The following is a 72,089-nucleotide window of genomic DNA, read 5'->3' as shown; positions in this document are numbered from 1 at the left end:
TATAAGCAGCCCAACTCCAAGGAATCTAGCTGAGTTGAGCATCTAGGTGACTTCATAATCTGTTCTTTTTTTTTTTTAATATATTTTATGTATTTGAGAGAGAGAAGGGGCACGAGAAGGGGAGGGTCAAAGGGAGAAGCAGACTACCCTATGAGCAGGGAACCTGATGTGGGACTCAATCCCAGTACTCCAGGATCATGACCTGAGCCGAAGGCAGTCTCTTAACAAACTAAGCCACCCAGGCGCCCCTCATTGGTTTTTTTTTTTTTTTTAAATATTTTATTTATTTATTTGAGAGAGAGACAGAGACAGTGAGAGAGAGCATGAGCGAGAAGGTCAGAGGTAGAAGCAGACTCCCCGTGGAGCTGGGAGCCCGATGCGGGACTTGATTCCGGGACTCCAGGATCATGACCTGAGCTGAAGGCAGTCGCTTAACCAACTGAGCCACCCAGGCACCCTGCCCCTCATTGTTCTAATACCTGCCAAGATGAGAAATAATTCCTGTCTCTGAGCTAGGCTTTACTTTGATCATTTATACTGCAGAGGAACACATTTTCAGAACACCAGGGAACAATTTTTCCAGCCCTTTAAACTGAGTCACAGTAGTGCTGAGCAGCATTCAGCCCTAAGTCCCGCTGCTCCCACTGCTCTGCCCAAGGGGAGAGCATGTTCCTTGTGAACAGAGTGGCGCCCGGAGGTGGTGTGGCTCCCCCAGCTGGTGGGGGCGGACAGTGAAACATTGCACCCCGGCACTGTCAGTTGTGTTGGTGTAGCCAGGCGACTTAGTGCTGAGGAACATTTGCTGACCCCTTTCAGGACCTTCTTTCCGACAGGATTTGGGCCAGCAGTGGTTTTCTAGTCACAGTTTTTCTCAGAGAGCAAGTTTATCTTTTCTAATAGAAACATGGACTAAGCCAGCTGGAACTCCAACAGAACAAAGAAACTTTGAGCCAGAGTGTTCAATGATACATTTTCTTCTTAGTGTGGTCTATCTTGTGGGAAGAGGACACATAGACCCTGGTGTGACATACTTAAGGAAAATAGCTTGTTTCCATTTGGTTCTCATGAGAAAGGGAAAAAAAAAAAAAAAAACAGTACGGAGCAGTGTCAGAGGGTCTTGGGATCTTCCTGAGGGTCTCGTAATGCTGGTTCAAGCCTGCTTCCCTGTCGTCCTCTGCCACCCACCCATCTTCCACTCACATTCTGCTCTACAGAACATATTGAGTAATTCCTTGAGAACTCGATCTGCTGCGCCTCTGACTCAGGACTGACACCTCAGCCTGCGCTGCCACCGTTAGCTGAATGTGCTTCTGCCCACACATCCTATCCCGCCCTGTCCCTGTCTCCAGACAGCTAGTTAATGACCCCTTTCTCTGCGGGGGCCTTTATACACCTGGTGCATATTTCCGTGCTCACATTTATTGTTCTGTAGTCTATCGTTTGCATGTCCTGTCTCCCCTGAGGCCAGGGTTCTCCTTTATCTCTAATCTCTGACAGGGCAGTGCCTTCGAATAAGTTGGTTGAATTTAATTTTCTTTGTATGCTAAGAGGCCAGTGTAAAAGCAGACAAAGAGGAAGAAGTCCCCAACAAAAAAGCAAATGAATGTCGTCTTGACAGTGTTATCCTGTAAGTCTGAATGAAACAGAAAAAAAAAATTATTTTATGGAGCTTTTATTTATTTATTTGGCAGAGAGAAAGCACAAGCAGGGGGGAGCAGCAGGTAGAGGGAGAAGGGGAAGCAGGCTTTCTGATGGCAGGGCTTGATCCCAGGACCCTGGGATCATGACCTGAACCGAAGGCATACGCTGAACGACTGAGCCACCCAGGTGCCCCAGTACTCTTTTAATATCTATATGACATCCCATCAGGTGGATGCATCTTCATTTATTTAGTGGGCCTCTTACTGTTGAGCATTTAGTTTTTATTCAGTACTTCTCAAGAGCCTCGTGACTGTCGCCTAGTTGAATCTTTGTGTACATCTTGTATGAATAACTATTTCCATAGGCTGTACTCCTAGAAGGGAGTTGCAGATGTGTGTTTCGTATTTGATATTACGTATCTGTGGCTCCTGTAGATATAAGCTCTCCAGGAACTGATTTTTCTGATTCTTTTCTGTGCTTCAGCTGTGCACTGCACTTTTTTTTTTGGGACAGTGCGAGTGCACAAACAAGCAGGGAGAGCAACGCGGAGAGGGAGAGGCAGGTTCCTGCTGAACAAGGACCCGGATGTGGGGCTCGATTGCAGGACCTCAGGATCATGACCTGAGACGAAGGCAGACACTTAACCCACTGAGCCACCCAGGTGCCCCTGGGCTGCACTTCATAGTGTTTACATTTTTTTTTTTTTTTTTTAAGATTTTATTTATTACAGAGAGAGCGCATGAAAGGGGCGAGGGGCAGAGGGAGAAGCCAGCTCCCTGATGAGCAGAGGGCCTGATGTGGGACTTGATCCTGGGACTCCAGGATCATGACCTGAGCCGAAGGCAGTTGCTTAACGAACTGAGCCACCCAGGTTCCACATAGTGTTTACATTTTAACATCTTTTGTCCTGAATGCTCAATAGTTGATGTATGAAACTATACCCATTAAGCAAAAACTCCCTGTTCCCCCTTCCCCAGGCTCCTGGCAACTACCATTCTACTTTCTGTCTATATGAATTCGACTGTTCTAGGTACTTCATGTAAGTGAAATCATACAGTACTTGTCCTTTTATGACTGGTTTATTTTACTTAATGTCCTCAGGGTTCACCCCTGTCCTAGCACATAACAGGACTTCCTTATCCACATAGTTTTCCACTGTCTGTATATATACACCATGTCTTGTTGAACGTGTCATGCGGCAGTGGGCGCTTGTGTTGCTGCCGCCTCTTGGCTGTTGTGAATTGCACTGCTGCGGATGTGCGTGTGTGCCTCGTGAGACCCTGCTTTCAGTTCTTACCGGATACATTCCTGCAAGTGAGACTGCTGAATCCTGTTAGTTCTAAGTTTCTGTAGAACTGCCACTCTGGTTTAGTGGCTGCACCATTTTACATTCTCACCAACAGCGCACAGGGACACTGAGCTTCTCCACAGCTCCGCCTACACTTGTTATTTTCTGTTTGTTTTAAATAGTAACTATCCTAATGATCTCATTGTGTTTTGATTTGCATTTCTCTGTTGATTGATGTCAAGCATCTTTTCATATGGCTGTTGGCATCTGAGTGTGTTTAACAGTTTTTTGGTAGTGTTGTTTTTTTAAGATTTTATTTATTTATTTGACAGAGACACAGCAAGAGGGGGAACACAATTACATGGAGTGGGAGAGGGAGAAGCAGGCTTCCCACTGATGCAGGGGCTCGATCCCAGGACCCTGGGATCATGACCTGGGCCGAAGGCAGCCACTTAACAACTGAGCCACCCAGTTGCCCCAAGGTGTTTTTTGTATCTGTTTTTGTTTTTTAGATTTCATTTATTTGAGAGAGAAAGGGAGAAAAAGCATGAATGGGGGAGGGGCCACAGGAGGGAGGGAGAAGCAGACTCCCCATCGAGCAGGGAGCCCAAAGCGATGGGGAAGCTCAGCTCGATGCTGACGATGTGGATGGAGCTCCATCCCAGGACCCCGAGATCATGTCCTTTGTGACCTGAGCTGAAGGCAGCTGACTAAGCCACCCAGGCACCCCTGTTTTACAGTTTTGTATATTTCTTTCATGTCTGGCTTAAACGATGGGTGGAGTTCCGTATTGTATCTCTCCTTTGGAGAAATGGCTATTCAAGTCCTTTGCTCATTTTTTAGTCAGGATTTTTTTTTTTTTTTTTTTTTGGTCAGAGAGAGTGAGCGCAGGCAGAGGCAGAGGGAGAAGCAGGCTTCCTGCTGAGCAAGGAGCCCGATGTGGGACTCGATCCCAGGATATTTTTTTATTGAGTGGTCTCATAAATGTGGTGTACTGTTGAGGAAGTAAAAGCAACTTAAAAATATTTAGCTTGTTGGGGGCCCTAAGTGGCTCAGTTGGTGGAACATGGACTCTTGATCTTGGGGTAGTGAGTTTGAGTGCCATGTTGGGTTTAGAGATCCCTTAAAATAACCTTTAAAAAAAATACGTAGCTTGTCCTATTTAAGATACAATACAATTGCCATGTAGTCCCCCAGTAAGGCTTATTTCTGGGCTGTAGGATTGTTCTGGATGATCCAGCTGTTTAGATCCTCTGGAGAAAATCAGACTTAGATGTCTGGCAACAGGATAGCCTGGCCATTTTTTTTTTTTTTTTTAAGATTTTATTTATTTATTAGAGAGAGAGAGAGGGAGAGAGCGCAAGCACAGGCAGACAGAATGGCAGGCAGAGGCAGAGGAAGAAGCAGGCTCCCTGATGAGCAAGGAGCCCAATGTGGGACTCGATCCCAGGACGCTGGGATCATGACCTGAGCCGAAGGCAGCCGCTTAACCAACTGAGCCACCCAGGCGTCCCTAGCCTGGCCATTTTAAGGACGCTGGTGTGTTCTGGGGGAGGACTTCACCTTTGTTTTACTTGGTGAACTAAGCTCGTGGGTGTAGGCTTCAGATCTTCAGCATCTGATAGAGCCACGTTGTCCGGGCAGCCTCCCAGAGTCACTGCCATCCTTTGATGCAGTCGTGGGAACATGCACCCCTGTAGTCAGACTTTCGATGCCAGCTCCACTTACTTTCTATACCTCAGACAAAGGAGAGTATTGGTGTTTTCATTGGTAACACTGGGAAAATACAGTGTATAGTACATACCTGCAGGCCTCCCTTGACCCTGTTCTTCCAGTCTCTACCTCCCAAGGTGTGTGTTCAGTGTCCCTTATGCACAGCACGTATCTGTCATACGAGGTATGTACACTGTGGGGTACTTGTTTACCTTGCCAGTCTCCTGTTACATTGTGAGTTCCTTGCCTTTTTTTTTTTTTTTTTTTTAAGAGTCTTATTTATTTGAGAGAGAGTATGAACAGGGGTGAGGGATGGAGGGGAGTCTGCTTCTCCCCACTGACCAGGGAGGCCAATATGGGGCTTGATCCTGGGTTGCCAGGATCATGACCTGAGCTGAAGGCAGGCGCTTAACTGACTGAGCCACCCAGGTCCCCTGTGAGTTCCTTACTTTTAAATCTCTAGCACTTGGGGCGCCTGGGTGGCTCAGTGGGTCCTGGGATCGAGCCCCACATCGGATTCTCTGCTCAGTGGGGAGCCTGCTTCCTCCTCTCTCTCTGTGCCTGCCTCTCTGCTTGCTTGTGATCTCTCTCTGTTAAATAAATAAATAAAATCTTTAAAAAAAAAATAAAATAAATCTCTAGCACTTGGCAAAGGTCCTAGTCCAGAGTAGACACTAAGTGAGTGTTAGTGAACAGAATGAATGAATGCATATTTTGCTATTTTATTTCTCAAGGGAAGACTGAATCTTTTTCAGAAAGATAATGATATAGAACGTATGAATTAGTCCAGTAGTTCTCAATTTTTTTGGTATCAGGACCCCTTTACACTTAAAAATTATTGTGGATCCTAAAGAGCCTTTATTTATCTGGATTAGTATTTATGGTCTTAGAAATCTAAATTTTAAAATATTAATTCACTTTATTTTTAAATATTTATAATTATTTAAATTAGAAATTATAATTTTTAAAATTTTATAAATTATAATTTATAAATTTATATGCATTTATTTAAAATTTATGTATGTACTAACTCCTGCATGGGTCAGGGGAGAGGGGAGGGGCAGAGGGAGAGAGAGAAGGAGAAGGTCAAGCAGATTCCACCCTGAACGCAGAGCTAGATGCAGGGCCTGATTCTGTGACCCTGAAATCATGACATGAGTCAGAATGAAGAGTTGGACACTCAACCTGCTCAACTGACTGAGCCGCTAGGCGCTCCTAATTTGCTTTAAAATAACATGTTAACATAGACAACACATTTTCATGAAAAATAACTATTTTCCAAAAAATTAATGAGAAGAGTGTGTTTTCCCATTTTGCAGGTCTGTGTGATGTCTGGTGTAAAAGATAGGTGGGGTCGCGTATTTGCTTCTGCATTGTGTGTGGTGAGAAGTTGTTCTGGTTAAAGTAGATGCAGAAAATCCAGCTTCACACAGGTACGTGGCTAGAAAAGGAAAGACCTGCTGGACCCCTGCAAGGGTATCAGGGACCTCGAGGGGCCCTCTGAAAATACGGTCACAATTACTGATGTAGTCTGACAGGGAAAATGTTATTGTGTCCAGAAATTAAAGGGTTAAGGAAATAAGGAAACATTCCACATGTTTAGCCCTGTCCGTGATGGCTGACCTGTTGTCGTTTTCTTATTTGTAGGTTAAAAATACCCTTCATGAAGAAGAAAGATCTTAAGCAACATGGTGGATTCAGAAGCTCATGAAAAGAGGCCGCCCATCCTGACATCTTCAAAACAAGACCTGTCACCTCATATCGCGAATGTCGGGGAGATGAAGCATTACTTGTGTGGCTGCTGTGCAGCTTTCAACAACGTAGCCATCACGTTTCCCATTCAGAAGGTGCTCTTTCGGCAGCAGCTGTATGGGATCAAAACGAGGGACGCGGTGCTGCAGTTGCGGAGGGATGGCTTCCGAAACTTGTACCGGGGCATCCTGCCCCCACTGATGCAGAAGACAACGACGCTGGCGCTCATGTTTGGGCTCTATGAGGACTTATCTTGCCTTCTCCGCAAGCACGTCCGTACCCCCGAGTTTGCGACCCGCAGTGTGGCCGCAGTGCTTGCAGGGACGACAGAAGCAATTTTCACTCCATTGGAAAGAGTTCAGACATTGCTTCAAGACCACAAGCATCATGACAAATTTACAAACACTTACCATGCTTTCAAGGCGCTCAAATGCCATGGAATTAGAGAGTATTATCGAGGCTTGGTACCTGTTCTTTTCCGTAATGGATTCAGCAATGTCCTTTTCTTTGGCCTTCGAGGTCCCATTAAGGAGCATCTGCCTACTGCCACGACTCACAGTGCTCATCTGGTCAATGATTTTATCTGTGGAGGTCTGTTGGGTGCCATGTTGGGAATCTTGTTTTTCCCAGTTAATGTCGTGAAGACTCGCATGCAGTCTCAGATTGGTGGGGAGTTTCAGTCTTTTCCCAAGGTTTTCCAGAAAATCTGGCTAGAGCGGGACAGGAAGCTGACGAATCTTTTCAGAGGTGCTCACCTGAATTACCATCGCTCCCTCATCTCTTGGGGCATAATCAATGCAACTTATGAGTTCTTGTTAAAGATTATATGAAAGAAACCATCAGTTAAGTGCCATTTGTTAACTGAATAGACCTAAGAAGAACGCAGTTTGGCCTGGTTTCTAATTGGCCAAATACAAGTTGGTGTCATAAGTTCAGGGCACAGTGAATTATGGGCAAAGCTGTTTTCTTGAAGCACCAACAAATTCAGAATAAAAGGTTCTAATAGGAAAATTTAAGGGGTTTTTGGTTTTGTTCTTTCATTATTATCCGAGAACTTTAGGCTAATTGCCTGGTTAAGAGCTGTCTCCCTGACTGCTTTTGACCAGGAAAACAGCCACGGTATGATTCTTTTTCCCAAAAGTCTTTAAAATCTTCCGTATTGAAATGTCAGTGGCTATGAGCAGCCAGAGAAAAGGCTCTTAGAGCCATGTGAATTCTCAGGCTTCCTTCTCTTACTCCATTTCTTGCTTCTCTGCTTTTAGGCGGAGTTACAAAGGGTAGTCTTCGTTAAACATAAGCGTACACATGTAGGACAAACAACAGAAGAGAACAGCTTAATAGGTGTAGGCTTTTTATGATAAATTGCTTATATTAGTTTTGAAACTACGTACCTGTTTGGATAGTCCTTATCTAGACTGCTCACACGTGGTGTGGCAGAACCAAGCAGCTAGTCCAAGCTCCCGTTTTCCTGTCTAGCTTGGAAGGTTTTGTGTCTAGTTCTGAGTGTGACCCTAAACCCTTCCCAAACCCCCTTATGTTAATTTCACTTATTTCATTGCCAAAACACGGGGAGACTTATGTTTCGTTACAGGCATTTCTTCCTGTGAAGAAATTTCATATTAATTGCAAACTCGGGTTAATTCAGTTTCTTTGATTAATTGTTGCCAACTTCATGAAGAGATTTGGGAGATTGGGGAGTGTTTTTTTTTTTTTTTAGTTGTAGTTTGTCATATCAAAGTATCCTGTTTTCTTAAAACTCTCTTTAAAAAAAAAAACACTTCTATAAGACTGTATTTTGGAAGTCTATTAATGGGATTCTAGATTTCTCTCTCCTGGTTTTTAAGCATTACAGAAGGGGAGAAAACAAATCTCAGGATAGCTTTTCCCCCAGTATTAGCTTTTTTATTTGAGTCTTGAAATAGAGACTTCTATTAGGATTTTTACATTTGGGAACCCAGTTTTATCATTTTATCATTAAAACAGTAAGACAGTTTGAGATAAGATCAAACTAAAGATATTTGTTGGGTTAATTTTAAATGCTACTAGTTCATAATAGCTGGATAGCATACTCATCCCTTACTTGATAGAGAAAAACTTGTCAAAGGAATCAGACTTTAAAATATTTTTTCCAGATCGATGAAGCAAAATCCCTCTTTACCAACTGAATAATTAATAAAACTTGAAACATCCTAGAAAAGTAGTTATCAGTCTTTTAAAAATCCACATCTGTAAATATGTAGTTATGATTGCTTGCCAGCATCTGACGTGGCAGAGTAGTTTGGTTTCTTATTACCAGTTTTTCATCATTCTGGGTAATTGCATATGAATATGTGCACACAATGACCAAAATAAAATCAGGGTCTCGGTAGTTTACTCAGTTTCTGGGCAGATAGTCCAAAAGCAATGTTTACCTCTAAATGCAATATGGTTGATCACATAAGCACCCTTCCAGCCATAAAGGATTGGGAAGCAGCATCAAGCACTTGTCAGGCACTAATGAGGCTCGGTAGCTTTACAACAGCCCTTTTGAAAATGTGTTGGAAATGGCAGTTTACTTTGGAAACCAAGATGCAGAGGTGAGGATTTCAGAAAGCAAGGATTTGACACCAAATAAACGTGAGGAGCATCATGAGTAGCATCGTTTGGCTTGTTGAATAGTCTGGCTTTGAAGCGGGTTGAGTTTGTGGCGGGGGCGGGGTAAGGAAATGAATGACAAAGGCACCTGAGGTCTGGTGGTGCTTGGCCCCTGGCCCACCACGCCTTGTGGCAGGTGAGTTAGCCTGGGGTCATGCCCTGGGGATGGGCTTCCTTTTGTCTATTAATACACTCCTGTGAGGTGACAGATAACCCAAGTTCTAAAGCACTTTTGTGAAATACAAGTGAGAATTTGAAAAGGGGATGCTTTGGTTTCTGCAATCTCAAACTTGTGGCGTTTAAAAACAACAAATATTTTTAATGTTTTTAACTCATACTTGGATTTCTTTGTCACTTTTTACAGCTTTTGGAGACCAAACTGTAAATATATTACCAGGGATGGTTTTGTGTTGTCCTGTAGACTTCTTAAATTTGACAAAAAATCTGAACAGAACTTGCTTGTGGTAGCCAACAGCTTTGTCTGAACCTTAAAAGAAGTCAAAATATGTTACATAAGAGATCCTAACCACTTGTTTTTACCTTCGGTGTGAACTAGTAGTAATTTTGGAAAGGCAAACGTGACTGAATAACTTTACCTGAAGAGCTTTAAAAGTGGCCTTTCTGTTACATACGTGGCACAGACGGCTTACGAGCTCGGGGCCCCGCGGCCCTGCCTCCCATACTTCATCTCTGACGCCACCAGAGATGTCTTACGGATTCTGTATCTAACATGCTTAGGGTGGTAAGAGCCCTCAGGACTGCATCACAGAGTAAACACAACCTCTTTATTCTGTATCTAACATGCTTAGGGTGGTAAGAGCCCTCAGGACTGCATCACAGAGTAAACACAACCTCGCCGAGGCGGCAGATTTGTGTGTCTTTGTTTCATTTGTGGCTGGAGACAGTCAATGTTTTTGTCTCAGTAGTCAATATTCATCTTACCTTATGGTTGTGTAATCGCCTGCTATATATTGTAAGCTGTGCAATAAAACAGAATTGTGTATCTGGAATCACCTTTGGAGACGTGACATTTCCTAGCTCGATGACATTGGTAGTGCTCCGTTCTCACGCTGTGCGAACATAGAATCATGGGCGGCAGACAGCATGTGCAGAATGGGACCTGGAGGCCTTTTTGGGGCCGCTGATCACACCGTGTGGGGAAACGGCAGGTCCGAGCAGATGAAGTTCAAGAGGTGTGTGCCGTCCAAGTGAAGGCCAGGCAGGAGATCACGTGGCAAGGAAGGGTGAGCGCTCAGACTTGATCTCTTTTCAATTAAAATACTCTGTTTTCTTGTATGTATAAATGCGTATCCAAGATCTAACAGGCGTTCTCCTTAAGTTTGAGGATTTTTCATTTTTAATACTTTTAATGCCGTCTTTTTGCTTGATAGTATTTGCTTGCCTAAATGGCTCCCAGATTGTGGGGGAGTCTCCACTTTGTTTTTTGGGGTTTTTTTTTTAAGTTTCATTATTAAAAGTGGTTAAGCACACAAAGCTGTTTATGTTTAATGTTTTTTGAGTTTTGTGACTGACTTTAAATGAAACCTGTTAAATGTGTCAGTTAACATTCTTTTGGTAATTCTGTTTGGAATAAAGTTGTTTTTATTTTCAGTCCATTCTATTTGGTCTTCTCTTGTGGTTGGGTTAGGGTTACTAGCACTTTTTTGTGGTTTGTCTTTTTGTTGAGGAAACATTTAGCATACTACTTCCAACTCTTCAGCACCTTCCTCTGGTAACTTTGCAGGTAGAATAGCCCCTCATTGATCCATCTTACTAGGTCAGGAGGAGTTCCAGATTTTTCTCAAATGAAGTAAACTTTTCTCTACTGACTATAAACTTAATTAGTATATTCAGTTTATTAATAACTTCCGTGGTATAGTGTACCTTAAGGTCATGTTTTTCCCCCAAGCTAAATGATATGGATTTTGTGCTTTTTGAGGTTTTTTTTTCTACTTTTAACTTAATAACTGTTCCTTTCTGTTAGAAGGCTGACATGTCAGCCTGCTGTTTACATGTTAAATTTTAAGGTGCTCCCGGACTCAAGGGACTGTTGAAGCTGTCTGATGAGGACCAGCAGGTAAGGGAGCGATTGACTTCAGGCTTGTAAAACAACAGTTTGGGGTTGGAATTAGTCATAAACGTGAAATCCTGAACTTTAGAATAGATGAAAGTGTGTCGGACGTGTCCTCTGTTGCGGCGTCATTGTAGCCCACCGCTGGAGCACCAAGGACGGGGAGGGGTGCGGGGAGAGTGTGGGCGGTGTTTCCCCAGGGGGAGCCCTGCGGCGCTGCAGGGGTGGGAGGGGAGCCTCTCCGAGGCGGACGCCCAACCTCATTTAGTTTCGGAAGTTTCCAAGGGGGAACTTTTTTCCAGTGAGCAGAGCTGATTTTGAAATCGAAATTGAGGATAAAATAGAATTTTTCTAAATTCTCTCCCTTGGATCCATTGTGGGAATGGCTGTAAGAGTACTCTGTAGCCCCCACTCGGGGCCTGCTGTCTCCGGTCTCCGCCCTCCGCCCTCCACCTCTGCTCTCGCGGCCTAGTCCCCTGCCCAAGCACAGCACTGCCCCGCATTCACTTAGTCACCTCTGTGGAGGTCTTGAGTGTCGCCTCAGGGAAGCCGGCTCACACTTTCAGGTACTAAGTCAGGTCCCCCCACCCTTGGACGTTCTCGTGCCGCCACATTCCTGTTCTTCAGAGCACTCCCTGTTTGCACCGAACTGTGAGTATTCAGTGTTTCCTGCCTCTTGAATGCCGGCTCCATAAGGCAGGGACTCTGCCGGGCCGTCCCCTCGTTCGAGTGTCTGGCCCCGTGCCTGATACCCCGCGGGGGCCCGGTGAGGAGTCAGGAGGGTGAGACGACGCATGGATAGTCAGGGTCGCAGCATTCTGGAATATCCTGTCAGACCTCCATTCCCCATCAAGGTTGTGTAGGGAAGAAGCCGTTAACGCTGCTTGGGCTGTCAGAGTGAGATGCCCGAGACTAATGACTTAACTGACAAACCTGTCTTTCTCACACAGTTCTGGAAGCTAGGAAGGCCAAGATCAGGGCGCCGGCAGAGCTGGTTCCTGGTGAGCGGCCTCTCCTTGGCGTGCAGACTTCTCACCGTGTCCCCACATGGCAGAAAGGACCTCATGACCTCATGGAAACCTCATCCCCTCCCAAAGGCCCCACCTCCACATCCCCTCACATTGGGGGTTAGGCCTTCAACGTATCCATTTTGGAGGGGACACATTCAGTCCATTACATGCACGAGCCTAACTGATCGAGGAGCCTAACGGTTATTTCCTTAAATAGAGTCGTCGACCGCTGCTTTGTTAACTGTAGAAGTGTCATGAAAGCAGGGACTAGTTTTAGTTGTTAAGAGCAGACTGCGTCTGTCCCTCCATCCTTCGTCGCCGACAGGAATGTTTGGGGACCCGGTCGTTAGTCAGCAGTTCCTTGTGGGTAAGGCAGTGACCTGATCTCGAAGCGCACCAGAAAACGGGGAATGCATTTAGTTCCGTGGAGAGGCTTCTTGTCTCCTATGACACTAGAAAAAGGAAGCCAACTTCTCTTCCGAGGGCCGTCGTATCTTCAGGTGCGAGGTGGCTCCTGACAGCTTCCTCCCTTCCTGTGGGCGAAGAGCCGCTTTGGAACTTTCTCACTCCTCCCCTCCTCCTCTGGGAAGAGAGGAATTGAACAGGAAATTTCCAGGTTTCCTTGGGTTCCTCACTCCCTGCTAAATAGCCGTGGAGTTTTGAGAAGGGCAGAGTAGGAAAATGTAAGGGAACCAAGTACTTTTCATTTGTAATTTGTGTGTAAATGATGAGGGCGAAGGGTAAAAAGCTGGCAGGGGGCCTCGGTTTGCTGGGCCTTGAGAAAGCGGAGGGGAAGCCCAAGGTCAGAGGTTTGCTGGCTATGTCGGGAGCGCTTCAAAGCTGCTGCTTGTGGGCCAGGAACACAAACACATGTTCGTGTGTTTCAGGGCAGTACTGCGTGCATCTGAGTTTGAATTCTGGCCAGAAAAAAACAGAATGGCTAATAATTTATTTCAGTTCGTGCCTTTTATAGTTTTTTCCTGGTTTATTTTGTTCAGCGAATTTGCCATACATCCTGCTGCTCAGTACTGGCAGGCCGCCCATTTAAGGACAGTAGTTTTAAATTAGAAGACTCTAGGTTCATAGAAAATACAGAGCATTGGCTGCCTGAGACAAATGCCGAAGTGAACATGTAAACCTCCCTCGATTCCCTGCTGGCTCCCAGGCTGGATGAGGCCCGCTTCTGCGGCATGTGATGGCTGTTTCAGCCCTTGCGTGTGCTCCGTGATGTTCGTGCTGGAGCCTTCAGGACAACGTGAACTCACTGGAGGACGGACTCTGACCCTTGACTCCTTAGACCAGAGGTTCTCCTAAGGAATATCTATCAGTGAGGGAATCGTAATCTGATCTCAGATGCTGTCTGTATCACTTGCTTTCCCTGTTTCAGAGACACAGGGCAGAAAGGAGTGTCTTTTAAAAATCTTCATGGTGAATACATACTGTGGAATTCCATTTATGTGAATTTCCAGAAGAGGCAAATCTATGCTGGGAAAAAAAAAAAACCCGGTTGCCTCTGGGGAGAGCTACGAAGGAACCTCTGGGTGATGGTGTAATTTACATCTCGATAGGGGTTTGGGTAACACAGGTGCGGACGTTCGTCTTAACTTAGCAAACGTACCATTAATACTGGTATACTTCATCATGTGAAAAATTTAAAACAAAAAGATACTGAACTTAAGTGATTTGTATTGCTGAGGATTTTTAGGAGGATGGCTATAGCTATCTGCAACTTATTCAAAATATATCAAAAATTAAGGTGGATTGATGGATGGATAGAGTATTAGATATGTGATAAAACAGGAAAACGATAATGGTAGAATCCTGGGCAATAGGTGTTCACCGTAAAATCCTTTCAACTTTGCTGTATGTTGAACATTTTCATAATAAAATGCTGAGAAAAATCATTAGGGACTTTATCACATTATCTGTTGTCTGCATTGTATTGATTCAGTTTAATTCTTTTTTTTTTAATTTTTTTTTAAGATTTTATGTATTTGACAGCAAAAGCAGGGGGAGCTGCCGGCAGAGGGAGAGGAACAAGCAGACTCCCCACTGAGCACGGAGCCTGACGTGGGGCTCGATCTGAGAACCCCAGGATCATGACCCAAACCAAAGGCAGATGCTTAACTGACTGAGCCACCCAGGTACCCCCAATTTAATTCTTTTAGTGTGTTCTTCTTAGACTAAACACAATCACGGATGCTACCGCAATCCATGCTGGAAGAGGATGCCAGACGGCGCCGTTTCCTGCCGATGAGCAAGGACGGCCGCGCCCTCCTCCACCCGCAGACTGCCACAGGCTGACCAGCTTCCTGCTTAAGACTGCCCCAGAGGCAAGGGGTCTGGCTCCCTGCCCCTTGCAGGGACAAGGGCAGCGATCCTGATGTTCCTGCCAGTGAACTACACATTTCAATAAATGGCAGGAAATCCTTCTTTTCATTGCACACACTTATTAAGTGCCTGCACGCGTGTGCGCGCACACGGAAGACTAGGTAACGACTGCTTCAGAGTAAATACAGCATTTTCAGATCAGATAGTTTAACTCTTAAAAAAATAATCCTATCACAATGAAAAGTCTTCATTTTACCTGAAAACTGATCTTTTATTATAGTGAAGGGCTTTTGTGAATTCATGTCCGCGCAGCAGTCCAGCGTACCTGTGGTTCAGATGCTTTCAGTGGAGACCACTGTGTCCCCAGAAAAGGTTTTAAAAGCTGTTCTGAGGTGTGCGTGCCCTGGTAAGTTTCAGGTGTTCGTTTTCCGGATTTGTTGTGAGCAACGGTTGCAGCTCTCGACAGCTCACAGCAGCGCGTGCCCTGTGGCAGCGCTCCTCTTTCGGAGTTAGAAGAGAAGCCACAGCACCAGGTCTGTCCCTGAGAAGGTACAGGGGTCTTACTTAACTTACTGCCCGCTGATCTATGCATCGCCTTACACTGGGGGAGGCTCCGCTCTCACCGATGGAGTGCCCCCAGCGGTGTGCTGAGAACGGCGCACCGACCGACACACCGTTGTCCGTCTGTAATAGCCTCCAGAATTAAGATGTTCTCTTACAAAAAAAATGTTCTCTAAATTGGCTTCCTTTATCTACACAGAGATCCTAGGATCTGTCATCCATGAAGAATTAAACCCTAACTGCATTTTCTTTTCTTTTTCTTTTTTTTTTTTTTGAAGTGAGAGTGTGTGCACACACATGTGGGGGCAGGGAAGGGGCAGGGGCAGAGAGAGCATCCCAAGTGGGCTCCACCTTTAGTGTGGGAGCCCAAGCCAGGCTCGATCCCACCACCATGAGATACTGACCTGAGCAGAAACCAAGAGTCGGCCAGGTGCCCCCCTAACTACATTTTCTATATTCGTAGGTCTCAAATCGTGGTGTCCAGACATCCAGCATCAACTAGGAACTGGTTAGAAGTGCAAAATGGGGGCCTCCCACCCCAGACCTTTGAAATCAGAAACTCAGTATAGAAGCAGCAATCTGTGGTTTTTTTTTTGTTTGTTTTTTTTTTTTTATTTATTTGACAGACAGAAATCACAAGCAGGCAGAGAGGCAGGCAGAGAGAGAGGAGGAAGCAGGCTCCTTGCTGAGCAGAGAGCCCGATGCGGGGATCGATCCCAGGACCCTGAGATCATGACCTGAGCCGAAGGCAGCAGCTTAACCCACTGAGCCACCCAGGCGCCCCAGCAATCTGTGTTTTAACAAGGCCTCTGGCATGCGCTGGAGTCAAAGCACCACTTTGCATGCATTGTGCCAGAAGGGAAAGGCCTGGAGGGAAACTCAGTGGATATGAATTTGTGGTGTGTGTGTGTGTGTTATTTTTTAAGTAAACTCTCTGCCCAACATGAGGTTTGAGACTTATGACCCAGAGATGGAGAGTCCCATGCTGTACGAACTAAGCCAGACAGCCCAAATTTGTGTTGTTTTGTTTTAAATTTGCGGGTTTTTTAAAAAGATTTTATTTATTTATTTGACAGAGATCACAAGTAGGCAGAGAGGCAGGCAGAGAGGGGGCGTGGGAAGCAGGCTCCCTGCTGAGCAGAGAGCCCGATGCGGGGCTGGATTCCAGGACCCTGAGATCATGACCTGAGCCTAAGGCAGAGGCTTAACTGACTGAGCCACCCAGGTGCCCCAAATCTGTCTTTTAACCACTGAATTTGTGGTAGGTAATTTGTTACATCATAGGAAACTAATATAAATCATTAATTTATTAGCATTAAACCATGCCAAATAATTGTTTCCTTAAAAAACCTACTTTTTAAATAGCCCAAAATAAGTCTGTCAGAGGAGTAACTGAAATAGTGGTAATTAATGCTGTGGTTAGCTAAATCAGTTTATCTAAATAATTCACAAAATGATCTGAATTGAAAGGGAGTCACTCTGTTTTTCTCATCAGTGACTTATTTTAAAAAGTAAGTGTCCCAAATATGATTGTCATTTTTCTAAGTGAATTAAAACAGTAAAATGAACCATCACACTGTTAAATAATATAACAAGAAAATGTCATTCAGGGGAACACTGTGAAAAATAGCATGTTCTAAGTGTACCTGTATGAAAACAAATCTGTGTGCAGCTTGACAAAAGTTTATCCACTATGCTTATTGATATGAATATAATTTTCACTGAATAAAGAATTTATGAAATTCTCTAACATAAACATTATTCATGTAGATGTCCAGAACATTAGTGAACAGATGTGAATGAATCAGATCTTGGTAAATGTATTTTCAGTGTAAAATGCCAATTCTGTGTTTTAGAGCGGCGGCCTTCACAAAGGGAAATGTGCATATACCCGTGGGAACATAAGGTGTCCCTGGAAGTGCAGGAGGTAATGTAGAGCTTTGATTGTTACAGCCCCTAACCTTTTAAAATTTACTTCCTCTCTGTACATGTTTTATAATTTATAGTAGAGCAGTACAATATTTTATGTATAAATATGTGCATACATATATATGTATGTGTATATATATATATAAATAAATAGATGACATGAAAATCTAGAGCACATGCTCTTCAGTTTTTCCGGATAGGGGTTCTAGGATTTAAAAGTTTAGAATAACGTCAACAAGAATCACCAAGCCACTGCCTCTGTTACAGCGTTATGTTTGATTCTGGTCTAAAAATAAACACCTAGGCAATTTAAATAAAAATTTCAAACTACTGCTAAGTGCAAACTTGCCATCAACCTTTCAAACAGGTTAACTACAGAAAAAAATGTGTCAAATGTTTCAAAGTAGCATTTTTTTTAAAAAGCATATTATGAGGTAGACTTACACCAAGACATTCAGTGCGTATATTAATAGAAGTTTTACTGAAATCTTCAAGTTGCATGTAGGTATATATGTAGGTAGCTAAAATCACCTACAACTCTGTATTCATCCACATGAAAACCTCAAGAGAATTCAACTGAAACAGTAAAAGCCTAGTACAGTTTATAAAGCTTTCCTAATTGTGAAATGAAGATCTGTGGAAAAAATCTGTGGGAGGGAGGGAGTTTTAATTTTAGATTTTAGACGTTATTTTACTAAATTATTCACTTTATGGCTAGTTGTCAATGAATGTGAGTATCTTTACTGGACAGGAGATAAAAGATACTAGAATTCTTATTGTTCCCACCGTGTCAGCATGGTAATATCAGAGCAGGACCAGCTATCTAATTTGGAAGCCCAGTGCAAAATAGAAATGTGGGCCCCTTGCTCAAAAAATTAAGAATTCTAAGATGGATCGAACAGAACCTTACACCAAGCATGAGGCTTTTCTCTCTGCACGGCCTCGTATGCCTGTACCGGCCACAGAGCGTGAAGCCCGCGCTACGATCTTAGTTATCCTTGTCCCTCGAGTCCGTTGTTAGACTGGACAACGCGTATAGTAGGGATTCAATGTTTGGTGAATGAAAAATTGAGTTTTGCAGTTTTCCAAATCAATGAGAAATGCTTAGTTTTTCTGACCTGTGGTCAGAGGAAAATCTTACTCTGATGAAGACTTCTCTATTTGCGCATCACATTCCGGCTTCACGGAAATTCAAGGCCACATATGGCTAAGGTTCATTTGATTCCTGCAACAAGAAATTTATTGAACTACTCTGTCGGCTCCTGTACTGGGCACTGGGGATGCAAGAAAAGTCCGTCCCCGCCTGTAAGGAGCTTACAGTCTAATGGAAGAACTTAACAGTACCTCAGAACCTAGTGAGAAAACTTCCTGGTTGTCTAGGGTATTATCTGGAACACTGCCAACTTTCCTAAAAATATGAATCTAGACTTTACCAGAAAGCACGTTTTAGAAATGGAAGATGCAGTGAAAATCAAATAGCCAACCTTCAATGTAGAAAACATGAAACTGAAATAAGGAAGAAACTTAGGAAAGCTGAAAAAATTCCATTTTAAATACTATGAACAAGATTTAAATTTTAAAATTATTTTATTGTCTCTGGATGACATTTCATTTATAGTAACATTTATATACACATACATATACAAGTTGTGCATATGTGAGATGTGTTCCTTGGAGCTTTTGATAAAACTGGTATTTCCATTATTAATTCATTTAAAACTAAAGCGGCATACAGGTAAATTTGAGACTTTCCTTTTGATTATTTCCATTGTCATTTGAACAGGAGAAATTCTTGGGGTATAAATTTGGTATGATCTTATTCTGTAATGAGATGAAAATTGCCTTTGTAACCGTGGGTGGTAATTTAAGCATGTATTTTAATGGCTATTGACCAAGTTTAATGGCATCAAAAATATTTAAGTCTATCTGGATTTATTTTTATTGTTTCCCCTCCCCCCCCCACTCTTCTTTTTTAAAAAACAAATATGAAGGATCCTTGTGCAAATACAGAGCCTTTGTTGTTACTTGGCTGTACTTGGGCGCATTGCCGTTCATCCCTTCATCTAGCAGCATCCTTTGTCCATGGTATCTTCCTTGGCGGTAGCTGAAACGATCACTAACCTAGGCTTTCCCCGGGTTATGGTGAACCTGTCAGAGAGCTGGTGGTCCCAGAGACTGTGCACGCAGGGCTTGTGCAGCTCTTTAGACGCTAAGCGGGCCTGGTGATCTCCTGTCCCAGCTCGGAACAGATGAACACAGCGCGTATGCCAGCCTGTTAGAGGTAGGCACGTGGAGACTGTGGTAGGAGACAGAACAAACCACTTAGCACATAGAAAAATTTTTAAAGAAAAAAATCCCTAAATCCAAGCAACCTGAAATGAATGATTATACCTCAGGGCCGAGGGAATCACTTTCTAATAATTGATATTAACTCATATTTGTTATAGCCCTTTACATTTTATGAAGTATTTTACATACATCAGAACTCATTGGGTATTTATAATAACACATGAATATAACTTTTACTTTCTGTTATGAAAAAGTGAATTATACCGAGCATGCTGTTTAAGAAGGCAGGGAGGTACACTAACATAGCTGAAAGACTTGCATCAAAAATAATTTACAAGTTTTAAATTTTGGCACTTATGATATATACATTAGTTACCCAAAATTTCATATATATATATATATATATATATATGCTTTCTTTCATGACCAGCACTGGCTATTACTGAGTGAATTTTCACAGCTGTCCGTGGCTGCTGGTCATTTTAAATGGCGATGATTGTCATCAGGGTTATCGGACTATTTTTCCTGCTAAACGAAGATTTAACAGATGCTTGTGGATGCCAGTACCATATTCGGACTGATATGGGAAACACTAGGCTTCTAACAGATTCTCAGAGCATTTTTCCTATATTACACTTTCTGGAAAACAAAACTTTAACCATGACATAATGTGATCTTGGTTCTAGATAGGAGTTGGGAACCTTATCCTTGCTTGTTTGCCTAAAATTTTTGGTAAAGCCTTATCTTGGATGTAATAAGGAGAAATAACAAAATATACATGTACTTTGGGCTTCTGAGGAAAAAAATCAGATTTTCAAAAGATAGAGGGGGCGCCTGGGTGGCTCAGTGGGTTGGGCCGCTGCCTTCGGCTCAGGTCATGATCCCAGGTCCTGGGTTCAAGCCCCACATCGGGCTTTCTGCTCAGCAGGGAGCCTGCTTCCCCCCCCTCTCTCTGCCTGCCCCTCTGCCTACTTGTGATTTCTGTCAAATAAATAAATAAAATCTTAAAAAAAAAAAAGATTGAGAGAGGTCATGTCTGCTTTAGCCACTTCATTTTCACAATTAAAGATGAGGAACTACTAAATACTTGATGTTCCTAAACTTAGTTAACATAGCATTTCTGTAGAGAGCTTATTTTCAAGATTTTTTTTAAACGTACAGTCTGCCCCTCAAGATGGGGCTCAAACTCATGACCCCAAGATCAAGAATTGCATGCTCTACTGAGCCAGCCAGGCGCCCCAGTAGAAAGGTTTTTAAAACAAGTATAATTTATACTACACTTACCAACTATACCACATTACCATTTATAATATATTCACCAGTTATCATGAATAAAAAATAAACTAAATTTAGAGTAAAAAAAACCCAGATTAGCTTTTATGCTCTTAAGTGAAATGAGACCTTGAAATTTTAAGATGCAGTTTCCTCCAAGAGTCTAGGATTCCTGATGCCCTATGATTCCTGGATTAATATCCCCCTCATGATGTTTTGATCACAGCCGACCTCAAAAAGAGGACAAAGGTGGTTTTGTCGAGTTTCCTAATTTTTAATTCTCATCTGTGTGGCTCTATTTTTATACAAAGCTATTTGTTCCACATTTTTCTTTACAGCTACGTATCCTGCTCGAAGTCTTTCAGTTAGGAGTGGACTGTATGTATGCCCTGCAGTTTATGGTACTAATTCTAATGGAAATTTTCATTCTTATGAATCTTGCATGGTACAGAAGGTAAGTCAGCTCTGTAATAAAGAATTTACAGAGGATGCTAAACAAATTCACAGGCCATTTTCCCATCTTTATAAACAAAAGGTCAAAGTGGTAGAGTAGTTAAGTACCCAGGCTCTGGACTGAAGCAGCTGGGTTTAAATCCCAGTGTTGCTCTCCGCCCCCCGCCGCCCAGTGCCAGCTCTGACTCAACCTTTCAGACCCTCCATTTCTTCCAAAGTAATTTGGTGCTCATGTCACCTACCTTGCAAGGTAATTTGTGAGTGAGGGTTAGTAGTAGAGTGTGTAGACTGACACCATAGAAACTATAATGGTTGAAGAATCATGGACTGAAACTGAGTTGGGCAACACGTGGGTCTAGCATCCGACATTCAACTCTCTCCAGAGGGGTTGTAATATACGGAATCTTTGTTTCATCAATAGAAGCGCTGTACTCAGTAGCTTGTTTTGAATGTTAAGATTGGGTACTTTTGCCTCCAAAACTTTATTTTCCTTTACATATGTGGGCGTTTGAAAAAATTTATGGCAAACCAATGTTTACATTATACTTTGTAGTAATTTTCTTGATGGCTAAAAAATTTCAAATTCTTTTTAACATCCATGGTAAAATGATATAATTGTTAAAATTTGTCCTAGAGCCAAGATTGTTCCAAGGGAGATGTATGTAACCTCTGCACACGTGTGTGAATGGCTGTCTGGTAGGTCCTACAAAAAAAAAAATGTCATTTTTATTCATGTATTTGGGTTGCTTAAATATTTCTATAAGATTTGGGATTCTTTTCTTAGGGCCGGAATTCTCAGCATCTACTCCCTTGCGTTTTTCAATCTATCAGCCAGTTTAAGGGTAGTCACAATAATACAACTTAAAGACAAGATAAAGTGTTCATAAATCATTGTTTTAACAGCCAGCATAATACAGTAGAAATTGCCCTGAGCAAGGAATTAGGAGACTTGAATTCAAGTTCTGGCTCTGCCACTAATTTTGTAAGACGACTTTAGGTAAGTCACTTAACTTTTCTCATTCATTTGATGATGAGATTGATTACATTTTCTACCTCTAAAATGGATTTCATTTACTATTTTTTTAAATAATTAAAACACCTTCTGGGAGTTAACCACCTGAAAGGTACGGAAGTACTTACTGATGTTTAAGGTAGTGTTTTTCTAACTCTGATCTAGGAACCACCTGAATAAGGTTACTAGAGGTTTCCATTAAAAACAGATTCCTAAAAAAACCCAAACAAACCAGAAAACAGATTCCTGTCATCTCCCTGACTGAATCAGAGCCTCCTAAGGTGAGGGCCAGGCTTCTGTTTTCCACAAGCTCCTAAATAACTGTAACGCACCCTATTATCTGAGAACCACTGGCCTAAGAGAATGTGATCTGAGAGGGAACGAGCTAGCGTGTGGCTTAAATTACTCCAGCCTCTGGTGGATCCTTTTCTAAATATAATGTCATTCCAAGTGAAGACCAGAAGAAGGCTGCTTACTTCAGCAGGCCGGCCAGCCCTGTGACTGACCCGCGTGCTGTGTTCCAGAACAGAATATAAGAGGTCTTCACGTCAGCTCTTTGTCTTGACATCCAAGTCACTGACTACTACAGTTAGGTCGTGGCTTGCAGAGGACTGCAGCTCACCCCTCCCTGATGCTAAGGGTCAAGCTTGTGCCCCCTGGCTCAAGGAGTAAAGATGAAGAAAATACCACCTCTTTCCTCTCAATCTCCCCTCCACCCTAATACCATAACAAGTCACCCTGTGTGAGTCACATAGTCTGGCAGAGAAAACAAATTCTAAGCCACATGGTTCTCATCACTCTGACCAGATAGTGTACTAACTCAACGAATCCTCCTGTATACAACAGAAATGACCAAAGCCCACTCCTTCTCCTGTTTTCCTTTCTAAATGCTGTTGAGAGGAACAAAATACCAAGTAAGGACACATGCTAGAGATTTTTAAATTCATACAAGTAAATTACAAAGAGAGGTGGCAGTTATTTTTTCTAGAGTTTTACAACAAAATTCCCTTCACGGTGAAAAACTATGTATAATTTTAACAGGAAACTCAAAACATTTTTGTTGTAAGACTAACAGTTACGAGAATAATGCCATTATCTGTGCTCATTATAGAGAAACATAACAGCAACTTTAAAAGGGCAAGTATACTGATAAGATGGAATTTCTTTTTTAATGACCAGTATGCTGACATGGGACTTCTGGGTTTATTCAATATAGCGTCACGGGTTTCTCCTAACCCCGCCATAACTCCTGCCAGACGCCCACGAAATTCACACCGAAATCAAAAAAACAAGGAAAGAAATGAAGAAATTTGACAAGAGCTACCATGCAAAATAACCAGAAGAACTGAAGTTTAGGTGGCACAGGAGCAGAGGAATGCGGCAAAAGCTGCTGCTGCGTAGAGTCTAACTTGGCGAGGCCCCTACGATACCGGACAGCCAAGTCCTCAGGTCACAGGTGTGTTCGTGGACCCATAATAACCGGGATCTTGACCCAAACTTTTAAGATCTTCTAAAAAGGAAATACTTCACCCAAATTGAAGTAATTTATGAGTCAAACACCAGAAGAGTTCCTTATTTGATGTAAGTTGTGCCTAAAACTTTGGCTGATACAAAGAAACCCGTCCGCTAAGGCACCCTGAGGCAATCTGACAATGTGTTGGAGAGAACTTCGTCGTCAGTACCACGTCATTATGAGAGTACAGAGAACGGATCACCCGCAGGGGACTGGCTTCTTTGGGCAAACAGTCTATAAGTTCACTGCACTGTTTGTCAAATCCCAACAAGCGAATCCCGTAGCCATGTGGGGAAGAGACCATTCGCCCATCAGGGCTGAAGCAAAGTTCTTTGATATAACCCCTGCCTACATTGGCTTCTTCAATGTAATGAGTTAGTCGTAGAGAACAGCGAGGTGAGACAGGTCGCACGGGAGCTCCTTCTTGGAATTCATAGACACAAGTCCACTAAGGGGAGAGAAGAGAGAAACCAAAGTTACAGAGCCCCAAATAATGCTAAATATTTCTTTTTGTAAAAAGCTCAACAGACCATCAAAGCCACAGAATTGTTGCAAGAAACCAGATGACTGCTACCCCTCTCCCATCTACTAAAATGTGTAGGCCCCACACCTTATCTTCAGAAGCCAAGGTTATTCTGTGTGCTGTGACATACTATGACTAATGCCTTTTATTCCCTCAGGCTGCTGTGACTTCTGTGGTAATAATTCCTTTTTGTGAAAGTAACAACAACTTTGATACTTAAAATATTCTGAAGTTTAGACATCTAAGCCTAAAATAGCTCTCCTCCTACACACTTCAGAGGTCCTTGTCTCTTTTCAGTTGTGACTTCTAGAACCAGTGAGATCCTCAAAAGACTCCTGCTTTCCAGAGTGACGAGTCATGAGGTGATATAAGGCCCTTTCCCCAGTCATCAGTTCAGTCTTTCCCCAGGTTCCGCTGGTGGTTTTACTAATTAATTGATTAATTTTATTTGAGAGAGTCAGCATGAGCAGTGGGGAGGAGCAGAGCAAGAGGGAAAAGCAGACTCCCTGCTGAGAAGGGAGCATGACCGGGACTCGACCCCAGGATCCTGGAATCATGACCTGAGCTGAAGACAGACACTTAACCGACCAGACACCCAGACACCCCTCCCTTGGTTTTTAAAAAAAGAGCAAATTCTAAAACTCAATTGGCTTAGCAAAACCTTACATTTAGCCAGCTTAGCTGCAGCATCTCCCATCTGAAGTTCACTATGTAAAGGGCATGTGGCAGATGAGGGGGCAAGAATGAAGAAGCTGGACACAATCTGAGCTGATACTGGTTTAAAGTATTTAAACCTGGAGAGGAGGCTGGAGAGGAAGGAGGGGGTCAAGGGATAAAGGGACCAGGAGCATGCACGGCAGCGGCTGTTCCGCCAGCCCCGCTGAGGTGGAATGCTGCTGCTCCTACCTCCTGATCATCAGTGTTGCTTGAGCACCGAAGGAGAGTGGCCCAGCCCTTTGGGTGCAGCTGTAAGGACGTGATGCAGTTTCCACGGTCTCTCTCACCAGGAACTTCAGGGGTTAAGACTTCAAGACTATTTCGTGGTGAAACTCCTGATACGAAAATTAGGATGTGAGATTTATATTATCAAAGGATTAAGGCAGCTCATCAAAGCTTTGATTTCTGGCAGTCACCCCCTCTAGCCTTCATTCCTGCGTCAGCCCACCCCTTTTTTATTTTTACATGCTACCACATGTAAAAAGAAAAACTGGGCACAGCTGCAGGGGCACTATCAGTTAAGCAGCCAACTCTTGGTTTTGGCTCAGGTCATGATCTCAGGGTTGTGAGATCAAGCCCTGCACCAGGCTCCATGCTCAGCATGGAGTCCGCTTCAGATTCTCTCTCTTCCTCTGCCCCTCCCACTCATGCTTGCTCTCTCTGAAATAAATCTGCCCCCTCCAAAAAACCAAAAACAACAACAACGAAAAAAAACCTTCCAAACAAACAACTAAACACCAAAAACCATATATAGAAAAAAACCTATGGTGCCCCTTGATGTACAGTGTACATGTCTTTGGCATGGGGTTATGGGGAAAGGTTATGACCAGAACTAAAGAATCCAAGTTCCTGCAGCAGGAATCCATAACCTAAGACTAAAGCATTAAAGTAGACTAGGGATCCTTTTGATTAGGGTTTACATCTCAGAAAACTCTAAAAATCAAATTCTAGGACATGAAAGGAATCTGGAAAAGAAGTAAAAGATAATTCTCATCTCAGAGGACCTGGTGCTCTCTAGTCCAGAGAAGGAAATACTTGGAAGCCATGGAGACTGCCTTTATTATCAATAAAAGGCTATTATGTGTGCAAGGAGCAGGACTTATGGCCCCCCAAGGACAGTACTATAAATGATAAGCATCTATAATTTTGGAGGCAAGGGAGGATAGTTCACATATCAGTGTATCAAAACGAGGGGTTGGGAGACACTGCCAATCATACATACGCCCGGTACTCTGTTAGGGCCCATCTTGTCCTCCTTCCTAGGCCTCACGGAAGTAATTGCTACAGCTAGCCGTTACTACTGAGAGTTACATCCTATCCCTCAGGTATGTGGAGAACCACTTTCACAGACATCATAAAGAAGCAGTTTAGAACTTTAATATCAAGAGAAATATTTTAACACTTCTCTACCTGCGGAAGGAGTTGCTTTGAAGATTATGAGCTCCCTCTGTCAGACCCTTTGTGAACTGTTTCTCAAATAGATGTGTTATCTTCTTTAAAAGATTCCCTTTAGATTACTACAGCATTGATGGAAACCTGTGAAGCTCTAATTTACATTGTTATAACCAAACTATACCTAAATAATGATTTCACATGTGACCGAACTTTAATAACAATTTTAGAGAAAAACCACTATTTCAAGAATTCTGAAAATTGAACAAAAGCAGAAAAGAAACCCATCTAAATAAGTAAGTAGTGGCTTTTGAGCTCTGCTCCTTGGAGGTTCCTCCAGAGAGGGAACCACATGGGGATGGGATAGGGAAGACTGGTCAAGGAACTCCCTAATTTCACTTGAACCAGTTTTTGCACTTTATCTGTGCTACAATCCACAGCAGACTTCATGTCAAAAAGAGTTCTAGGGGCATCTGACTCTTGATCTCAGGGTCTGGAGTTTGAGCCCTGTACTGGGTGTGGAGATCACTTAAAAAAAAAAGTTCTAATCCTGAAATGGGATTGATAGCCTCAGCTCTATACAGCTACTATATCTGTCAAAGTATGGTGCGAACATTCTGATATCCTGAAGACCCAGGAGTGCCAACATTCACAACGACCTGATGTATGAGCCCCACCTCTTCTCTATACTCTGCCTAGGCTCTCCATACATTGTCTCTTCTCCCATTCCCAACTCTCTGTATCCTGAAACTGCTGTGTAGTTTGGTTTTCGGGTTTACCACTGCAACCAGCAGCTAACTACTCTTAAGTTTTGTGTGTTTTTTTTCCTCATGGATGGTTTAGCTCAATAAAGATTTTTCTCAATGATTATTAAGAGCCTTGTCTTATGTTCTGTAGCCAAAGTAGAACAGGTAGAATCTAGAAAAGAAGTTTCTGCTACAAATCAAAGAAAAAAATGTTACACATCTGGGCATAATCTCTAAATTTAATAGGAGGAATTTTTAATCTTAAATGTCATAGTCTTGAATACCCAAAGGAAAGTAGATAGGCTGTAGGTTTAGGAAGGGCTCTCAAACCACTCTACAAACATAAGCAGTCATGCAAAATAATCAAGTATGCAATTATCAAGCACTTACCAGGTGATACCACCTAGAAGAAACTAAATTAGAAGTCTAATGGATAGTCCCTCCCCTAAAGATCTAGGTAGGAGCCATGCTCATCTCCAAAAGGTGACCCAAAATTACAAAAAGAACCACATCTGGCCATCAGTCCAAAAAGATGAGGACAAACAAAAAGTTCTTAGTTGTGAACTGGTTTGGAGAAGTAGATGAAATTTGCATAGGTAAAAAGCATCTCATTTAGAGGGTGGAAAAGAATAGGGTAAACAGCTAGTTCTCCCAGAGCAGTGGGGGGGAAACGGGCACAAGCACAGTAGGGCCAGGTCGTAGCCCACTTTATCCCACAATCCCTCTAAGGCTGACAGGCATTGCTTGGATAAAGAAATGGGAGAGCAAAATGCCTACCAGGCTGGAACTAGGCAACTTTCACAAGCACCTGACAAACGCATTACCTTATACAGCACCCTCACATGCATATCTCATTTAATTTCCCTAACAACCTCAATTGGAATCTACATGTCCAAACTACTTTTTCTCTAATCTAGACCAAACGAAATTCAGTAAATAAAACCAAAGCTCAAATTCCAACAATGATGTAAGCCCAAGATATCCAACCCTAGAGACTGGTTAGCTTTTGAAAATGACTGAGGGTCAAAGAATATCCTCTTCTTTACTGGCTTTTGTCTGGATTAAAACTAAACCAAAGAAAGCTATTTGGTAGAATCTATTGTTGCAAGATTGTAAAATTCCACTTTTAACCTACCTTCTCTTTGTGAGGCTCGTGACATGTGTTTCTCAGAAGATGAATTAGAATCACTATGATGACAAGGTGAACTAGAAACTCGAGGACCAGATGAACTTGATGAAGTAGTCAGATCTTGAAAACACAAAAAGTTCTGACAGTAAACTTAGCAGAACTTAATAGCGTCTCAACTTTTTAATCATCTAGTTGAAGCATACTGTGAAAATCCATCTGAAACATGGCAAGTACATGCCCACTTAAAGCAGGCCTATAACTAAGACCAAGGTAGGCAGGGCAGCTCTTCGAAGTGTTCTATCTAAGGCCTGGGCCCTTTCTAAAATCTCTTCTACCAAGATTTGCTTAAGTAAAATAAAAATGACAAACCAAATAAACACAGGAGCATCTCTGGGTTCCCCATCACTTCTGTAGTAAGATGGAATAAGAAAATTCAATAAACATGAAAACTGAGCTGTTCATCAGCCCATTTACTCTTGGAATAGGGTCCAAATACCAGGTTCATTACTGAGAACAGTAAATGAGCCTTCTTAAGCATGCCAAACAATTGTTATCATTCATGGAATTATGTGAATACTACCTTTGAAATGCAATATAAACTTCATACTGAAATCTGTTGAAGAACAAACACCGAGTATCAGATAGTTGGATCTGATGTATTACTCCAAATAGCAATCTCTGTTTCATCCCACTCTTCAGTGGCCCCACACTTTTATGAGGATTTCTTCATCTAATTCCTTTTGATGTTATTATCAGAGTTACTCTTAGAAGACAGAAAATGTTCTTGGTTTTTGAATAAAAAAATACCAACCAGACCTTCTAAGTTACTACCTCTTACTAAGCTAAAGTTGATTATTAATGTTTAACCTAAAAATAAATTTCTGAATGTAAAAGGATTATACTCACATACTTATGAAATCCCCTGCTTTGCAAATAAATTGATAAAACTTAAATTTCTACTTTTAGTAGTGAATTTGGACAAATGCAATTACAATGGGGCCTGTACTTTCCCAAAGGAGTCTTCAAATGTGGCCCTATGCATACAGGAGAAAGAGTCCAACCATCTGAAGCTGATTTTTATTTATTTACTCTTTTGAAGCTGATTTTAAATAGTTATTTATAAACATTGCGTTTCAAATGCTTAAGTCTTTTTTTCTGGGTTTTTGTTCATAAACATAAAATTATAAATAGGTATGTTCCTGGAATAGCCCTCTTTTCCCCAAAGGTAATGAAATATAGACTCTATCACATAATGTAGATAAATTACAGTGCATAAGTTTTTCTGACCCCCAATTTCACTGAAGCATTCTAATGGAATCAGCAACAGGAAAAAGAATACAGTTTTAGGGGCATGTAGGTGGCTCAGTTGGTTAAGCAGCTGATTCTTTGTTTCAACTTGGGTCATAATCTCGGGGTCCTGGGATTGAGGTTCCCCCCTCCAGTGTGTTCCCTGCTTGGTGGGGAGTATGCGTCAGGCTTCTCTCTTCCTCTGCAACCTCCGCCACGCTCAAAAATAAATAAATAAATCCTAAAACAAACAAACCAGAATATAGCTTTAGCAAGAGGATATTTAGGGGTTGTGAAAGAGGATGGCACCAGCTACCTGGGTATAGACTTCTGGAAGTCTGGGATGTAATACAGACTTAAAAGTAAAGCTCTATATTGAATGTATCTTAAAAGCTCTGCTAGGTGGGGCACCAGGGTGGCTCAGTGAGTTCAGTGTCTAGCTCTCGATCTCAGCTCAGGTCTTGATCTCAGGGATGTGAAATAAAAATGAAATGAAATAAAATAAAAATAGTAATAAAGCTCTGTTGGGCTTCAGAAGCACTTAAAAAGATAGATCCTACCTTGGGTCACCATTAACTTTTTGAGATAGTGATGATTTAGAAATACTGATAAAAGATTTTCTGGAATGGGTGCCTGGGTGGCTCAGTGGGTTGAGCCTCTGCCTTCGGCTCAGGTCATGATCTCAGGGTCCTGGGATCGAGTCCCGCATCAGGCTCTCTGCTCAGCAGGGAGCCTGCTTCCCCCTCTCTCTCTGCCTGCCTCTCTGCCTACTTGTGCTCTCTCTCTCTGTGTCAAATAAATTAAAAAAAAAAAAAAAAAAGATTTTCTGGAAGATATCCAAATGGCCAACAGATACATGAAAAAATGCTCAACATCACTCAGCTATGAAATGCTATGAAATTTGTATTTCAGGGAAATACAAATCAAAACCACAGTGAGATACCACCTCACACCAGTCAGAATGGCTAAAATTAACAAGTCAGGAAATGACAGATGCTGGAGAGGATGCAGAGAATGGGGAACCCTCCTACACTATTGGTAGGAATGCAAGCTGGTGCAGCCACTCTGGGAAACAGTATGGAATTTCCTCAAAAAGTTGAAAATAGAGCTACCCTATGACCAGCAAATCGCACTACTGGGTATTTACCCTAAAGATACAAATGTAGTGATCTGAAGGGGCACGCGGACTGGAATGTTTATAGCAGCAATGTCCACAATAGCCAAACTATGGAAAGAACCTAGATGTCCGTCAACAGATGAATGGATAAAGATGTGGTTGGTGTACGTACACACACACACACACACACACACACACACACACAGGAATATTATGCAGTCATCAAAAGAAATGAAATCTTGCCATTTGCAATGACGTGGATGGAACCAGAGGGTATTATGCTAAGCGAAATAAGTCAATCAGAGAAAGACAATTATCATATGATCTTTCTGATATGAGGAATTTGAGAGGCAGGGCGGGGGATATTGAGGGCTAGGGAGGGGAAAAAAACCAAGATGGGATCGGGAGGGAAACAAACCATGAAACTCTTAATCTCAGGAAACAAACTGAGGGTTGCTAGGGAATGGAGGGGTAGGGATAGGGTGGCTGGGTTATGAACACTGGGAAGGGTATGCGCTATGGTGAGTGCTATGAAATGTGTAAGCCTGTTGATTCACAGACCTGTACCCCTGGGGCAAATAATACATTATACGTTAATAAAAAATAAATAAAAGATTTTCTGGATAGCAGAAAGCACTAAAAGAAAATATTTTTATAGTCAGTAGTCCTTCCTATTCCATTGGTGATACAGAAGCACAAATTAATGCTATGTCAGAAATTCATATAAGTCATACTTCCTTGGGAAAAAAGCTCTCAATGAGCTTTCCAAAGATGTCTTCAAATTTCCTTCCCTCCTTCCTGGTATCATTCTCAGAATGGAAACATATACCATCCCTTTGTGTGAAACTCTATGGAAAACTTCCTGAAATCAAAAAGGAAAAGCTTACCTGAACTTGATGTAGTTCTTCTTGCTCTCAAAATGGGATAGCTGCCTACTTCTAAAGACTTGGTTAAGTCAAGATCATGCAAAATCAAGAGATATCCAGAGGACGTTGAGATCAACATTTTGGAACAATCTGGTGTTAATCTCATTCGCATGAGAAAACGTGTGTGAAAGAATTTCTTATGTGGACACCCATCTTCTGTACACCTAACAGAAGAAATCAAAACAAAACCTAGAATTATCATAAATATAAGGATTTGGTTAACAGTCATATTTTCAATCTTGAAACTAGAATTTACAGTGTATGCTTAGCCTTATACACATGATAAAACTTTTTTTTTTTTTTTTGGCTCACCATTCCTTCTTTCATCTCCAACTTTCCATTTTATTCTTTCTTTCTGAAATATACATTTTAAAGTAAGATTTTGTTGAGGTAAACTGTCACTTTATACTGTTCTGAAAATATTCCACTCTGATTAAAGATTAAGCTGAGCATGTAAACTTCAGGTTAATAGTTGTGTCTTTCCGAATACTGGGGATAATATTCCACTGAGTCCTGGCTTCCATTGTTGCTATTTTTAAGTCTGCTATTAGGCAATTGTTACTTTGGACAATTTATCTTTTTTTTTCCTTTGGTCTCTTTGTCTTTGGAGCATTGCAGTTTCACTCTGATATATATTTAAATTTGGATTTCTTTCTATTTTACTGGGATTCTTTTGACTTTCTAATTCATAAGATTCATAATATTCATATATTCTGGGAAATTCTCCATCATTACTCCAATATTGCCTGTCACTTATTTTCTCTACTCTTTTGGAGTTCCAAATAGATGTTTGAACCATTCACATTTGATTCTCCTTGTCTCATAGCCGCTCTTTCTTATATTCTATCTCCTCATTTTTGTTACATTCTGGATAATTTTTAGTATCTAGCTTCCAAGCTATTTTTTAAAGTTGTGTCTAATCTGCTACTTGACCCACCCTGGGTTTTTTTTTTTTAATTTTTAATCACTAAAAACTACATACTTTAAATTTTTTAAATTGTTTCTTGTGATAAATAGGAACACTACTGATTTTTACATTTTGATCTTATGTCTAGCAATCTTGGTTAACTCATTAATTCTGATAATTTGTCAACAGAATTTCTAAGATTTTTCACATAGACCAGTCAGAATACTGGTCTATGGGCCAAGTCTGGCCTGTCTTTATATAGGAAGTTGGTTGGGACACAGCAATATCCATTTATGTATTGTTGATGGCTGCTCAGAGACTATACAGCACACAAAGCTGAAAATATTTATTATACAGTCCTTTACAGAAAATTTGCCAACCCTTCATATAGACAATCATATCATCTGTGAATGCGATTTTTTTCATTTTTTTCTCCTTCCAATCCTTATATACTCATTTTCCTGCACCAACTAGGACCCTATCTTCTGCCACCCCAAAACAGTGGTATACAGTAGTAGTAATAGCAGCCATGTTCTCTCCCTTCCTGATTTTTTAAGATTTTATTTATTTATTTGACACAGAGAGAGAGATCACAAGTAGGCAGAGAGCAGGGATTCTGAAGCGGGGCTCAATGCCAGGACCCTGGGACCATGACCTGAGCTGAAGACAGAGGCTTTAACCCAGTGAGCCACCCAGGCACCCCTTCCCTTCCTGATTTTAGAGAAAAAAAAAATTTTTTTTTTTAGAGTAAGCTCTTTTTTTTTTTTTAATTTATTTATTTAACAGACAGAGATCACAAGTAGGCAGAGAGAGAGGAAGCGAAGTAGGCTTCCTGCTGAGCAGAGAGCCCAATGCAGGGCTCGATCCCAGGACCCTGGGATCATTACCTGAGCTGAAGGCAGAGGCTTCAACCCACTGAGCCACCCAGGCGCCCCTAGAGTAAGCTCTTTACTCAATGTGGGGCTTGAACTCACAACCTTGAGATCAAGAGTCACGTGCTCTACTGACTGAGCCAGCCAGGTACTCCTATAAAGGAAACTTCTAAAAGTTTCACTATTTAAAAATATCCTGTTTTAGTGTACACTTTTTTTTTTTAAGATTTTATTTATTTATTTGACAGAGATCACAAGTAGGCAGAGAGGCAGGCAGAGAGGAGGAAGCAGGCTCCCTGCTGAGCAGAGAGCCCGATGCGGGGCTCGATCCCAGGACCCTGAGATCATGACCTGAGTCGAAGGCAGAGGCTTTAACCCACTGAGCCATCCAGGTGCCCCTTAGTGTACACTTTTGATGAGTTTCCATTTTTAATGAAGTCTAACAGCTTTACTGAGATATAATTTACATATCATAAATTCACTCATTTTAAGTTAACAAGTGATTTTTAGTAAATTTAAGGAGTGTGAAATCATCAACTCAATTTTAGAACATTTTCATCATCCTAAAAAAGACCCTCCTGCCCACTAGCTGTCTCTCTGTTCCTACTCCCAGCCATAGGCAGCCACTAATCTATTTCTGTTTCTATAGATCTGCTTATTGTGGACATTTAAGAATTATACAGCAAGTGATCTTTTGGTTTGGCTTTTTTCACTTAGCATACTGTTTTTTGAGCTTCATCCGTACTCTAGACACGTATTAGTACTCTGTTCCTTTTCATTACCAAATACTCTTCTATTGTATAGATATACCACATTTTGTTTATTCATTTACCACTGAATAGGTATTTGTACTGGTTCCCTTTTGGGGATATTATGAATACTGTTATAAGCATCCATGTACAAATCTTTGTGTGGTGACAGGTGTTCATTTCTCTTGGGTAGATACCTAGGAGTAGAATGGCTGGTCAGATGGTAACTCTATGCTTAACATTTTAAAAAACTACCAAACTTTTCTAAAGTGGCTGCATTTTACATCCCTACCAGCAATGTAGGAGGATGCAGTTTCTCCACTTTCTTGTCAATATTTGTCTTTTTTAAATTAAAGCCTTCTTAGTGGATATGAAAATTTTCCTCATTTTGGTTTTGGCTTGCCTTTTTCTTATGACTAATGACGTTGAACATCTTTTCACGTGTCTATTAATCATTTGTATTATCTTCCTTGGTGAAATGTCTATGCAGATATTTTGCCCATTTTTAAATTGGGTTATTTGTGTATATATGAAGTGAGTTGCAAGAATTCTTTATATATTTTGGGCACAAATCCTTTATCAGATATAATTTACAAATATTTTCTCCCATGCTGTAGTTTTTCTTTTCACTTTCGTAATGGTATCATCTGATACACAAAAGTTTTTAATTTTAATGAAGTCCATTTTATCTATTTTTTGGAATCACTTGTAATTGGTTTGCATGAAGATTAAATCCCACGTTTTCTTCTATGAATTACGTAATTCTGTCTCTTACCTTCAGGTTTAAATCCATTTTGAGTTACTTTTTTTTTGATATAAGGGTCTAAATTAATCTTTTTGCATGTGGATACCCAGTTGCTCAGGTATCATTTACTGAAAAGACTATCCTTTTCTGAACCACTGAATTACCTTGGCACCTCTGTTGAAAATCAACTGATCATACATGCAATAGTTTACTTCTGGACTCTCAAAATTCTGTTCCTTTGATTTATATGCCTATCCCATGCCAGTAAACACTGTTTTGATTACTATGGCTTTGCAGTAAGTTCTAAAATTTCAACTTTGTTCTTCAAAGATTGGCTCCATATAAATTTTAGAATCAGCTTGCCAATTGGTCCAAAAAAGGCAGCTGGAATCTTGATAGGGATTGCACAAAACCTATAGATGAATTTGTAGAAAGTTGCCATCTTTAAAAAAAATTTGTTTGTCCTCTGTAATTTTATTTATTTATTTATTTATTTATTTATTTTTTTAAAGATTTTTTTTATTTATTCATTTGACAGAGATCACAAGTAGGTAGAGAGACAGGCAGAGAGAAAGGAGGAAGCAGGCTCCCCGTTGAGCAGAGAGCCCGATGCGGGGCTCGATCCCAGGACCCTGGGATCATGACCTGAGCCGAAGGCAGAGGCTTTAACCCACTGAGCCACCCAGGCGCCCCAATTTTATTTATTTTTTAAGTAAGCTCTACACCCAATGTGGGGCTTGAACTCATAACCCCAAGATCAAGAGTCACATGCTCTCCTGAACCAGCCTGGTTACCCATCTTAATGATGCTGAAGTCTTCCAATCCATGAAGATGGAATGCCTCTCCATTCATTTACATCTTCTTACATTTCTTTTAGAAATGTTTTTATAGTTTTCAGTCTACAAATCTTATACTTCTTTTGTTAAATACATTCCTAAGTGTCTTATTTCTTTAGATGCTATTATGAATGGAATTTTCTTCATTTTTAGATTGTTCATTGCTTGTAAGTAGAAATACAATTGATTTGTATATATTAATCTTGTATATCTTGTGATCTTGATGAACTTGTTTATTAGTTCTAGTATTTTTGTGGAATCCTTAAGATTTTCTACAAGATCATACTTGCACAAGAACATTACTTCTTTCTTTTCAATCTGGATGCCCGCTATTTTTTCTTTTCTGACTGTACTTCCAGTGCAATTATACTTCCAATACAATATTGAATAAAAGTGTTAGGAGCAGACATCCTTGCTTTGTTCCCAATCTTAGGGTGAATGTATTCAGTCTTTCAGCATTGACATGATTTTAGCCAGGGGTGCCTGGGTGGCTCAGTTGGTTAAGCATCAGCCTTCAGCTCAGGTCATGATCTCAGGGTCTTGGGATCAAGCCCTGCGTCTTTGGGCTCCCACCTCAGTGGGAAGTCTAACCGTTCCTCTCTCTCTACCCCTACCCACCCTTGCTAGTGTGCTCTAATAAAAAAAAATATTTACAAAAATGATTTTAGCCATTAATTTCTCATAGGTGTCCTTTATCAGATGTCTAGGGAATAAAAGTTCCCTATTATTCTCAGTTTTATTACACATGGGCATTGGATTTCTGTCAAGTGCTTTTCTGCCTTTCTTGAGATGATCCTGTTTATGCATTCTGACCTTTATTAATACAATGTATTATATTAATTGATTTTTGGATTTTAAACCAACCCTCTACACCTGAGGTAAATTCTATTGCGACATATGATGCTAGGTTTGATTTGCTAATATTTTGTTGAGGATTTTTGTATCTATTTTTCTTCCTCTTTTTGTTTTTGAGCAATATTGTTCTGTAGCTTTTGTTTTTTTTTTAAAGATTTTATTTATTTGACAGATAGAGATCACAAGTAGGCAGAGAGGCAGGCAGAGAGAGAGGGAGAAGCAGGCTCCCTGCTGAGCAGAGAGCCTGATGCGGGACTCGATCCCAGGACCCTGAGATCATGATCTGAGCTGAAGGCAGAAGCTTTAACCCACTGAGCCACCCAGGGACCCCTGTAGTTTTCTATTCTTATGACATTTGTCTGTTTTGGTATCAGAGTAATAATACCAGCCTCATAAAATGAGTTTGGAAGTGTTCTCTCCTCCTCTATTTTTTGGAAGAATGGTATTATTTATTCTATAACTGTCTGGTAAAATTCACCAGTGAAGACTTTTGGGACTGGATTTTTCACTGTGGAAAGATTTTTAAATTACCAGTTCAATTTTTTTACTTGCTTTAGGTCTGTAGGTCTATAGATTTTCTATTTGTTCTGGAATCAGTTTAAGTAATTTGTGACTCTCCAGGTATCTGTTATCTAAGTTGTCTCATTTGTTGTCATAAAGTTGTTCATTGTATCCCTCTATAATCCTTTCAATCTCTGTAAGACTGATAATATCCCCTTTTGTTTTTAATTATGATTGAATGTTGAATTTTATTCCTCAATTAAAACAATCGTATGGACTTTCTGTTTAATCTATCAATGTGATGAGTTATATTAATAGAATTTCTACTGACAGGTGTGCCTGGGTGGCTCAGTCGGTCATGCCTTCAGGTCAGGTCATGATCCCAGTGTCCTGGGATCGAGCCCCACATTGGGCTCCCCACTCAGAAAGGGGCCTGCTTTTCCCTTTCCCTCTGCCTGCTGCTCTCTCAGCTTGTGCACACTCTCTCTCTTTCTGTCAAATAAAATAGATTAAAAAAAAAGAATTTCTATTTTAAGATTTTAAGTGACCTCTACAACCAACATAGGGCTCAAACTCACAACGCTGAGACCAACAGCTGCATGCTCTTCCGACTGAGCCAGCCAGGCACACCAGATATACCATCTTTTCACTCCTTGAAGAAACCCAACTTGGTCATGATATTTTAATTAATATCTTAAAAGTTTCAGTTTCCTTCTATTTAGAATATTTGTATCTACATTCACATTACAGATTGACCTTTCAATTTTTCTCTTCTAATATTATCTTTATTGAGTTTATATATTAAGGTTATACTAGCTTCATACATGAGGTAAGGAGAATTCCCCTTTTTCCTGGCATGTGAACTTAATAAAATTGGAATGTTCTGTTTCTTGTACTATCTTACAGAAGTCACCTGTAAAACTGAAGGCCTGCTGTTTTACTAGTAAATAAATTTTAACTGATATTTTCCATTTCTTTAATGGCTATGTCAGAAGCAATGTTTAGAATATTTAAATAATCAGCATGCATGAAAATGATCCAGTCAAAATTGATGCAGTTGGCAGTGTTGGAACTGAGTCCTGGAATTACTCTACTAGAAGATCTTTAAACTTCCATCAGCAAAGGGTGCCCTTCAGGAGTCTATAAACCAGGGGTTTGACTCTTGGCTCGTATCTTACTATCTTATTCACAGTCATGTGGGCAAATTACCCAACATTTCTGAACTTGGTTTCTTTAGCTCTCAAATGGGATAATAATAGTAATCTAACTCATGAGGCTGTTCTCAGAATTAAATGAGATGTTGAACAACCAAATAAAAGGGGGAGTGAAGGGGTAGTTTATGGGGGACTTTAGCTACTAGATCATAGGAAGATCTTCAGGCAGGTATCCCTAAAAGAAGGGTCTGGGTAACCAGAGGGTGCCAAGATATGACCACCCAGGGATGATTCAGGATAGTGGCTATTTATCATTTAACTATAGTTACAACATCTAACTTCTGTGTTAACTACAGAAGTAATTTAATATCTTAACAACTATTTCAGCTAAATCACTGCATACTGGTTAAGTATCAGTCTAGGTCACAGTGTATTTTAGGTTTTCTATTTCTCTCTTGATCGGTTTTGCTAAGGTGTATTTTTTGAATAAACTATTTCATTCAAGTTTTCAAGTATACTGGCATAAAAGTGTATTATACTATATATTTTTTGTCTTTTTATTGTTAAGATTAGTCTTTTGTCTTATTTCTCCAGATGAATCTTACCAGAGAATTGCATATTCAATTGCCTTTTTAAAAAAGCAGGCTTTAAAAAAAAACTTTATTCATATGCATTTTCAATTTCACTAATTTCTGCTTTTATTGTTATTATTTCCATAATCTTTCATTGAGTTTACTCTTTTTTATCTTTTTCCAGTTTTTCTGAGTAAAACGCTTAGTTCACTAATTTTCAGCCTACTGATTTCCCTATGACTTCTTTAATCCATGAATTACTTAGGAAGTGAGTTTATAAATCTCCAAACATGGGAATTTTTACTTACCTGTGTTAATTAAACCATACTGGGGACAGGAAAAATCATTTGTGTGATAACAAATCTTTGATATTGGTTGAAACTTATTTGTAATCTAGTACATGCTCTACTTTTGTACATATTCTAAGTCTGCTTCAGAGAATGTATTCACTATTTGTTGAGAGAATCCTAAATATGCCTAATAAATCAGGTTTATTACAGTAAGATCTCCTATGGTCTTACTAACTTTTTAGTCTATTTTATCTACTAGTAAATGAGAGTATAGTGTTAATATTTTCCACTGAGATGGGGATTCTTACTTTTTTCTTATAATTCTGTCCAGTTTTGCTTTTTATGGTTTGAAGCTGTGTTAGCTTCATTTAATGTGTAGGTTCATTTAAGATTTCTTTTATGTTCTTGTGAAATAAACCTTTTAGTACTTTTTTTTTTTTTACCACTAATAATGCTTTATGCCTAAATTCTAATTCTGCTATTAATGTAGATAAAACTGTTTTTCTTTGATTTCAATTTGCCTATTACTTCTTCCCCATGGTTTTACTTTGACTTTCTCGTTTGCATGTTTTGGGTGTGTTCCTTACAAAGAACATAGTTTGGTTTTCTTTCTTTTTTTTTTTTTTTTTTTAGATTTTATTTATTTATTTGACAGACAGAGAGGCAGGCAGAGAGAGAGAGGGGGAAGCAGGCTCCCCACTGAGCAGAGAGCCCGATACGGGGCTTGATCCCAGGACCCTGGGATCATGACCTGAGCCGAAGGCAAAGGCTTTAAACCACTGAGCCACCCAGGCACCCCTGGTTTTCTTTTTTAATTCGATCTAACCTTATCTATTTTTTTACTGGCTACTTCAGTCCATATGTATTTATTGCAATTATTATTTGGTTTTTCTGCCTACCATATTTTTCTGCTTCCCAATTTACCTCTTTTTAAAAAATGATTTTCCCCCTTCTCTGACTCTATTGGACAGTTCATGTTTTCCTAGCTTTTGTTCACTAATTTAGAACTTACCATTCATATTCCTATTCCAATTTTATTTCTAAATTTTAAAAAAAATCTAAATTTTAACAGGTATGCTTGTCTTAATCTAAAGAAATATGTATAATTCTGCTCAAACAATATGCATAGTTAGAAATCTTTAAGCATATCCCCTTCTTCTCTTTTTATATATTACCTCTGAAAAGAATATTTCAGAAATGGTCCTGATGTATTACTGTATTGTCACTTCCCCATAGCTAGCAACAGGTATATTTTAATTATTTTTCAAACTTCAACTCCTTTTCTTAACAATTTCTTAACTATTTTTTTTAACTATTTTTTTTAATGCATGCACACCCAGCATGCAGCCTAATGCAGGGTTTAATTAACGACCCTGAGATCAAGACCTGAGCTGAGATCAAGAGATGCTTAACCAACTGAACCATCCAGGTGCCCCAAACTCCAACTCTTTAAATAATCAATTTCTCTATAAGGAGACATTTCACTGAAGTGTTTTACAACAGAGTCATCACTGACATTTTAGATGGGACTAGTCTACTGTGCAAAATGTTCCATGCAGGATGTTTAGAAACTCTGATCCCTGTTGACTAAATGCCAGTAGAAATCCTCTCTTTTCCTCCCATAGTGACAACTAAAACGTACCATACATTCCCACTGGGAAACATTCCCAGTGGGAAACTATTTTAATGCATGAAAAAAAGTACAAAAATTACAAAATAAATAGATTTAGAATTGAAGGACTGAAGAATGAAAAACACTTGTTCCACAGAGGAAATAACAAAAATATCTTTCCTTAAATTCCTTAAGTTTAGGAAACTCATCTTATAAACCAGTTTTCATCATTAACTATACTGCTTTGTTTCCTTTCCATTTAATTTTCTCCAAATTTTTTAGTTGCAGGATATGACTAAGAGGAAGTAATAAAAGATGGAATCATTTTTTATTTTTCCCAAAGTCAGGTTTTTCTCCTAAAGAGATATGAAAGCTAAGATAGAACACTGAATTTGTTTACCATTTTAACAAATATTTTGGGGGAGCATCTGGGTGGCTCAGTCAGTTAAGCACCCAACTCCTGATTTCTTAGGTCATGATCTCAGGGTTGTGAGACAGAGACGCACACCAGGTTCTATGCTCAACAGGGAGTCTGCTTGAGATTCTCTCTATCCCTCTCCCTCTGACACTCCCCCACCCCACATGCTTGCTGTCTCTCCCTCTCTCTGTCACATAAAGAAATCTTTAAAAATTTTTTTTGTTGTTCACAATCCTAACATGGTCTCCTATTCACAAACCTGTTGGTGTCCCAAATAATGACATTTCCATCAAATCCTGATGTTACTAAGAGTCTTGTATTAGTATCATATTCGATGTTCTTCACCCAGCTAGTGTGACCATGTAAAGTGCATACTTTGGTGTTCAGTTTTCTCAGATCCCATAGTGCTATTGTAGTGTCATCAGAGCAGGTAGCAAACAGCCGGTTATCAAGAAATCTACAAAGCAGAAAAGAAAAATTGGTTTATTTCATCTCTTGTTAAAGAAAACTTAAGAAACAATCTCTATTTTACCTAATCAAGAAAACAAAGAAAAAAGAACTACAAACTGCCTGTATAAACCCAGTGATATGGATATCAATAAAAAGTAAGCATAATTCACATAATCTCAGGGAAGGACAGTATGATTCAATGAGGACCACAATGTAATTTTATCCATTCGCTTTGTATTACTGATTTTTATTTGGAACTGGATATGGGGTGGATGTTTGAAGAACAGTGCTAGAGAGAAAGAAGAACTTTAGAATCTGTATAGGAAACATAAATGGTAAGAAACTATTTAATAGGAGACCGGAGATTTTGAAGACATAATTGCAGAGGGAGATATGTTAAGCATAAAGGGTTTGTAATTATGAGAACTAGTTACTCTGCTACAAGTAATGTCTTTCTATTTAGAACACATTTACACATAAAAATTGCTAATAAAATGCCATATTTTTAATCTATTAATTCAAAGACATTCCCTCAAAAAATCATACTTAGCAATATTTTATTAGGACCAGTTAAGATTATAAAGTACACCAATAAAATACTCTATAATTCAGACTTTTAATTACTTTACACTAATTTTCAATCCTTAGTGAGAATATATTTTATACAAATAATTAAAAGATAACAGACCTAACAATCACTCTTGAATTTCTTTTATTTCTTTTCCCACACTTGAATTTCTGCCTAATTCAACCTTAGGATGCTTTCTCTAACATATGCTGTTATATATTACTTCCTAATCTCTGGCAGAGAGAAGAAATTCTGGAACTTCTTCCGAGATAAAATTATACTGAATTATTTTTTATCAGAAATCAACCTCAGTATCCATAAATACCGTCACAACCTTCTTTAAACTTAACAGTTTTAAAATTCCAGGCTGTTGTACAAGCGGTTTCTACTACTTGAAACCACTTTCTGCCTACCCCTTGACCTGACACACTTCTTTTCTTTTTATTATTATTCAGCCATCATCCGCTCCAGGAAGACTTCCTTTCCTATCCAGCCTGGGGTAGATTTACCAATCTTCGGATCTCCCAAGGTACTCTATACTTCTGTCATAACACTTAATGTACACTGTAAGGAATAACTTTATAAGGCTATAAACTCCTTAAGACAGGGGAAACAGTCTGCATAGTTCATTGTTAGATCTGTAGTTCACAACATACACAGTGCCAGGCATATAATAAGTACTCACAAATATTTATTATGTGTGAATGAGATAGTAGTTCACTGCCTAGTGGAGAAGAAATTATAAATACATAATTGTACACAATAATTGCATGGAATAAGCAAAGAAAAGGGTGGTCAGGAAATACTTTATGGTGGTCGTTTGAACTGATTTTAAAAGATGAGGCAGGCATTCCCTAAGTGACAAAGGGATAAGCAAAGGTACAGAGGCATGTAAGGGGATGGTATACTCTGAGAGGCAACAGTAGTTAGGAGTACTGTGTACTGAAAAGTAGAGATAAGAGGAGAACATATCATGGATTTATTCTACTTTAAGTCCCAGTATCTTTTTTTAATTCTTTTAATACCTTTGCATTTTTTTAAAAAGATTTTATTTGAGAAAGAGAGAGCACAAGTTGGGGGAGAGTCAGAGGGAGAGAGTGAAGCAGACTCCCCACTTGGCAAAGAGCCTGACGTGGGACTCGATGCAAGGACCCTGGGATCATGACCTGAGCCAAAGGCAGCCACTTAACCAACTAAGCGACCCAGGCAACCCTGAAAATATTTTTCAAATGGAAGGAAGTCTACCATAAAAATAACCACTGTTGGGCGCCTGGGTAGCTCAGTCATTAAGCGTCTGCCTTCAGCTCAGGTCATGATCCCAGGGTCCTGGGATCAAGCCCCACATCAGGCTCCCTGCTCAGTGGGAAGCCTGCTTCTCCCTCTCCCACTCCCCCTTTCTCGCTGTCTCTGTCAAATAAGTAAATCTTAAAAAAAAACAAAAACACTGTTATTGATAGTTAGCCTAATTCTTATATTTCAATAATGTCATGTCATAAATATTTTGCCATGTTATTAAAGATTTATCGACAAAATCATTCTTAATGGCTAGCCATTGTATGAATGAACTGTATCTTTTTTTCTGTTTTAAACTAATAAGCAACTGCTGGCAGTTTATATTGCTTCCAATTTTTTACGGCTTATATTAAAACCACAAAATGGTTTTATTTAGTGTAAAAATTTATGTACTGTAAAAAAGTTTACACTAAAAAACACTATGATGAACAACCTAACAGCTAACTATTAATCACATCCCTTTTTACTTTTCTAAGTACATTCCCAGAAAAACGTATTGCTAAGTAAACAGGGATTTTTAAAAATGTAAGGTTTTTAATATATACAGCCATATTCCAGCCATGTTCAAAAGAACATACCAATATGCAGTACCACCAACAGTTAGGAGTGTCCACTTCTCCAAGCCCTGTCACACAGATATTTTTTAATTCTGCTAAGTGCCCAGAAGAAAAAAAATCTTAAGATGAAACTTCTATTTTTAATCAAGTTGAACGTTTTTCATATTAATTAGATTATTTTCTCTTGTGAATTGCTATTCATGTTCCTTGCTGATTTTCCTACTGTTATATTTTTATTACAATTATTCTCTTTATATTAAAGGTAATATACCTCAGTTTTTCAAAGACAGTATATTGAATATATTTTCCATACACACTTTTATTTATATTATGTGGTTTATATATTTTCTTACAATATCAAAATCTTTACAAATCAAAATTGTCAAGTCCATTTTGCCCCCTATGGTTTTATCTTTACTGATTAGGTTTTTATTTATTTATTTATTTGACAGAGAGATCACCAGCAGACAGAGAGGCAGGCAGAGAGAGAGAGGAGGAAAACAGGCTCCCTGCTGGGCAGAGAACCCCATGAGAGGCTTGATCCCAGGACCCTGAGATTAACGGGAGCTGAAGGCAGAGGCTTAACCCACTAAGCCACCCGGGCTCCCACTGATTAGGTTTTTAAAGTAAAAATATTTTAATGACTTCCTGACAGGAATTAAATGACTGAAAAAAAACACACAATGACAAAGGCTACTGGAAAATCAAACTTTTAAAATAAACTGATCATCATCATAGAGCATCTTCTTACATTTAGAAAATTTAGGGGAAAATAAGATATTTTATTTAGTTTACAGAAAATACTTAATGCACATATGGATTCAAAACCCCAGTGGCATTATACCACCTTAACCCACAGTGATCGACCCTGAGGCTTTAGGCAAGAGAATGATATGATTAGATTAAGAGTTTCAAAAAGATCTCTGAGGTAGCTAGTTTCTAAAACTGTTGGATTTTCATAAAAAATAAAATGAAATGGGGTATCAGTTTTAAAGTTTTTGTCAATAAGGCCATTGAAAAATTACCATTGTTGCATGAAAACGGAAAAATTACCATTTTAATGTCAATAATGTACAAAGAATATAATCTTGGAATAAAAGCTAATAATTCGAATTGAATAAATTACCTTAATGAAAAATTTAACACTTTGACTTTAGTTTTCTCATTTTGCCTTAAAGTTTACCTGTTAAAAATCTTGGTATTGAAGAATCATTGGTGAAGAAAATAGAAAATTATAGAAAACTAAGAATGCTGATTAGGAGATCAGTTAAAGTACCCACACCTGTTATCCTAAAGCAAGCAGATGCAGAGAATGTAAAGTATTAGACAAATCCTTTGAGATTTGGCTCAATCTTCTCAAATTAAAACTCAGTCTAGCCTAATAAGTTAATAATTGTAAAATGTTTTTAACTTTATAGTCTCTAATAACAGGAGACACTCCATCCACACTGAAATCTATGAGTTTATGAATTATAAAACTGCTCCATATGTTTCCATCAAATCCCAACATATGACTCTTAACAGTTCTGGAAACTGGACACTTGGATAAATTGAAGTCTTCATTACCAGAGGAAAACTGGTGAAAGATAACAGCAACTGAAATAGAATTTCCTTAAAATGGGTACCAACATTTCATTGTACATGGAAAGTGTTGTCTTTACCTAAAAACCAGAAGTCATAAAAATTTTTAACATTTATTTTACATTTATATAACTATATGCAAATTCTTAGAATAAGACTAAATTAAGTGTTTAGGTTTTCCTACATAATCTTTCCATTAAAATTATGACAGCAAAATATAGCACCCTTACTTCATATTTGAGCTTTGTACTATAATTAGAAAGAGATCATTTCTATATAAACTTCAAGGGCTTTATTCATTTTCCCAAGGGCCTTTCCTTAGTCCCATGAAATATTCACATAATTCTCTGAACTATCTATCATGTCCCCGTTTCCGTCATTTCCTTTTCTTTAACTGATAACTAGTCTAACTCTATCAGATCCTTATTTGGCAATGATTTTATATGTAATTGACCAGTTTTCTATTATCACTCTCAGGGTTTTGTGAAATTCTATATCCTTTGCAAGGATATTTCCTTGCAAAATTTCATGTTCCTAGTGATGCAAGCACTGCATTTACATTACAGTGTTCGAAGTATATCAGTCAGGAAAAGACCAACAAAGACAGTGGGAGGGAAAAGTAGATCCTGGAATATTTATATAGCCACTGATTTTTTAACTGCCATACCACTAAGTGAATATTCTTATGATAATCTCAAATGTCCTTGTAATCTCTAACCTGGGGGGACCTTGATTATTAAATGGACTCTTAAATCCATATACAGGACCCTCATGAATAAGAAGTAAACCTGTATAATGGGTTTAAGAATTTAAATTACATCATATTTTCCCCTTACTTTTCCCAAGTATGAAACAATAGAAAATACTCTTCCCAACTATCAATATTTTTATTTTACAAGATAAGCAAACCTTAAAAAACTAAGAAATGAACTAGAAGACATTACTAAGTATGTGTAAAATCATTATCTAGGAAATGCATGCCCACATCTCTGAAAAAGAGAGTGAGGTGGTCTAATTGAACTGAGCATGAATTCTAGCTCTACCGCTTGGTACATATTAAAGATACTGGGCAAATCTCTTTATCTGAGCTGCAATTTCTTTATTCCTTAAAGTGGGTACAATATCTGTTTCACATCAGGATACTGTGAGAATTAATATTGTATGAAAAATGCTTCACAAAAGGTTTGGCACAAAAAGTTTTTTGACTGGCAGGCAGTCAAAAAAATCGTAGCTAATATTATTAATAAGTAATGCACACTTAAGCTCATGCCAGAGGACCCCTCAGATCCTCATGCAAAACTGTTAAGTGATATGTACTTCTAAAAAGCTTCAAAACCTGGTTTTCTAACCAACAGATAAGCAAATTCAAATCTGTAGGTGTGGGGTACTAAAGCAGACACACTGATAACAGTAAATGAGAGCTGACATTGATAAAGAACAAATTCTAACAGCAGATTAGTCAGAGGTCATTCTGAGTAGGGGCAAACAACACATCTTTTCTTTTTAAGGTAAGAAAATTTTAGATCATAAAATATTAAAAACACAAAGAAAATTATGAAGAGTATAACAAAAACCTGTGATACCCACCACCCAGCTTTATAAAATTTTAACACTTTGTTATCTTTCAGATTCTTTTGAACATTACAAACACAACTGAAGCACCCTGAATATCCCTCCCCAATCCCATTCCCCTCCCTCCCTCTCCAGAGGGAACCACTATCCAAAATTTGTTCGTCACTCCCCATGTAAGTTTTTAAAACCGTGAGATCTTAAGTATGTACCCGTAACAATGTATAGTTTTGTTTTGCATTCAATTTATTCCATAAATATTTAATTAGCACCCGCTATGTGCTAGGCACAGTTCTAGGTGCTAGGAATAGAACAGAGAACAAATAGACAAATACATGCCCTTATCAAACTTATGTTTGCATATTTTCAGACTTTATATAAATGGTATCACACTGTATAGCTCATTCTACAATTTGCTTTTCTGGCTCAACCTTGAATTTCTGAGACGTATCTCAGATGCTTCTAGTTCATTTATTTTAACTGATGTATAGTATTCCATTGTATGAGTATTCTGGAATTTATCTTCCTCTTGACGGAAGATTTATTTACAACTTGAATTAATAATGATTCTATTACAAACCTTCTTTATACATCTCCTTATTTACATGTACTTTAACTTCTTTAAAACTGTTTGATCTTCAATTTTACCAGATATTGCTGAGATATTCTTCAAAATAATTTTATCAATTATACTCCATCAATGTCCAAGAGTTTCTACTTCTCAACATCTTTGCCAATACTTAGTATTTCTTGTTTATTTTTATTTGCATTTTCATAACGAGAAAGCTTGAAAATTTTTCCATATTTATTGCTCATTTTAGCTTCTCTTATATAATTCTCTGCCTATTTTGCTGCAGGGTAATTGTTTTATATATTCTGCATACTAATCTTTCTTTGGCTATGTGCATTGAAAACATCTTCTCCCATCTGCCTATAGCTTATCTTCTCACACTGTTATATCTGGGGTTAGAATGAAGTTTTCAATTTTAATGCAGTTCAACTTAGCAATCCTTTAATGATCTGTGCTTTTCGTATCTTAAAAAATCCATTCTCATACTTAGAACATAAATATATTCTATATTTCTCCTAGAGCTTTAATGGTTTGCTTTCCTAATTGGGTCTCTAACTCGCAGTTATTTCACATATATAACCAATTCTCTCTTTTCCATTTTCCCCACCACTGCTCTGTAATGTTCCTGCAGAGATAGATCAAATTTCCATATATGCATGGGTCTGTTTCAGGAAGTTCTACTCCATTTCATTAGGCACTTAATCTATTCCTGTCCTAATACTGTGTTTGATATCTGAAGACTATCATATTAGTCTCCTTCAAAATTGTCTGATATTCCTGGCACTTTGCTATTACATATGAACTTTTAAGTCAAGTTAAAAAAAAAACACCCTGTTGGTATTTTGATTAAAACTGCATTAAATTTATAGACTAATTTGGAAAGAATTGACTTATGATACCAAGTTTTCTCCCCCAGAGAAGATTTGCATTTGTTTTTGCAGGTACCTGGCAGTACTATCAACCTGGATCCAATTTAAAACTGTTGGCTACATGGTTTTGAATGTGTGAACTTGGGCGCCACACATGCATGAAGACTGACTTGCAGTTAGACACTCACTGAGGAGATTTTCTGACGCCCGTTTACCAATGTCATGGTCTACATGAACAAGGTGGTATATTTCCAGATCACCTTTATGCTGTAAGTATAGCTCTTTGGAGTCCCAGCCTTATGCAGAGTTTTCTACTAGACTCCTCATTTTCAACTGGCCATAGAATTAAGTCTCCTGTCCACTATAACTAAGTCTCCTGTCCACTATAACCCCTTACACATACTGAAAAATAAGCTCAAGGTCACCTGCACTTGGCTGATGCCTCCAGGGTAAAAGCTAGCTGAATACCTATTTACTACTTTGCATTCTAGCATCTACTTCATTTTTGGCCCTAGGATTCCTTTCTTTCTTATCAGTTCAATTCTATATTTTTAAAAATATGTTAAAAATCTTATCCTGCATTTCTATTTTCAGGTGAAAGATTGTCCAGTATAGTTTAAAATCTTGTGTAGCTTAATTTTTATCTACTTGATTTACTAGTTTGGGACGGAAGTGTATTAAAATCTCTCACTATAATTATAGACTTGTAATTCCATATCTGTTTTGTGCTTGTTTTTGTTGCTGTTGTTGTTTTTTTAAATATACAAATTTCAAAATGTATACGAAAGTTCTTCGTTATTATATTAGTTGATTTTTCCTTTCATTAATATGTACTGTTGCACTTTATCCTTATTAAAGCCTTTAGTCTTCCATCTGTCAATGATGATAATCTACATTAGTTTTCCATTTTTGGGCAGTTTCAGTTTTGGTATCTCTACAATGACTATATAGATGATTTTGGTTTTTATTCAAATTGCTGTCTCCATGTCTTTTAATGAAGAATATCAATTCATTTATACTTACTGTGAACTACTTATATACTGGGTCTATTTCTACTTCTTGTTTTCTACTTAACATTCCTTTCCTTTGTTTTATTTATTTATAGCTGTCCCATCTTCCACTGAACTGATCATGTCTTCAATATTCCCTCTCCCCCCCACTCATACTGCTTTGGAAGCTAGCTATACACTGAATGTCTACTATTTCAGTCACCTTTAATTTAGAACTTTTTCATTGTATATATTTAATTATATATTGTTCTGAAAGAGTCTGAAATTATTTCATATTTCTATCTTCTTCCTGAACATGACATGAATCTTACCATATTACACACAACCTATTTGTTGTTACTATCTAAAGCTACGCTGTCCAGTTTGGTAGCCATTAGCTACATGTGGCTTTCCAATCTTTGGTATGTGGCCAGTATGAACTGGGTGGTGCTCTAAGTGTAAAACACTGGATTTTGAAAATTTAACATTAGAAAATGAAACTAAAATATCTCAATAATTTTTTTTAATGATGACATGTTGAAATGATAATATTTTAGTCCTACTGGGATAAATAAAACATTACTAAAAATTAATTTCATGTTTTTTCCTTTTTAATGTGACTACCAGAAAATAAATCAAGACTTTAGTTTTAACTTTGTTTTAAATGTATTCCCCCAAACCTAAATTATTATCTTTCTGCCAGTAATAATAACATTTATCATTTCACCTAATTAAATTCTTAATTATGAAATAATAGTTTACCTGGATATGATATGGCATTGGACATTATTTTCCCTTAGTATTTAAGATACTACTTCAGAATCTCCTAGCATCAATTGTTGCTGATGAGAAACCTTCTGTTATAATGTTGAATTATACCTCTGTAGGTAATCTGGCTTCTAACTTTGGTGGCTTTTAAGATTTTCTCTTTACCTTTGATATTCTGGTTTTACTACAACCTGTCAAAATGTAGATTTATCTTTATTTAACCTACTTGACATTCTAGAGTTTACTTTAGTTCAAGGATTCAGGACCTTTTTTAATGCTAAAAATTCTCTACCTTTGTGTCTTCAAAAATTAGTTCTCCACCAACCTTTGCATCTTCTTTTTCTGTAATTCTTATTATATACACATTGGAGACTTCAATTAATCCTCTATGTATTTTAAGTACTCTTAGTATTTTTGAACCCATTAATTCTCTCATCAATGGTGTAAAGGATAAAATTTATCCCATCTTTAAGTTTTTTTATATACTAGAATATTTTTAATTTCTAAAAGTTGTAGTTGGTTCTTTTCCACAGTAATCTGCTCTTGTTTCAACTCTTTTGTTTCATAATTTTGAGTTCTCTTTAAATGGAAAGTATCAGTTAACTTATTTCTTTGAACATCCTAAAAATGCTTTAAAGTTTCTTCCAATCAATGGAATACTATGCAGCCGTTAAAAAGAATAAGATCATCCCATGGGTACTAATATGGAATGATCTCTAAATGTTATTAAATGGAAAAGCCGAAGTATATAATTGTGTGTAGAGAATGCTACCATTTATATAAAAGTGTATGTATGTGTGTGTATATGCTTGTACATGCATAGACTATCTCAAAAAGGATAGCAAGAAACTGGTAATAGTGGTTGCCTCTGGGGAGGGGAACTGGGTGGCTAGGGGACAGAGGTGGGAGATAGACTTACTTTTCACTGTTTACCCTTTTGTACCTTTGAATTTTGTACCACGTGCATGTATTACCTAGTCAAAAAAAAATAAATAATTTATTTTTAAAAATAGTCTTTGTTGGACTACTCCATAAAATTAATTTCATCCAGAAAATATGCTTGTTTTAGTTGCTGAATTTGTTATGATATGAATATTAGATGTCTTCATGAGTTTTAGAATTTTGGTTATAGGCTTATTTTAAGAAAGGTTTTAAATCATTTTTTTCCTCTTTCCTATTTAATGGTTTTATCATTGCCCCAACTTGGATTTCTGAACCCCTAATCCATAGTTAGGCCTTATAATAACATTAAGGCCTTCAGTTTCATGATAATATTGGAGCTATCAGACATAAGCATTCAATCACTGACTCAGTAATGGCTTCATTCATTTCCTGGCCATGAGGTTGTGTCTTAATCAGCCAAAACCCATGGCCTCAGGTAGTGAATAACTTTTTCCTTTTTTCAACCTTTCACAAATGGGACAGGCATTCTAGCTAGTGCACTGTGTAGTAATTCTGACTCTGGTCCCTGCCTCTTATGAAGCACTTTAGTACTTTTGATTCTCGACAGGAATTAAAATTACTACACATAAGTACCAGACTCAAAACCCAGTGAGCCTTTGGTTTCAGCCCTATAATAGCTTGTGTCTATGTTCCATTTCTGGCCCACAAAAACATATATATTGTTTCAAAGCCTGGCTATATCTTTTGTGCTATTTATTCTATTGTCCTATGTGTTTAGAGCATAGAGGTTACATCAAAATTCAGTATATTGCTGTAACTAGAAGTAATTTCCCAGTATCTTTTTTTTAACATTAGAAGTAATTAGTAAAAAAGGAATATAATCTTACTACATAATGTTTAGAAAACAAAATTACTCATTATCCACTCATTCTAATCCACCCCATGTTAGCATTGAAAAATATTTCCTTATCTTCTGCATGTCATATTTGTAACAATTTTTATCATGATTTTAACCTATATTGTCCCAAGCATTTGTCCATGTTGATATGTAGTCCCTGTGACCATCATTTTAATGACTGCATATTAATCCACCAAGCTGTTCAACTGTTATTTACTTCCCACATTATTGAGAATTTAAGGTGCTTCCAACACGCTTTTAGAAAGTTCTCTGTGCAAATGTGTTCTTTTCCCTCAACAGTTTAGATTTGAGGGATGAAGGTGAGAGAGGCTTAGCAATGGGACTACCATAATTCTACACAGATCATTAGCCCAAAGACATTGCAAGACTATCATAATACATGGCTGAGGTTCATAATGATGACCCTGATATATGAAGAGAAAAGGTAAAATCATATGTAAGTAAAAAAAGGCATTTCAGAAAGATTCTAATCCAAAATGGTTAATATAGCAAGTTTTGTAATTAAAGGGATAAGATTCATAAGGGATAAAATTCATAAATCATAAATTCATATCTAGCACTGCTGGGCAAGAAATTACAAATTTTCATTAACTTCCAAATTAGAATATTTTGTGTCATACTAATAAATTTCATTATTTCACTAAAATACTAACCTGATATTATTTACACAGTCTTCATGAGCTTCAGAAAGTGTTTTTATGTGCTTTGAAGATATAGGGTCAAAAAGCAGAACTTCAGTCTGTTCACAAGCAACAGTCAGCACCGACCTGAAAGCAAAGGACACATTTAGTTTTCTAGCATTCTCTTATTATTGATATGCACACTTATAATTACACAAACTATAACGCATAACTTCTTTTTGCCCATGTTAAAAGCAAGTATTTGTAAGATTGAAACTATCCTTTTTTTTTTTTTAAGATTTTATTTATTTATTTGACAGAGAGAAAGCACAAGTAGGCAGAGCAGCACACAGATTGAGAGGGAAAGGCAGGCTCTCCACTGAGCAGGACCCTGGGATCATGACCTGAGCCCAAGGCAGTCACTTAACCGACTGAGCCACCCAGGTGCCCCGAAGCTATCTGTTCTTGACAACACTAGGAAATGGACTCTCAAAATTATGGTGGAGCATAAACGGATACAGCTCAGATTTGGAGAGTACCCGTATCTATCATGTGTATACCTTTTGATATGTGTACCTTCTGACTCAGCAATTTTTTTCTGGGAATTTAATCTAAAGAAATAACCATTTATAAATACAAAGAAGCATATATAAAGATATACCTCACCATAATGAGAAATTGAAAGTGACCTAAATGTATGTGAAAGAAGGAATGATTGATCATTTAAGCCATGGTATGTAATACTCTGCAATATCATGCAATGTTTAAAAAGATAGGGATCGTTTCATATGGATATGAAAGAACTCCAAGACGTTTTAAAATTTTTTTTAATTTTTGGAGAGAGAGAAATAGAGTGCGTGTGTGAGAGAAAGCTGGGGGGTGGGGGTGGGGAGGAGCAGAGGAAGAGGGAGAGAGAGAGTCCCAAGCAGGCTCCATGCTTAATGTGAAGCCCAATACAGGGCTCGATCTCAGAAGAAAGCAAAAGCAAGAGTCAGATGCCTAACCAACTGAGCCATCCTGGCACCCCCAAAACGTATTTTTAAATGAGGAAAGCTGGTTGTAAAAAACATGCACAGATGAGGCAACTTAGGAGAAAAAGTCATATATGACAAATTATATATTTCTTTTTTAATTTTTTGACAAATTATATATTTCTTTATCAGTATCTATTAAAATGTACTGAAAAGGGTTTGGCATATATCTTACCAAACCAGTTGTAAACCAGTTAGTTACAATCAAACTTATATATCATGTCCTTTATGCTTTCTAGTATTGTCTCTTGTTTCAGCACTTTCCCATTACAAAGCTATATTATTATAAACCTTTTATAAGCCACATTTTGATTTCTGAAAGTCAACTGTTTTTTATTTATTTTTAAGTCTTAGTTTTTTGTGGACACTGCTCTTTCAGATTCAGATCTAGCAAATGAAATCCTGAGTCTTGAAACTGTAGGCCTTCCCAATTTATAGTTCCAATAACAAATGGAATTTGTTTATTTAAGAGGAAAATAATGAGACAGGATTTAAAAAAAATTTTTTTTTAACTTCTCTCTATACCCAGTGTATGGCTCGAATTCACAACCCCAAGATCAAGAGTTACATGCTCTAACAACTGAGCCAGCCAGGTGCCCCAAAATAGATTTTTTTTTCTTTTTTTTAAAGATGTTATTTATTTATTTATTTGACAGAGAGAGATAGTGAGACAGGAAACACAGCAGAGGGAGTGGGAGAGGGAAAAGCAAGTTCCCCACAGAGCAGGGAGTCCGATGCAGGGCTCGATCCCAGTACCCCAGAATCATGACCTGAGCCAAAGGAAGACACTAACGACTGAGCCACCCAGCAACCCCCAAGACAGAATTCTAAAAAGCCAAAAGTTTCTATTCAGAACAAACTTTTTAGATAAAGTGTGAGAGGGGAAAAATCTAAATTAAAGTATTTTCCATATTTAGTAGTCATGAAATTGTCCTTTAAAAGGTGTCTGCTCCGCATAAACCCTTTTTGGAAATATCTGGACTTCAAAACTTGAGTATCTGAAGGATTTTTGTGCTAGTTGACCAGCATGAGTAAAAATTAGTATCCGTAATTTTAGAAGATAATAAACAGCCATCTCTTGTTGTTTCTCACAAGAGTTATGGAATGAACTTTACTCCTTTTTGTGCATAAAAGTGAATCAGGGGTGCCGCTGGCTCAGTTGGTTAAGTGTCCAACTCTTGTTTTCGGCTCAGGTCATAATCTCAGGGCTGTGAAATTTAAGTCCCACAGCAGGAGGAGCAGGGTCCTCTGTGCTGGGCATGGAGCCTGCTTAAGATTCTCTCTCTCCCTCCTCCTCACCATCCTCTACTCTCTCCCTTTCTAAAACAATCAAACAAACAAAGTAAATGAATTAGTGATTCTGGGAGAGTCTTGTTAAGTAAGAGGTGTATAAAACTGACAGTCATTTGTTTTAATACAATCTATTTTTGTACATGGCCTGATTTGTAACTTTTTAAAATGAGTATCATTTGTCCCAATATCAAGCCTATACTTTTCTCATTGGTTTGAAATGTGACCTTGATCACATATGCTGTTTTTTTGGATGCTATATCCTATTCTTTGCAATACCACCATACTATTTTAATTTCTAGAAGGTTTTATATATGTAAAGCAAGATGAACATTGCTTTATGAACATTTTTTCGGATGGCTAATATTATACTTTCTTAATGTTTTCTGAACATTGGGGGTGGGTGGGGGGCTAATAGTATGCTTTGTCTTCTAAATGAATTTTAGATATGGCATGTCAGATCCTACCAAAAAAATCTTGTTCAGGGGCCGCCTCAGTGACTCAGTTGGTTAAGCAACTGCCTTCAGCTCAGGTCATCATCTTAGAGTCCCGGGATCAAGTCCCACATCGGGCTCCCAGCTCCATGGGGAGTCTGCTTCTCCCTCTGACCTTCTCCCCTCTCATTCTCTGTCTCACTTTCTCTCTCTCAAATAAATAAATAAAATCCTTAAAAAAAAAAATCTTGTTCTTATTTTTACTGGGATGCACTGACTTTACAAATTTGGTAGAATTTATATCATTTAATATTGAATCATCCCATCAGTAACATGTCTACCTTCCCACATATTTGAGATTTTCATAGCATGAGTATCTTAGCAAATCTTGGACCTTTAAACATCCTTATACATTTCAAATCAACTTACCAAGTTACGTACACACACTCACATACAAATCCAGCTATGATTTTGAGACTATGATAAATCTATAGAAGAGTTTGCATAGGGAGCACCTAGGTGGCATAGTGGGTTAAGTGTCTTGACTCTGGCTCAGGTGGTGATCCCCAGGACCCTGAGATCAAGCCCGACTGAGGCTCCTTGCTCACTGGGGAGTCTGTTTGTCCCTGTCCTTCTCCTTCTTCCCTCCGCCCATACCCCTACTTGTGCGCCTTTGGTCTCTCTCTCTCAAATAAACAAAATCTTTTTTTTTTTTTTTAAAGATTTTATTTGTTTATTTGACAGACAGAAATCACAAGTAGGCAGAGAGACAGGCAGAGAGAAGGGGAAGCAGGCTCCCCGCTGACCAGAGAGCCCAATGCGGGGCTCGATTCCAGGACCCCGAGATCATGACCTGAGCTGGAGGCAGAGGCTTTAACCCACTGAGCCACCCAGGCGCCCCTCAAATAAACAAAATCTTAAAAAAAAAAAAGTTTGCATAGAATTGAGATCATTACAATAAAAAGTCTTTCAGTTTATGTACATGGTGTGTTTTCATATACCCTGGAGATTTTCTCCATATGGGTCACACCTATCTTCTTAGATTTATTCCTGGGTATCTGACACTTTTTAATGCTTTTATTAATGTTCTTTTTAAAATTTTGCTTTCTTTGTTGTTGGTGTACAAAAATGCAAACTGGTTTTAAAATTATCCATCAATCTTGCTATTTTAATACCTTATCAGTAGGTTATTTTAGGTCTTTTTTTTTTAAGATTTTATTCATTCATTTGACAGAGTAAGCGCGAGCACAGCAGGAGGAGCAGCAGGCAGGAGAGGGAGAAGCAGGTTCAAAGAGCAGGGAGCCTAAGGAGGAGCTCAACCCCAGGACTCTAGAATCCTGACCCCAGTTGAAGGTAGATGTCCAATAACCGAGCCACCCAAGCACCATTATTTTAGATTTTCTCTGTCGATGATCATATTATCTACAAACAAATGCTTTTTTCTTTTTTAATATTTTTTGTTACTACACTCAGTTAGAACTTTCAGTATAATGTTAAATAGAAATATTAATATTAGCAGGCACTCCTGTCATGCCTGATTTTCAAAAATACATTCACCGTTTCATCATTAAGTACAATGTTTGCTGTGAAGTTTGTTTTTCTTTTTTTGGGGGGGAAGATTCCCATTACTGGATTAAGGAAGTTCTACTTCAAATTTGCTGGTTTTTTTCAGTAATGTATTTTCAATTGCATAAAACAGTTTTCCAACATTTATTAAGATTACCCTATATTTTCCCTTCAATATGTTAATGTAGCTACTTACATTGTTTTACATTCTACATTTTTCATTTCTACCATATTGCTTAATTCAGTTGGCTAAAATCGTGAGCTCACAATTCTTTTACAGATGTTGGCCCTGCAATTTACTAACTGCCATAATTCTCCAATCCCTTCAAACATAAGCTTTTTATATCTTACATTAAATATTTTTTATATATATATATATATATATTTTTTTTTTTTTTTTTTTTAAGTTTTTATTTGTTTATTTGACAGAGAGAGAGATCACAAGTACGCAGAGAGGCAGGCAGAGAGAGAGGAGGATGCAGGCTCCCCGCCGAGCAGAGAGCCCGATGCGGGCCTCGATCCCAGGACCCTGGGATCATGACCTGAGCTGAAGGCAGAGGCTTCAACCCACTGAGCCACCCAGGCGCCCTAAATATTTTATATTTTTTCTAGCTTTTCTAATTATTCTCTGTTGAAGGGTTGGCCCAAACCATCTACTTTACAACTTCTGGAAAGCTACAATCTCTGCCTCTTGCATCTGAATATTGTTTGATTTATCTGACTATTGTTCAGAATGGTAATTCTGAGTATTGTTTACTTGGGGATTCTTTTTTTTTTTTTTAAGACTTTATGTATTGAGAGAAATAGCACAAGTGAGTGGGGAGCAGTGCACAGGGGGAGGGACAAGCAGATTCAGCACTGAGAGAGCCAGAGGTGGGACTTGATTCCCCACAACCCGGAGACCACGACCCAAGCGGAAATCAAGAGGCGGGACACTCAACTGACTAAGCCACCCAGGTACCCTGGGGATTCTCTTGATCAGTATGTTTTTCATTTTTGTCTTTTCAAAGACAAAATTTTCTCTGTTGAGTATTTGTATTGAAATTCTACTCTTTGTTACTATATTTCCTTCCTTCTGCTTTCTTCAGATTTACTTTGCTATTACAGATAACTTCACTATTCTCAGTTTCTTGAGATGGATACTTAGCTCATTAGTTTTCCTTTTCCAGTTTATTAATGACTATAATTTTCCTGGTAAGTATTTTTTATTTACATCCTACAAGTTTTGAGACATATGGTACTTTCATTATCATTTAATGTTAAATATTTCTAACCTCTGCTATCATTTCTTATTTGGCCCATATGTTATTTATAAATGTTTCTCAACTTGAAAACATGAGGTTTTTCTAGTTATCTTTTTGTTATTCATTTCAAATGGTCACACTGTACTAAGAAACTGTACTTCCATAACATTTTGAAATGTGGCCTTTTAAGTGAAAATCTGTAAATCTTCCATTTTGTTTGGAAAAAAAGAAAGCAAGCAGGAGATAGCTGTTACAGTGAAGTATGATATTTTTAAAAAAGTTTAATATTCAATAGTAATAAAAATTAACATTATGAATAAAAACTTTAAAACATTTTCAAAGTAAACTAACCTATAGATTATATATGCCAAGTGATAGTTCTAATTACGTTGCTCATCAACTTAATTTCCATTATTTATTAATTTTTAGAAATTGTAGCCATAATCTTTTCTTTGACCCAGATGCCCATGTCTGCACCATGAAGAGACATAGGTAATTGCATAAAGCGCTTCCAAGAATGTCCACATTAATTGGTAGTCAGTAAGTAACTTGGAGTCTTCGTTAGTAAAAAAATTATTCAGCATCAACAGAATTGTTCATGGAACTAAATCCTCTTCTTTTAAGGTTTTGCTCAAGCGGAATTAAAATTTTTTAGCATTTATAATGCTTGTGGTTAATTTTATATATGAAACATGTATTCAATTATATTAATAACTAAGCCACATAAATAATCTGTTGATATATCATGTTTTCTTATATCAGACCTAATCCTTCAGCCCAGATGAGAAGTAATGTAATACAAAAGTTAAGAGCAAGCCAGGATACAAATCCTTCATGTTTAATGACCTTTCTGCTTCTGTTTCCTCAACTAAATATGCTGGGTACTGAGATTTATGTTGGCGGTCATTTTCATTAACAAAATTAGTGTTAGGACACCTGGGTGGCTCAATCAGTTAAGCGTCTGCCTTTGGCTCAGGTCATGATCCCAGGGTCCTGGAAACGAGTCCCGCATCGGTCTCCTAGCTCAGTGGGGAGCCTGCCTCTCCCTCTGCCTGCTGCTCCCCCTCTTTGTACTCTCTTTCTCTGACAAATAAAATCCTTAAAAAAATAAAATGAGTGTTACTGACACCTATGATGGGCAGGTATTTAGTGGGTTTTAGCAAACTTATTCCACTAAATAATGGTGAAATTCATTAATAATGATAAAATTAGGGATCTTCATCCCAGAAGTGATGACATCCATACATCATCCCTATAGGCCCCATTCATTTGCTGTGGATTCTTTTCAGTCATGGAAGTGCACATTATGCCAAGAGAGTTAATTTGCGCCAGCAGTAGTGTTATTACTTTCATCTGACTGCCCTGTTCATCTGTCTGGATCTCCCCAGAGGCTGCAGTTCTCACAAATGACTATGTAAGAATGACCAGGAGGGTGCTTGTGAAAGGCAGACAGCCCCACACTGAGGGAACCCAAATGGTCACTGGGCATTTGCCTATAGATTTTTTTTGTTGTGGGGAGGGATAAGGAACAATTAGCCCTGATGCTGTAGCCCTCAAGTAAGACTTTTTTTCCGCAACTTGCAGTGCCAGCTCTTAACTCTATAGCTGCTGTGTAATGGGTTACGCTGGGAGGTTCCATGGAAGACACTCAATGTGCTTGGGGCAGTAACTATTCATCCACTATGGACATATATCAATATTTTAATAACTGGTACAGCTGAACCAATGTGTACTAGCTGCGAATCAGGCCTGAATGCAGTATACTGCCCTTCAGAGCAAGATTCTAAGTGATGCTGTTCTTAATTTTGTTTTGTGTCTGCCTGAGTTCTACTATAATGTACCTCAAAATCTTCTTCTATGATAAATTTGTTTTCTCCTTGAAGTTACCAGTTTTTGATACATATATTTAGATCTAAAAGATTCATTCAAGTTAAAAACAGTTTTATCTTCCATGTGAATTGAACTTTTATCAGCATAAAGTGACCTCCTACCTCTAGTAAAATTTTTTGCCTTAAAGCCTAGTTTGTACATTAATATAGCTCACCAGCTTTTGTTTAGAATGGATTTGATATATTTTCGTCTATCCTACTAAACATTGAGTACTATTATATTTATTATAATTAGTAACATTTGGACTTATTTTCAGCCATTCTTTGTGCTTTTTTTTTTTTATTATACCTTTTTTTTTTTCTTTTCCTTTCTTGCTTTCTCTTGGAATATTTTTTTCTCATTCCATTATTTTTTCCTCTAGTAGGCTGGAGATAATATATTCTTTCTTATCTTTTAATCTTGCAAATTTTAACATGCAAACATTAAAAACCTACAGTTAGGGGCACCTGGGTGGCTCAGTGGGTTAAAGCCTCTGCCTTCGGCTCAGGTCATGATCCCAGCGTCCTGGGGTGGAGCCCTGCATCGGGCTCTCTGCTCAGCATGGAGCCTGCGTCCTCCTCTCTCTGCCTACTTGTGATCTCTGTCAAATAAATAAATAAAATCTTTAAAAATAAATAAAACCTACAGTTAATATGTCAAATACTCCCTGAAGCGAGAAATTTAGAACATCCCTTCATAATTATTTTCTAGCTTTGTTAATTGCAAAAGACAAAACTGAAATAAGATTTAGTTTCACATACTTATTTCCCACTTTCTTTGTTCTTCATTCTTTCTACCATCTCAGACCTTCCAGTTGAACACTCTTCCCTGTAAATGTAGAATTCCATTATCGAAGGTCTGGCGGCAAACCCACTGGGCTGTGCTTGTGTATGTATTTATTTCATCTTCAATTCTGACAAAAATGAAGAACCCATCTTTGATGGGTATAGACATCTAGATTAGCAGTGCTCTTCCCAGCATACTGAAAATAATCACTTCTGATTTGCACTATTATTGGTGACTGATTATTGTTCTCATAATTACGCCTTTGAGGTCTTTTTTGGCTAGCTTTTAAGATTTTAATACTTGTTGTTCTGGAGTCACTGTATGTCTAGAAAGGATTTCTGCTTAAGATCTGATGGGCCTTTTAAATCATGGTGTGGTGACTTTCTTCAGTTCGTCAAGTTCTCAGCTATTATCTCTTCAAAATTTTTTCTACCCATTATCTATCTCATTTTCTTCAGGAGCTGACCAAACATATAGTATGCCTTTTCTCTCTATGCTCCATGTCACTAAACCTCCTTCATATTTTCAATCTCTGTATCTTTCTTATCTCCATTCTAGGTAATTTCTTCATTTCTATTTTCCAGTACACCACTTCCCTCTAGAGCAGTGCCTAATGTGTTTTCATAAAGGATACCTCGACAAAGTCCCATATATTATTAACTAATCTATTAACATCGAATTTCACTTTTCAAAATGTTATCTTGAGATGATACACTTATTTTGATAAAACTGTTTCTGTAAAATATTTTTTGAATTCTTAGAAATTACCTCTACTTCATGTATCCTTTCATTTCCTTTTTAGTGCCAAATTTTTTCTAGTCTGGTCTCTACTAAATTCATAACTTTAATTCTTACCTTCTATGTCACTTCTCTTTCTCTGTACTGAGAAGTCCTTATAAATCACAGTGATAATGGTACCCAGTAAGCTGATATAACCTATATAACTGAAGGATGTAAGAAATTATCTCATTTAACACAGATGTCTGTCTTTCCATACAATTAAGTCCCATAAAAATCTGGAGCATATCAGTAGATGTAGTAAGAATAATAAAAAATTGTAACACAACTATTTTCATGTATCACCTTGGCATAAATGGAAAAGAATGGTAATGTGCGGGGCGCTTGGCTGGCTCAGTGGGTTAAAGCCTCTGCCTTCAGCTCAGGTCGTGATCCCGGGGTCCTGGGATCGAGCCCCACATCGGGCTCTCTGCTCTGCAGGGAGCCTGCTTCCTCCTCTCTCTCTCTCTGCCTGCCTCTCTGCCTGCCTACTTGTGATCTCTGTCTGTCAAATAAATAAATAAAATCTTAAAAAAAAAAAAAAAGAATGGCAATGTGTAATGTTGGCGAAAGTACGGGGAAATAGGCACTTTCATATGTGTGTGATAAGAATGAGAACTAGTAAAATCTTCACAGAGGGCAATTTAATAATAGGTATCTAAAATCTTCATAACTTTTCACTCATTCTAGAGAATTATCATTGAGGGCATAAATCTAAAAATTTTGTTTATAGAGGTTTTATTTAAACTAATGAAAAATGTTAAATAATGTAAAAATACATTAACGTAGGTAATTTACAATATATTGTATAAAAAAAAAGCAGGCAACAAAATAATATGATTCCACATTTACATTAAAATAAACATACGCGGGGTGCCTCGGTGGCTCAGTGGGTTAAAGCCTCTGCCTTCGGCTCAGGTCATGATCCCAGGGTCCTGGAATCCAGCCCCGCATTGGGCTCTCTGCTCAGTGGGGAGCCTGCTCCCCCCCCCACTTGTGATCTCTGTCAAATAAATAAATAAAAACTTAAAAAAACAAAACAAAACACACGCAGGGGTGCCTGGCTGGCTCAATTGCAAGAGCATGTTATTGGACCTCAGGGTCATGAGTTTGAGCCCTACACTGGGTGTAGAGATTACTTAAGTAAATGAATAAAACCTTTAAAATATAAAGAAATAAAGAAAAAACATATACACACAAAAAATTCCTTGGATAGCCATTTAATTTCTGGGATTATAAGTGATGTTTAGGTCCTTTTTGCTCATTTATTGCCTAGGTTTTCTAGAGTATGTATCAATTGCAAATTAAACAATATTGAATTATTATTATTATTTACATTACTAAACTATTTTAAGTACCAGAGTACCTAAATACTTTTTACAAAAATGTTTGTAGGGGATAATAATTGTCCAGATTCAAACAGAACTATCAGTAATATATTCCTCATTCTAATAGCACTGGCGATGGGAATTCTTTCTTTAGAACTCATTCTGCCCCTCTCATCATGTACCTAAAATCTCACTTCCAAACGGCAGAAACAGCTAGCTACTTCTAAAAGCCTGACAGAACAGGTAGGAGGGTGGGAGAAGAGGAGTTGGGGTATGGAGAAGAAAGGAACCAAATGTTTATCAGGAACAGATTCTTGGTACTTTGAGGAGCTTTAGGAACAGGGTTGTGTTGGAGAGAGAACTGTGGAGGTGATGTTACATGAATAAACTGCAATAGTTTCTCCTCCTTACCTGTATTCAGATGCACATTCATTGCTACAGGTTCCAAGCAACTGCTCTAAGTAGAAACCCCAGCACCAAGTATAATTAGGAAGATGCATATGCATCAGTGAGATGGAATATGATACAACTTCTCACCGTGATTTCATATTCTGCTACTTTTCTCCTTTCTCAGCATATTTCAGGTTTTTCTTTAGCAAAATATATTGCTTTGTTACGCCATCATTTTTCAGCTTCTCTAACATGACATAGTGGCCCTTCAACCATAGCTTCTTTGACATACTATTTCCTCCATCTGAAATACTTCTATCCCCTCCCCCACCCTACCTTGGTTAATTCATCTTCTACTCATTTTTTCTGTTCTTGGTTAAATGCCATTTCTTCAGGGAAACCTCAAACACCCTAGTATACAACTGGTTCCTTCAAGCCTTTATCTCAGTTTATAAATATACATTATGAAATATTTAGTATGGTTATTAATATCTTGTTGAACCAATAAATCCCAAGCTTAATAAAAGTGGTGCCATTGACTGGTTTTGCTCACCACGGCAACCTCCGCATCTGTAACACAGCAAGTGCTCAACACATATTTGCTGAATGAGGGAATGAATAAATCAACTAAGCAAATGACTAGAATCCCAAGTCCTTGATCAGGTAAGAGTTATACTATCTTCTCAGGGTAGCACTGTGTATAAATTTTTTCCTTTGTTGTTGTTCGTGTACTCAGCAAAGTTTTAAAAATACACATTATTCTGGAATTCCCCATAACACAAAGTAAACCGAGACCAAACATAACTATTAAATCAGTCAGGAAAACGGCTGGACACCCTAACAGAAGCACGTAGTCTAATCTGGGGTGTTCACAAATGCCCCACATAATAAGACACCTCTCTGCAGCGTCTCAGTATCCTTCAGGGGCAGAGGAACGCACACTTGTCAACCCTCAAGGTAAGTCAGGCACAGAGTACGTGGAACCTGCAGGCTTCCTACGCTTACCAGCAGCTTCGCTGAGAAAAAAGCAATCCCGGGATGACAGGGAAAGAATAAGTAATTACTCAGAATGTATTTGCTGGGTACGTGCTGTGTACCAGAGAAGCCTAGCTCTGGCTTGGCTCTGGCAGACCTGCTGGGTGGCAGGCCCTAGGCATTTCTGCTTCACAGAGGCGCCCAAGTGAGTCCCGGGCCTGCCTACCTCCAAGGGCCGGGCCGGAACCTCCAACAGCCACAGAGCGCTTCAGAAAGTGCTGGGGTACCTGCAGGCCGGCTGCCCCCAACCCGGGCCGCCGCCCACGGGCAGCAGAGGCAGGCGGAGGCGGGTACCCCCGCTTCGAGGGGCCACGCTTACCCGTCAGGCGAGTACTCGAGGTTGAAGACCGCGCCATGGGTGCGGGTGCTGAGGTACACCGAGTCCGCGGGATGGATGGAACCATAGAGGTTAGTCATGGTGCGGAAATTGTCCCGCGCCGGGTCCACGAACAGTCCGCGGCCCAGGCTGCGCTCTCTCAGCCACCCGAACAGCCGGGCTCCGGGGCCACCAAGGCCGGCGCCGAGGCCGTGGCGGCCCCGGCTCCCGGCCCTGCAATCTGGCCCGGGTCGCCGGCGCTGCGGGGAGGTTGGTGACAGCTCTTCCTGGGCGGAAGCAGCTGAGGAGTCTAGAGCTCCAGGCGGCCCGAACTCCCCAGCGCGCGCCGGCAGGGGCAGCGAGGGTGCCCCGGGGCGGCGAGGGCTCCGGGAGGGCGACGGGGGAGGGGCTGCGTCAGCCCCGGGCTGCGGCGGCGCGGGCGGGGAGGGGAGCGGCCCGGTGGCTGCCACCTGCCCCGCACGGGGTGCCGGCTCCTCATCCCCCGTTCCGGCCGTCCCATCCCCTTCGGGACTACCGGGCCCGAAGGTAAACATGACCAACGCACCCGCCCCCCCCCGCTCCCGGCCGCAGCCCCGCCGGCCGACACCTCAGCTCTCCCGCTCCAGCCGCCACTTCCGGCGTGCGACCGCCTAACCCCGCCGGCTGGGAAACACGCGCCGCCCTTGGCTACCATCCGTTGGGGACCGCGAAAGCGGGGACACCGCCCACCGCGGATGCTTTATCCCGGAGGGACTTTGACCGGCAATGACCAGCTGTATTTGAGCGCCCCGGAGAATGCCCAGGGCTCGGGCTGCACGGGGCGGTGGTACCATTAGGGCACTCCTGGGACAGTTGGTAGTTGTGAGTCATCATAACTGCGTGCCTAGGGACGAGTGGGCCTGAAGAGTTAAAGGGGTGAACTATGATAATGTTATCCTCAACTTAGGCTAAGGTCAAAAGGGGTTAGAAGTTACCATACTAGGTGCAGGGCCCACATAGTAAGTGGCAAGGTGTACTGCCTACTCAGGCTGGGAGTCTAAGGACTCAGGTTCACTACTGTGCTAAAAGCCTAGGCCTGGGACACGTGGGTGATTCAATCAGTTAGGTGTGGGACTCACAATTTCAGCTGTCATGATCTCAGGGTGGTGGGATCAAGCCCCGCCCTGGGCTCAGCAGGGAGTGCGTTTTAGTTTCTCTCTCTGCCCTTCCCCCTTGCTCGCTCTCTCTCAAATAAAAAAAATCTTAAAAAAATAATAGTAAAGGAAAAATAAACACCAAGTCTATACAGGGCCTGGAAAATGGGGTCTATTGGTGCCCCCTGAATATCTGTTCAACTCCCAGCTCCTGGCCAGTAGGTCAAGATTTTATACGGCCAAAGTCGTCCTCTCTTCAAGAACGAGCATGTATCCAGCAGGAGGAGTCACTGAGTGGAGCTGGAGACCTAAATCAAATCAACCTTATGAACAACAGAGCCCAAGGGCAAATCCTGCTTATACGTACCAGGCAGGGCACAGAGAGCATGACAGATACAAGGCCCTTCACCAGTGCTGGTAAAGATCAGTATATAGAACTCGTTTGTTTAAAAAAAAAAAGGGGGGGGTTTAACAGGATCTGGGGTGGTTCTTGGGAAGGGAAGGAGTCTTCAATAAAGGAAAGCTCGAGGTACAAGGAAAGGTAGATAGAAGAACTGACAATTCTTCCAGGCCTTGATCAAGAGCTATGTTGTAGAAAGCTCACATCTGATGATTGAGGATAAACCTGGAGGATCTTTGCAGGAAGAGCTATCCTGTGAGGACAGATCTGAAGGATCTCTACAGTAAAGGAATGAGATTCAGAGGGCTGAACATTCAGCAGGTCTTCCCATTAGGAAAGTTAGTTGTTCTTCGGCTCTCTAGTATATGAGCTGAATGAAAAAAGGGCAAGAAGCAAGCATCTTGAGTTCAGAATAGCAGCCATTCCTCTGGAGATATTCTCGATGTTGCCCCCACAAAAACTTAATAGACGTCCTCTGCTTGACCCCGAAGTTATGACCAATGGCTGAAATTTTATGCTCTATAAAACAATGACCATTCACCAATATTATTAATTTTTAATAGGTAAAAAAAAATTCTTAAAGGTTACATATTCCAAGGTATTTAAGATATAATTCCAACAGAAAAACACAAGCTCTGCAATGAAATTTTGTGCTGCTTCAAGAAAATCAGACTTCAGAGTTGACGCAATTTGAAATTAACACAGTATAGTTCCAAAACTGATTAAGAAATGTTCACTAACAATTTAGAGAATCTGGAAGCCAAATGGGAAGAAAACATTTTGTAGGTTTGCATGTACCTCTATCAGATAATGAGAATTATTAAGAAGATAACCAAAAAAGACAGTCGCAGCTGTAACATAGAATGAGACATTCAGTAATGCCAAGGTTTTTTTTTCTTATGCTTCTATTTAAAATGTGAGTCCTCACTTACCAAATATTTTTTGCTAAAAGCTAAAATAATAAATTACCATAAGGGCTAAAATTCTATTGAGATGATCATGACTTTACAACCCAACCCATCAGCAAAATAAACAAAATAAAAATTTACTGGAAATTAACTGAAAAGGCACTAAAGATGGATTAGCTCTGACTGCTCCTATTTACCCACTGTCTTTGAGAGCCTTTTTTTTTTTTTTTAAGATTTTATTTATTTATGTGACAGAGGGAGAGAGATCACAAGTAGACAGAGCAACAGGCAGAGAGAGAGGAGGAAGCGGGCTCCCCGCTGAGCAGAGAGCCTGATGTGGGGCTTGATCCCAGGACCCTGAAATCATGACCTGGGCTGAAGGAAGAGGCCTAACCCACTGAGCTACCCAGGCACCCCTTGAGAGCTTTTAAATACAATCATGTCGTGTTAACAAGGAACTGACTGCAAATTACAGTCCATATAGACCAATTTCTATGTAACACTATTTTCAAATGTTAAAAAATTCTCAACTTCAGCAGCTCAACTTCATAGATATCAGTTCATCAGGAAAGCATCCTCTAAACGTCTTTGCCCTAATGTTCCTTTTAGATCACAACACAAGGAAACAATTGACAAACATTTCCTGTAGGCCCAGGTATCACATGTCCCTGGATACTCCCAACACTTTGGGATCTATCTCACTGAGCAGGCAGGGAGCAAATTCATTTACTTTCTTCCCTATCCACTGACTATATGTTTTTTTGTTGTTGTTGTCGTTTTATTTATTTGACAGACAGAGATCACAAGTAGGCAGAGAGGCAGGCAGATAGAGAGGAGGAAGCAGGCTCCCCGCTGAGCAGAGAGCCCGTTTCGGGGCTTGATCCCAGGACCCTGGGATCATGACCTGAGCCAAAGGCAGAGGCTTTAACCCACTGAGCCACCCAGGCACCCATGACTAGGTGTTTTTAAACAATTACTTCCCAAGTAATGTAGTATGCCTGAAATACAAACATTTTCCTTTCTGTTTAGGCTTTTATACTTTGGGAGCAGCAGCTGATTTACACTTGATATCTTTGACATCGTTGGTTCTGCACATCAAACACAATTCTTTGCTGTGAACAAGATCAACAAAATGAGGAAGGCAGCTGGACATGGCAAATAAAGCTGAAATGGCAGTGATAATCCCAAGCATCTTCTTGACTGAATCCATGCATCTCTAGCTTTTTGAAATGGTCATCTGTTATGTCATCAGCTTGGGAAATAGCAAGTGCCAACTCCAGCACTGCCTTCTCCTGAGCAGGGATGTCAGACCTTCTCCAGTTCACATGGACCTGCAAGAGAATACAGTCAAAAGCAGAATCTCTGTTCATCATAATATAGCCAATAAAACAAAAGGTCTAACAAAATGAGAAAACCCAAAGTTAGAAAAAAGAGGCAAAGTCAGGGCAAAATAAACTTTCCAATGGAATACAAACCTGAAACTCTGGCTCAGCCCCACCTCTGCCAATAAGTCTTCTTTGCTCACTCCAATTACAAGCATGTCTTGCTCCTCTAAATACTTAAAGCACCAAAAATCTCAAACCCAAGACTCAGACACTCTTAAGTACATAAGGACCCCAAGTCCATACTTTTTCTTATGAGTCAAGAGAAGCTCAGATAATTATCCCTTTGTCCCCAATTAATCCAAACAAGACACAATATTTGCAAAGTTAATAGCTGACACTAAGCAACTACTATGTGCTAAGAATGTGCTCAATGCTTCATATTCATTATCTTCTTATAAAAATCCTAGGAAGCACTATTTTTATTATTGTCCCAATTTTATTGGCAAAGAAACCAAAGCTCAGAGAATAACTAAACCAAAGACACTTCTTAGAATTTAGGTTTTACTGATTTCCTACCTTTACACAGAGGGCCTGGTGATGCTCATTTCTTTTTTTTTTTTCTTTTTTTTTAAAGTAGGCTCCACACCCAGCATGGAGCCCAACATGGGGCTTGAACTCATGACCCTGAGATCAAGAACTGAGTTGAGATTAAGAATCAGAAATTTTTTTTTTTAGAAGTTTATTTATTTTTTTTAAGATTATTTATTTGACAGGCAGAGATCACAGTAGGCAGAGAGGCGGGGTGTGGGGGGAAGCAGGTTCCCCACTGGGGCTCAATCCCAGTTCCCTGAGATCATGACCTGAGCTGAAGGCAAAGGCTTAACCCACTGAGCCACCCAGGTGCCCCAGAAGTTTATTTATTTATTTTTAATTTTTCAAATTAACATATAATGTATTATTAGCCCCAGAGGTACAGGTCTGTGAATCACCAGGTTTACACACTTCACAGCACTCACAATAGCACACATCCTCCCCAATGTCCATAATCCAACCACCCTCTCCCTAACCCCCTTACCCTAGTAACCCTGAGGTTTTTTTGTGAGATTAAGAGTCTAAGAGTCAGAAACTTAACCAACTAAGCCATCCAGATGCCTGGTGCTCATTTCTAAGAATTAAATTAATAAGAAGCCTTGATATTAGTAAAGTACTTTGTTAAGTTTTAAGTACTTTTGTTTTACGTTTCATATATCCTTTTCCACAACTCTGTAAGGTAGGTAAGGCAGATATCACTATCTCCAGTTTACAAATAAGGAAACTAAGGCCCAGAGAGGTTGAGTGACTTGGCCAAGGCCATACCAAAAGAGGCAGCCTTGGAATTTTTTTGATTTGGGTTTTCAGTATATTTCCTAATGGGATGTTATGGCAGACAATTATTGGCTGCTACCCAACAGCCATTTGTTCCCTCCTCCCTTGACAACAGAACTTGGATATTGTTCAGAAATCAAACTGCCCCCAGTTTCAGGGAAGGTTAAGTCCTTCTCCAGCCCTAGTGGGTGAATCCTGATTGGTCTAAACCAATTATGGTTATTCTATTCCAATTCTCGGTGACTGATCTAGGAATGGTCATGTGACACCATCCTGCCCAATAAGAAACAAGGGGAAATCACCTGGGAGCTTTCTTCTCTCGCCAAAAAGAGTATAAAGAAGAGGTAAATTCTCCTAACCCCTTTCAGAGTTGTGGAAAGATGTGATGTTTCCTGCTGCTACAGCCATCTAGTGACCAGGAAGGACAAGTATGAGCCCAGAGTCATCACACCAAGGAAGACAGAACCAAAAAAATGCTAAGAACCTCATTCTGTTATATCACTTAGCCACTGGATTGAACAACCCAGAAATCACCCTGTCTCTGGATCTCTTGTTATGTGAGACACTGAACAGTCCTTACAGTTACATGAACTGGATTGGATTTTCTGTTACCGGTAGTTGAAAGCACTCTGATACCAGATGCTAACAGTTCATTACTGGGCCAGAGGACATAGTATAAAGAACCATATCTATCAGCCTGGGGGAAGGAATTGGGGAAATGGTGGGGAAGTGGAAAGGTATGGACAAGTGAGAATGGTACTGAGGGAGAGGCTGAGGCTCTAAACCTTTCCCACCACAGCAGGTAGGTTTTTATCCTTTTTATATAAAGGATTTCTATACAAGATTTTGTTTGGGAAAAAATCCTCTAAGTTCTACCACCAAGTTTGAAAAACAGAAGCTTATAGCAAATGTCTATGCTCGAAGAATGGTCTTATCATTTGGCAACATAGAGCACCAGCTTTAAAAAGCACCCTAAGGAAAGGGATGTTCAAAAATATAAATGTATAAATACCTGTTACAAGTTCTAAATGTCCAAGATTGAGAGATTGCTGAAATAAATTAAAATAGCTCTATTATACAATACTATATTATGTAGTCACTAATTATAATGATGCTTTGACCTGGAGCATGTCCATGCTAACATGATCTCATTTAAAAAAAGTTACATGTATGGGGCACCTGGCTGGCTCAGTCAGCAGAGTGCATGACTCTTGATTTTGGGATTGTGAGTTCAAACCCCACGTTGGGTGTAGAGATTACTTAAACCAGGAAATAAATATACACAAAGAAAATGAGGAAGAAAACACATCAAAATGCCAACAGTGGCTGACCTGGGTGGAAGCAGATAATTTTTATTAATTTTGAATTTTCTGCTCACTTAATTTTTCTTATTTTTTCAACATGTAATTATAGGAAGAAAAAAGGCACCTCTCACACTTGTTTAAGCAGCTAGGATGTATCTCAGTGGGTCTACCTCCACACCATATTATAGTGCTAAAGGAAACTATAAACAAACCTCACAAGTGGGCAGAAGACTGAGTGACAAAGAAGAGTTCCCGAACTAAAAGCCTGTACCTAAGAGGGAAAAAACCATGTCCTGACTGGGATACAACTAGAGCCCAAAGGAAGGTTCTCTGTCCACAGGAAAACTTGAGCAGACCAGAGAAGCCAGTTCCAGGGCTTCCACTGCAGCTGACAGTCTGCACGGGCCGACTCTCTGTGGAAGGGAGGATCTCACCTTCTTTTCCACCTCCTCTATGAGCTCGACATGTCCAAAAGGCAGGTCCTTTTTATAGGGAGTGGGTCAACGGCTGATGGGTTTGGACTTCTCTTCCTGCTCTCATAAAGGCACAAGTTCAGGATCACCACAGGCGACTTTTCCGAAAAGCTATCTGTCACAAGGTGAAGATGAGACTGGAAGAGAGAGACAGGTTTGGTGGGCTACTGAAGGACTGGCTTGGATGGCTAGTCTGTATACCTGGGTCTAAAGGAAAGAGGGCAAATAGGTTTCACAACTCCCACTGATTCTAAATCCCCTAAGTTGACTGATCATGAAAAGGATTCTGGGCTCAATAAGAGACAATCCTGTAATCAGTTAGTAGTGTCAGACATAGGTAGGCAATATGAGGGCATAGTTGCCCAAGTAACATTATTTGCATAGGTTAGATAAATGTTTGAGCCTGGGTTCAAGTCTAGAACTGACTCGAAGTCTATGTTCTTCCTGCTTTGTAGTCTTGTCTCTTGAAAAAAAAAAAGTCTAACTTAAAAAATGTCAAAAACGGGGCGCATGGGTGGCTCACTGGGTTAAAGCCTCTGCCTTCGGCTCAGGTCATGATCCCAAGGTCCTGGGATCAAGCCCCGCCTTGGGCTCTCTGCTCGGCAGGGAGCCTGCTTCCTCCTCTCTGCCTGCCTCTCTGC

At 39.4% G+C, this 72,089-nt stretch overlaps 2 protein-coding genes across 2 annotated transcripts; one reads left to right on the top strand and one right to left on the bottom strand.

Moving 5' to 3' along the window:
* Positions 1–5,921: 5,921 nt before the first annotated feature.
* LOC111146404 (solute carrier family 25 member 51) lies at positions 5,922–10,644 on the top strand. Its single transcript, XM_022501942.1, has 2 exons — positions 5,922–6,075; positions 6,290–10,644. Exon 2 carries the CDS (start codon positions 6,331–6,333, stop codon positions 7,222–7,224), a length of 894 nt encoding a protein of 297 aa, XP_022357650.1. The 5' UTR covers positions 5,922–6,075; positions 6,290–6,330; the 3' UTR covers positions 7,225–10,644.
* A 12,246-nt stretch (positions 10,645–22,890) lies between these two features.
* On the bottom strand, positions 22,891–65,094 carry LOC111145896 (DDB1 and CUL4 associated factor 10). Its single transcript, XM_022501197.1, has 7 exons — positions 64,544–65,094; positions 52,508–52,621; positions 41,077–41,274; positions 31,268–31,470; positions 27,983–28,096; positions 24,899–25,044; positions 22,891–23,917 (listed from the first exon to the last, which is right to left on the bottom strand). The coding sequence occupies exons 1-7, from the start codon at positions 65,092–65,094 to the stop codon at positions 23,549–23,551; spliced, it is 1,695 nt and encodes a 564-aa protein (XP_022356905.1). The 3' UTR covers positions 22,891–23,548.
* Positions 65,095–72,089: the final 6,995 nt, after the last annotated feature.

Source organism: Enhydra lutris, unplaced genomic scaffold, assembly GCF_002288905.1.
Source record: "Enhydra lutris kenyoni isolate GAN:26980312 unplaced genomic scaffold, ASM228890v2 scaffoldscaffold13, whole genome shotgun sequence".
In the NCBI taxonomy this organism is placed as follows: domain Eukaryota; kingdom Metazoa; phylum Chordata; class Mammalia; order Carnivora; family Mustelidae; genus Enhydra; species Enhydra lutris.
The sequence above is the reverse complement of the archived record's forward strand: the minus strand, read 5'-3'. Positions and strand labels throughout refer to the sequence as shown.

Excerpts from the sequence above, each read along its gene's own strand:
- LOC111146404 (XM_022501942.1), top strand. The coding sequence starts at position 6,331 with ATGGTGGATTCAGAAGCTCATGAAAAGAGGCCGCCCATCCTGACATCT.
- LOC111145896 (XM_022501197.1), bottom strand. The coding sequence starts at position 65,094 with ATGTTTACCTTCGGGCCCGGTAGTCCCGAAGGGGATGGGACGGCCGGA. Across the intron at positions 41,275-52,507 it reads GACTGTGTAAATAATATCAG|ATTTCTTGATAACCGGCTGT; the intron begins GTTAGTATTTTA and ends TCTGCTTTGTAG. Across the intron at positions 25,045-27,982 it reads ACGAGCCTCACAAAGAGAAG|GAGTTTCACCACGAAATAGT; the intron begins GTAGGTTAAAAG and ends TTTTCGTATCAG.